The sequence below is a fragment of the Rousettus aegyptiacus genome, unplaced genomic scaffold (genome assembly GCF_014176215.1).
Source record: "Rousettus aegyptiacus isolate mRouAeg1 unplaced genomic scaffold, mRouAeg1.p scaffold_m13_p_15, whole genome shotgun sequence".
NCBI classification, from domain to species: Eukaryota; Metazoa; Chordata; class Mammalia; order Chiroptera; family Pteropodidae; genus Rousettus; species Rousettus aegyptiacus.
In genome coordinates this window covers 49713609-49785697 of record NW_023416290.1, presented here as the reverse complement: position 1 = coordinate 49785697, position 72089 = coordinate 49713609, and the positions used below count along the sequence as shown (strand labels likewise).

Genomic DNA, 72089 nt, shown 5'->3' with positions numbered 1-72089 from the left:
CAGTAGAGGGATTGCTGGGTCATATGGTTGATCAATTCTTAGTTTTTTGAGAAACCTCCATACTGTTTTCCATAGTGACTATACCAATTTGCAGCCCCACAGCCATGTATGAGGGTTCCTTTTTGTTTGCAACCTCTTCAGCATTTGTTATTACCTGTCCTGTTGATTATAGCTATTCTAATGGATGTGAGATGGTATCTCCTTGTGGTTTTGATTTTCATTTCCCTAAGAGCTAGTGATGTTGAGTATCTTTTCATATGTTTGTAGGCCATTCGTATGTCCTGTAGGGAGAAGTGTCTGTTCAGGTTCTCTGCCCATTTTTTGATTGGATCATTTGTTTTTTTTATTGTTATTGAGTTGTATGAGTTCTTTGTATATTTTGAATTTTAGGCCCTTATCAGAGGTGTTGCTTGCAAATATATTTTCCCATTCAGATGATTGTCAAAGAGCAGTTTTAAAAAAACATGCGATGTCATGTATCTATTACTGCAGAGCAATTTTATGGTCCTAAAATAAAAATTTAGCAATTTACCTAGTTAATCCTCCCTTTCTTCAAACTTCTGACAACCACTGATCTATTTTCCATCTCTCTAGCTCTATCAGGCTTTGTTTTTAATTATGTTGTTTGCCATATTATATAAGTATTTGTTTGCTTTATTATCTTTTTTTTTCTTTTTAGGAAACATTTAATATCAGTAGGGGCTTTATCTATGTTTTGTACTGCTGGATATACAGTGTCTAGAAGAATAGTGGACAAATAATGGTTACATAAATATTTATTGAAGATTGTAAATTTAAACTATACAATATACTCATGCAACTAAATAACAACAAGAAAACAAACAATCTAATTAAAATGTGAGCAGAGGACCTAGACCTAAACAGACTCTTCTCCCAAGAAAATGTACAAAGGACCAACAGACATATGAAAGGATGCTCAATTTTAATAGCTATTAGAGATATGCAAATGAAAATCACAATGAGATACCATCTCACACCTGTTAGAATAGCTAGAATCAACAGCACAAGTAATAACAAGTGTTGGAGAGGATGTGAAGAAAAAGGAACCTTCGTACACTGCTGGTGGGACTGCAAATTGGCACAACCACTGAGGAGAACAGTATGGAGATGTCTCAAAAAACTAAGAATTGATCTACTATATGATCCAGGAATCCTTCTACTGGATAGTTAACCTCAAAAAATTGAAAACATTTATCCAAAAAGATATTTGCACACCAATGTTCATAGCAGCCTTATTTACGGTGGCCAGGACATGGAAGCAACCAATATGTCCTACAATAGATGTTTGGATAAAGAAGCTGAGTATATATATACTCAGCTCTAAGAAGATATGAAATGCTGCCATCTGCGGCAACATAGATGGACCTTGAGATAATCATGCTAAGCAAAATAAGCCAGACAAAAAAAGTTGGAAACCACATGATATCACTTATATGTGGGATATGAATCTAAAAGCAACAAAGAAACATGACAAATGAACAGAGAGTCATGGGCATAGACAGTGGACTAGGGGGTTATCAGAGGGAAGGGGGTGAGGCGAGGAGGTAGATGTGGTAAAATGGGTCAAATACGTGGTTACAGGAAGAAATCTAACTATGGGCGCTGAACACACGCTGCAATATATACATGACTTACTGTTCATTATACACTTGAAACTTATTGGGTTTTGTTAATCAATGTCACCATAATAAATAAAAAATAATTATTAGAAATAAATAAAATAAAAAGAATCCAGGAAAAAACTATACAGGAAGATTTTGAAGTATAATCATGATTTTATAATTAAAGAAGGGAAGCAATTTTCCCAATATCACATACTTAGTGAGTAGAAAGATGTTGAGCATAGTCCTCTGATTTAAAACATGATACTATCGTCCACTATGGAAAGGAATACTGATTCCTAATGAAAATGAAGTTGATCTTCTACCCTGAATTGTAGTATTAACTACACTTATTCCATTAAAATTTTAGGATCAGTCTTCTTTAAACACCAGGGTTTCTGTTACTTCATGTCCCCACAAATCTCTATAAAACACACATACTTTCAAACACTAGGCCTAGATTTTATTTTTTTATGTTTTAAATTACATATATTTCTGCTTCGCCTCCTTAATGAAACCTTAAGTTTGTTGAACTGGCTTGCACTATGTGTAATAGACGTGGTTCTGGTTGCTATCTAAAAGTTACAGAACAAAAAGAAGGACCAACCTTGTGAAACACAGGAGAAAGACTGTCTTGCATATGACAGGATTTGTCATGGCCTTCATTTTCTTGAAACTGCTTTTGAGAAAAATGAGTTCTTCTTTCATTGCGGATTGCAAAACCTTCAAAGTGAAAAAAAGATGGAAGCAAACATTTTGAAAAACATCAATAGAAGGGAAAAAAATCATAACAAACACTCATAAACTTATTGTTCCCCAGAATTTTATATTCTTCTCCTCATCATTTTATAATCCTGCTCAAGGACAAAATAAATATAATTTCTTTGCTAAAGAAATGTGTTCTTACACTTGAAAATGTGTATTACTCTTTTATGCGTTGTAAAGTTTTGAACTTTTCATCTCTCTTGAATTATATGCCAATTCTGTGTGAAAGTTAGTCAGTTATTAATGTCACTTCCATTTTACGGGGAAGGGGGATGTAAGGTTAAATGAGGTTAAATAATAAAGATGCATAATATATGACACAAAACAAATTTCTCAAAACAAATTAATCACATAGATTCTTGTAAATACCTTTATTATATCACTATGTGTTATATTGTTTAATGCATATGTCAGTTTTTGAGCAGAATTATTCAGAGTTTTCCACCTGGCACAGTGTTTTTACTCCAGGGCTATTTCTTTATGAATTGGGACTACTTCCAAGTCTTAGCTCATTAATGTAACTGTACTTTATTTTCCCCCAAATATCCAGAAAGTATCATATACATCAGTACTACTGAGAGGAGAAGGAAGAAAACTGTCATCTTCAGTATTTTACTTTTTGAGCTGCAATAACTTTATGTGATGGAATCAAGCTCAGTTGTGAAAGAAACAACATAATCCTTATTATGGAGATTGCCTATAGCTCACATGATTGAGTCACACTGTACATTTAATGTATTCATTACACATGAAAGTGAAATATAGGCTATTACTATTTGGAATCATGTTATTCAATCATCACAGACTGTTAGCCTAATAATCACAGTTATTCAGTCATCAATCCACGGTGAAAAAGTTTACCAGATTTTTTTCTTGAGTACAGATCACTCTTAGCATCTTTGCCAGTCAGTAATATAAGCTGGATTTTTCTAATTTGTCTTCTTAAATTAAAACCATGGAACAAAAAGACATTTGAGAGGAAAGACCCTATGAAATCTAACAGGAAATTATGAGAGATATTGGGTTTAATATCAGTCCCATCAGTACCTCTCCTTAAGACTAGCCACTTTAATAGAATGAGATTTACTATATTTTGAGTTCCTCGGCTATGATAAAAGTGCACAGCATGTGTAACATCTACATGTGTGACTCCTTATTCTTCCTGGGAGTGGGGAAAGCCAAACCCAATGTGCACATGAAACTCATTCTTCGTGACAGGCACGAGACATGTGGCTTCTTTCTTCTGCCAGCACCTGTAAAATGGTGTCAGTCTACCCCGTTGGCTTCCAAGTAAAATCTCAGACCCTCACACTTCTTGTCAACCTCCCTTTTTGCAACATTGGTTTCTGAAAAAATAGAGTAGTATCTTGAATATTTCAAGCAATAGAGTAAAAATGTAACTCTCAACCAAACATAGCACTGATAACAACTTTATCCTTATCTGTCCATTCTTCACAATTTGAAAATTTATAAAGTTATATAATTAGTAAGGAACCAAGAGGTATGAACCCAGACAGTCTTATTCCATTATTGAAGCTCTTAAACCCTTTAGCTGTGAGAGACGAATCAGAATAATCCTCATTATGTTAGATAAGTAAATTCAGGCTTATATATACTTAGCATCTGGCTCCATCTGACACCAAGAAGAAGGAAGGACTTTTCATACCTTTAGTGGACCCTCAGTACAGTTCACATGCAAGAGCTGTTGTTCGAACAGCTCTTGATACAGCAGAGAGTAGCAACTTCCTCCCATTCCAGGGTGTGATAGCATTCTCTTGAGCTTCCAAACCTGCTTTGAGCTTTGGATAATTTACATATCCTTAAGTGCGTTTGTCTTCTTATACACTGTAAACATTAATTCAATAGCAAACAGAAAATTAAAATTCGAAGGCCAAGTAAACACATGACATTGGATTTCCTACAAATTCAAAAGCTAATATGTTCTAATGGTGGAGTGATGAGAATCTAGTTGCAACATTTAAGTATAGAAAGTAAGCTCATGATCAGAATAAAAACACCAGTTTTACTTCAACTGTATCCTTATTAGGCATAGCTTTAATAAGAGTGTGTGGATAATGCAAATGCCGCCGCTGACTATACAGAGAGAAAGAAAATAAAGAGTCTAAGGAACGAAAGGAAAGTGTGAGAATAATACCTCATCGAGCAAAGAATGATAATAGATGGAAATTATAAAAAAATAAATTTAAACATAGAAAAAAACTGATGAAACACGAACATGATGAAGAGAAATGTGGGCCATCACTAAGCGTACCAACATGGACCTAATGGGGATACTGAAAAAAGAAATAAAAAGAATAGACAGAAAAAAATATTCAGCGTGACAGACTCCTGGCTCCGGAAGTGAAAGAACATTGTGCTTCTGGGCCACAAATGTAATTTCAATCTGATCGCAGAAACCTGAGGGCTATCTGTAAGGGTGACTTGGAAAGTAAGTAGCTTACCTGTTAATACTCTATAATATTCCTTTTTAAGAGTCATAATGTGTGTGGGGAGAGAGTGTAGGCTCTTTCCTTAACATAGAAAAAGTTTGTTTGGAAAAAAAACAAATAACAAATGACCGTATGGTTTCCTTTGATTTGTGATGAGAGCAAATTTTATTTGACAAGGCAGGAACACATCTGATTGGAAGAGCTGAATACTACTGAAATAATGCACTTCTTTAATCATGACTCTAGTTGACAGAAAAGGAACTTCTCTAAGGAAACCACTGATTTAAATGCTTTCGAATCCCAGATATAAAGACATTTAATGCTAAATTGTTTAAAGTCTTATCTACATACCAGGTTCCAGCAGAAGCTCAGAGCATATAATTGAATCTGAATGAGAATTATGATCACTTCAGAAATCATGGCTGTATTTCTCCAGTCTCTCTATTTTATTTTATTCTTATCAATATCCAGTTGTTTAGGAAATATAATATTCTTTATTGCTTATTCAGTACAGAAGTTTTTAATTATTTTAATGTGATTCCTCTTCAGAACGTAGCAAAGTGCTGTGTGCTCAGCTGATGGATTAAATATTGCTCACATTACACTCTGCCTATGGCTTAGTTCTGGACCTCACAGACTGATTTCTACCACGTTTCTTTTCTGATTTCCCAAATTTCTCTCCAACTTCTCCACATTATTTGCCAGCACAAGACTCTTCGGTACTTAACTTCGTACTTTATGCAAAATTAACTGAAAATGGAGTACAGATCTTAATGTAAATCTTCAAACTATAATGATTTTAGAAGAAAACATAAAAAATAGTTTTGATCTAGGGTTAGGCAAAAACATTCTTAGACAAGATAACAAAGGCATAGCCATAAAAGAAAAAAAAAACTCACAATAAGCAGAATTTGATTAATACCAAAAACTTTTGGTCTATAAAGGTTTCTGTTAAGAGAATTGAAATAAAAGCCACAGATTAGAAGAAAATAATTTCCAAATGCATATCTCTTAAAAGATTTGCATCCAGAATATATGATGAAACCTAAACCCAAGAGTAAAAAAAACATATTCTAAACAGAAAATGAGCAAAAGAGTCTTTGACACTTCACCAAAGATGATATATAAATGGCACACAGCACATATAAAGATGATCAGCATTATTAGTCACTGTGAAACTTTAGATAATGACATCATGAGATATCACTCCAAACCAAATAGAAAACTTAAAAAATACAGACAGTACTAAGTTCTGGAAAGGATGTAGATCAACTGGATTTCTTATACATTATAGTGGGAATGTAAAACACAACCAATCTGGAAACAGTTTGGCACTTTTTATGAGGTTAAACACGTACTTAACATATGGCTCAGAAATTCTCCTGGATATTTATCCTAGAGAAAGGAAAATGGCTCATGTAAATATATAAGTATCTATAGCATCTTCATTTTCATTAGTCAAAACTTGAAAGCAATGCAAATGTCCTTCGAACAGTAAATGCATAAAGATAAAATATTGGATCATTTTTCTTTTGTCTTTTTAATGCCAGCAAAAACAAACAACCCAATTAAAAAATGAGCAGACAACCTGAACAGACACTTCTCCCCAGAAGAAACACAAATAGCCACCAGACTTATGAAAAGATGCTCAACTTTACTAGCTATTAGGGAAATGTAAATCAAAACCATGATAAGATACTACTTCACACCTGTTAGAATGGCTATCATCAATAGGACGAGTAATAACAAGCGTTGGAGAGGTTGTGGAGAAAAGGGAACCCTTAGACACTGCTGGTGGGAATGTAAATTGGTATAGCCACTATGGAAAACAGTATAAAGATTCCTTAAAAAATTAAGAATCAAATTATCACATGACCCAGCAATTCCTCTTCTAGGTATTTACTCCCAAAATTTGATAATATTTGTCTGTAAAGATATGTTCACTGCAACATTATTCACTGTGGCTAAGACATGGAAACAACTGAAGTGTCTTTCGATAGATTATTGTATATAATCTTTATACAATAATATATATACACATACGTATGTATATATGTGTACACACAATGAAATATTACTCAGCCATGAGAAAAAATGAAATACTGCCATTTGCAACTAGATGAATGGATCTTAATTATCGTGCTAAGTGAACTAAGTCAGACAGAAAAAGTTGAGAACTAGATGATTTCACTTATATATGGGATATAAAACTGGAAGCAACAGACAAATGAGACAGACAAAAACTCATAGACACAGAAAACAGTTCAGCGGTTACAGAGTGAATGAGGAGAAGGGGAGAGGTTGGTAAGAGTAAAGGTGGCCAAATATTGGTGACGGAAGGAGATTTGACTTCGGGTGGTGAACATACAATGCGACATAGAGATGATGTATTATTGAATTATACACTTGAAACCTATATAATTTTATTAACAAATATCATCCCCAATAAATTTCATAAAAACTAATAAAAATTAGCATCTTAGTCATAAAAAAAGACAAAAGAGAAGTTTGGTGAGGATGTGGAGAAAGATAACCCTGTGCGCCGTGGTATTGATGTAAGTCAGTGCAGTCGCTATGGAAACAGTATGGTGGCGCCTCAAAAAATTAAAAAGAACTGCCATATGACCCAGCAATCCCGCTTTTAGATATAAATGCAAAGGAAATGGAATTAGTATCTCACGAGGTTATGTAGACTTTCATGTTCATTGCAGCATTATTCACAACAGTCAATATATCAAAACAATCCGAGTGTCTGCCAATAGATGAATGCATAAAGAAGGTGACATTCTGCATAACATATATTCATATGCATAATAGATACACACACATATACACACAATGGAATGTTATTCGGTCTTTAAAAAAAAAAAAAGGAAATCCTGTCATTAGCAACAACATGGATAGACCTGGAGGACATTATGCCAATTGAAATAAGCCAGACACAGAAAGACAAATACTGCATGATCTCATTTATGTGAGGAAACTAAAAATGTCATACTCATAGAACCAGAGAGTAGACTCGTGGTTCCCAGGGGTTGCAAGGTAAAGGAAATGGGGAGATGCTGATCAAAAGGTATAATAATTCAATTATGCAGAATGAATAAGTTCTGCAAATCTAATGTACAGTGTGGTGACTATAGTTAATAATACTGTATTATACTTGAAAATTGCAAAGAGAGTATATCATAACCGTTTTCACACACAAAGTAACTATCTGATGTTATGAATACATTAATTAGCTTGATTATGCTAATTCATGTCACAATGAATATGAAACATCATGTTATATACCTTAAACACATACAATCTTTTTCAATTATACCTCAATACATACGCTAGATCAAAAAGACTGTGTACATATGTACAATGGAATACTACCCTGCCTTAAAAGGAACAAATTATTACTACATATAACAACTTGGATTGATCTCATGAGCATTATACTGAATAGAAAAAAGGCAACTTCAAAAGGTTACATGTGGTATGATTTCATTTACATAACATTCTTTGTGAGCTATTGCTCTGTGACCAATATTTCCTGAGTGATTTGTTCATAATCAAACATTCAATCCTCAGGACAAGCCAAGGAGATAGGTATAATTATTATCCATATATCTTAGATAAGAAATGACAGCATGAACAAGTTAAAACCTCCTCCCTCAGTTTGCACAGCCACTAAGCGGCAGAACAAATACTCATGTGCAGTGAGTCTCTTTCCAGAGCGAGAAACTCAAGGCACAAATACCACGGTGTCACTCACACATCCTAATGGCTTGTCTTCAATTTTTCTGCTTTTACAGAGAGACATTTCCTGACCATTCTGTCTAATGTCACTCTGGACTTCTTCCTCCTTATTTCTTAGCAGTCTTTATTTTTAATCATGACATTTCTCCCTGACTTATTATGGATATGTCGCTTATTGTCTCACCTCTCTTTCTGGAAGGTATGCTCATGAGAAGAAAGACCTTATTTATGTTTTTCATACCTGGATTTGTACTGTTTAGAAGAGAAATGGACAGAGGTGTTAAATATTTATTAAAGATTGGAAGCAACTTTTTTGAGGAATATATTATCTTTATATGTTTATAATTGAAGAAACAGTATCACACCATAGTGAATAATTTAGTTGAACTTCTAATATAGTCTTGTGGTGTGAAACAAGATACCCTTAGCCACAATAAAATATTACTTCTTAATGTAATTAGAGTTGAACTTCCTGTCTGAAATGTGCTACCATCAGCTCTCATTTTATTAAAGCATTGCTCAAAAGTCTTCCATGAAACTCCCTGGGTCTCTGCAAATTATTTTTGAGCTACAACTTCCTCGAATGACTACAAAATGTATTTCTTCTCAAATGCTAGTTCTTGAATTTATTATTATTTTTAATTGCACATCTGCTTCATCTTAGAATAAAAGTCTAAGTTCATAGTGTTGGTAAAGTTCTCTGAAAGTTAAAGAATTAAGGGAGATAAGAAACCTCAGAAAACAAAGGCAACAGATTATCTTGCACATGTTAGGATTGGCAATGATCTCTGTTTTCTTGGAACCATGTTTGAGAAAAGTTAAGTTCTTCCTTCATTGTGGGTTGCATAATCTTCAAAGAGAAAAGAAATAGAAACACACTTATGATATTACGCTTGGGTATGGGCCAAGAATGGAGAAAAAAAGATAAGGAAAAGAAAAACTGTGCTGAGTTTATTAACTACAATCATTTTTTGATCTCTCCGTATCACTTCATGTCCCGACTTAAGAACCAAGTTAAATATCATTTTCTTTCTAAATTCATATTAACAATATTCTTGAACCATTCTGTTGCTCTTTAAAGTATAGAGCTGTACTGGCCATTTTGAAAGCCAACATGTGCCCATGGAGTGCTTGAAATATGGTTAGTTTGAATTGAGATGTCCTGGAAATATAACATATATACTAGATTTTAAAACTTACTATGAAACACAGAATATAAAATATTTTAATCATTTCATTTTAATTATATGTTGATTAATAATATTTTAGATCTATTAGGTTAAGCAAAAATAAAATATTGTTTGTTTCTATCACCTGTGTATTTTCATACATTTCTAATATGACTGTTAGAAAATGGAAAATATGTAGGTCTAATATATTTCTGTTGGATGACAAACACTTAGAAAGTATTTGCACACTTTTTGTCTCATTTTAGTTGGGTATAAATACCGTGATGTATTCACTGGAGTTATTAATATCATTCCCACTTTGCAATGTGGAATATAACCCTCAGCAAGTTTAGATATCCACATAAAAATTGTTATTCTTCACCAAACAAAAAGAATCTTCCGTCAATGACCCTCTGAAAGGAATAATTTTTTATTTACTTACAGTTACTTTCATGTTAGGCATCTTATATTAGTTTTCTTATGTGTTTTTGAGTCTTATCAGAATTGATCATATCTTGCTCTCCCAACACACATCTACTTGGTATCCAGCACAAGGTTTATATTGAAGGGATATTTCTTTTTAAAAAATTTTTATTTTTCAATGAGAGTTGACATTTGCTATTATTTCATATTAGTTTCAGGTGTATGGCATAGTGGTTAGACATCTATAACTTAGGAAGTGATCTCCTTGATTGGTCTAGTACCCACCTGGTACTATACACAGTAATTGCAACATTATTGACTGTATTCCCCATGCTGTGCTTCACATCCTTGTGACTATTTTATAATTACCAACTTGTACTTCTTAACCCCTTCACCTTTTTCACATAGCTCCCCAACCTTCCTCTCATCTATCACCAGCTCGTTCTCTGTATCTATGAGTGTGCTTCCATTTTGTTTGTTAGTTTATTTTGTTATTTAGATTTCGCATGTAAGTGAAATTGTATGGTATTTGTTTTTCTGTCTGACTTATTTCACTTAGCATAATACCCTCTAGGTCCATCTATGTTATTCAAAATGGTAAAATTTCATTTTTTTATGACTGAGTAATATTCCACTATACATATGTACCACATCTTCTTTACACAATTGCCTATTGATGGGCATTTAGATCGTGAAAGCATATTTCTTTATGTTTCCAAATATTAGTTCACCAATTTTTTTTTTTGAATCAACTTATTTTCCCACAATATCGAGGAATGGTCATACCCCTGTAACATTGGCAGGGAAATAGAGAACACCCTGTTCTTCTCCATATTTTTGCCACCTTCTTCATCTGACAAACTTTATATGATGGAACCAAGCCCAACTGTCATGTGAAAGCAGCTACAAAATCTAACTGTGGAGATTGCTTATGGCTTATATATTCATGTCACGCTATGACTTAGCTTGAAATATAGGCCCTTAGCTTTTAGAATCGCAGTTATTCCATCATGAATCCTTTCTGAAAATCATTGGCACTTCTCTTTCTATCACAGATTTCTGCCTAAGTGACAATGCAGGACAGCTGTGTAGACTAGATTTTCTAATTTATTTCCTTAAATCACAAAGTGGAATAAACCTTGATTAGATTTGACTAGAAAATAATAAAGTGACTTAAGAGTAAAAACAGCCCCATAATCTAACTTGAGAGGGAAATTTCTTAAAGTGATGAGTATCTTCTGTAATTTTATCATTCCTAAGTTGAGTTATTGTAATTCCTTTATATCTCATTAAGCACCCTCTCAGGTTATGTCAAGCAGTGTTTTAACAGCATAGCATTTTCATTTTTTACTGATAAGATTAATTACATGGTAAAAAAGCTGAAAGTTATTAACCATCTTTTGGTTTGATACTTTTGGTAATTTTGGTTTTTATACTTTTTTTGTAGTGGTGGTAAGGTTTATTATTGACTATTTGTGGAGAATAAACATCAAGTCGAAGCCATTTATCTCTCCTTATTTAATGTCTAAACTCTCTGTAGTATCTTTTCTTCCATTACATTTGGCTATATTCTTGAGTATTTTTAACACTTTTTGCAATTTTCTGGGTACAGTTGACCCATGGGCAGGCTCTGAAGACCTCTGGTTCGAAGAGAGGCAGTAATATAAACACAGACTAGGAAGGCACATCCACTACTGGATTAGAATAAAAGGGAGTCCAGTTCCTCTCAGTGGTGTTATGTGTTTCTCTAGAGATTCAGAAATGATAATTCTGGAATTAATTCAAGGTCATTTTTCCCTTTCAACCCCTAACTTACAGATATTTTACTTTCCATTCTTATTTTTTAGATCTGCTTTTTAGAAAAAAAAAACTTAATAACAAATAAATTATTTCTCTAATTCTTTCTTCAATTTAGAATTTAGTGTTGTCGTATGTTTAAAGCTCATATGCTGAAAGTCCCATAAATTGTCTTCTGTAAAAGCAAGTATGTTTTTGGAAATTTTCAGTTTATCCAAATTAAGATAATTTCTTCCTTTAGTTCTTCTTCTGGTAGTAATAAGTGTATGTGTGTGTGTGTGTGTGCGCGCGCGTGCGTGCATATATGTATTAAGAAAAACAGACCTAGGTTTTATAATATGTAGTTTCTGATAGATTGATGTAGGTCAAAATATTATAAATAAAATTTATAGTTTAGGAATTTGTTGACTCTATGAACAAAAAATCTTACCTCAAAGAAAATATTATAGAATATATCTAAAATCATAAAATAATGTACAAATAATATGTAATTTGCACAGAATTATTAGAATATAAAAAAATACAACATTCTAAGGTAAATGACATTTTTAAAGTATTTATTCAGTTCAAGATATTCATTATAGTTCTAGAAATCTCTGTATACATGTAATAACTATCAACAGTGATTGATTATACAACTGCATAAGTCAATAGTTTTAAATTGTATAAGAAAAGATGTAAGGGAATAGATCAAGATATTATTTCTATTATTCTAGCAGATTTCTTGCCAAATACTCCTGGTACTATAGAATAATCAGTAAAAAAATAAAAATGACCAGTGAATGAATAAAATTATATATTTGTGGCCTAGTGAAAGAGGAGGTAGTGTTGCTGTCATTTTAAGAATAGGATCCTTATAAATGGTGCTAATATAACTCCTGGAATGTTTGCTGTTTGGAAATATAGTTTGTCTTATACCAAGGCAAATATTGAGTCTGAGCTTGACATCTTTGGGATTGGAGAGCAAATATAAATCAAGAAATAATGAAACATTCACCTTTTCAATTTTGTTAAAAAATTTGATGTGTTTTGTTGTTCTTGTTGTTGTTACTTAGTGAAAATGCTGAATTAGCCTAGGATAACACAGTCTATGGGAATAGTTTCTAAATTTTTAAACAGGTTAAATTCATTATGTAGCATAAAGAAAATATTCATTTCTTTCTCAGTGCTGTCTTCAGATTCTATTTTTGATCCTCTTCTTTGACCCCAAATGACACCTCAGATAAATCTTATAGCATTTCTGTTACTTTTGGGCATTCCAAAGTCATATTTTTAAAAATACGAAGTGCTGTTACATCTTTAGGGCTATAGGGTTGATACTCATTGAAAAACAAGAGTCCTATTTAGAATAGATAAAAAATCTAGACAAAATGTAAAAAATATTTTTTCTTTGAAAAAATTTGAAGAACGCCAAGGTTCTGAGGAATCTAGAGCACTGTCACTTCAAGAATAGGATCCTTATAAATGGCGCTAATATAACTCCTGGAATGTTTGCTGTTTGGAAATGTTATAGTATGCCTTATACCTTATAAAAAATAAAGCACAGAGAGGAAGCTTTAAACTTAATGCTGCTTTTCCTCCAAAGCAGTTACAGGTTTTAAAATAGAAGCACATGGATTGAGGAGGAGCAGCTAAGAACTGTGGAGCCCAGAGAGCTCTGAAAGCCATCTGGGCCTGGGGATCAAGTTGATGTTCAGCACACAACCCAGTGAGGGACCTCTGGTTTTCACCTAGGATTTCTCTTGTGATTCTCAAATGGTAATGACCTTGAGGTAGATAGATTCTGTGAAACTCAAAAGGTCTAAATTATCTGGTTTTCGGTAAGCTCGAACTCTGTTTGAATCTAGATGATTCATTTACTTATTTATGCCAATGTAAATATCAGCTTGATCAATTATATTGTTTCTCTGTGTCATGGGTTACTATCATCCCATCTGTGAGCAGATCTGTGCTCTCCTAAAGCTGAAGGGCATGACCAAAATGATTCTATGAGTTAGACATCTATTCCTGACAACATGAGAAATACTACCAATGAATAAAAATGATAAATTGAATCTTCATTAAAATTTAAAATTTCCGCTCATCGAGATACTGAGATGAGTAGGCAAACCATAGGTAGGGAGAAGATATATTCAAATCGTATATTTGACAAAAAACTTGGATCTAGATTCTATAAATTTTTCCTTTAACTCAAAACTAAAAAGTAAAGATTTCTATTACAAAAAGATTTGAACAAATTATTTGCAAATGAATATATTTGAATGGTTATTAATTACATAAAAAGGAATCCAACATCATTCTACTAGGGAATTGAAAATTCAACAACTGTGAAATACCATTTGAAGCTAAAATTAAAAAGACTGCCCATGCCAAACTTAGGCAGAAGATAGAGAAATTTGGGCTGGACTGTCATACATTATTGGTAGTCATGTAAAAAAATATAACTGCTTTATAAAATATTTGGCAATTTCTATTTAAAGTTAAAAATGCGCCTATCCACAACTCTACTCCCAGGTTTTACGTTAAGAGAACTGAAAAATTATGTACACAAAACCTTGTATAAGTAATTTCCTAATGACCTGACTCGTTATAGCCAAACTTGGAACAGCACCAATGTACATCAATAGGTGAGTCGATAAATAAATTTTGGTACATCAATGCAGTAAAGTACTATTCGGTAATATAAAACAAATATTTTATATAACAAACGGAATTGATGGATTGCAAAACATTATGTTGAGCAAGAGAAACCAGGTATAAATGTAAAGATTCCATTGCTATGAAATTTTAGAATAGGCATAACTCGCTTATGATGATAGAAATCAAAAGAGTTATTACCTCTGGGGAGAAGAGGTAATTGCCTGGAAAGGCAAGTAAGGGAAATTTGAGCATATATGAAATGTTTTATAATTGTTTGGGCTGTAGTTACACTGGTGAGTAGATTTGTCAAGTCTCACTGAACTATATCTTTAAGATCAGTGCATTTCATAGTATATATGTAATACCACACTAAAAAGTAAAATAAAATAAAAATTTAAAAACTGCCCAAAGTGACATATGTTCATACTTTCAGTGTTGCTGAAATTAGAGATTTTCCTCCCCTGTGCTATATGTTAGTGTTTTAGTTATCTATTGATACATAACAAATTACCCCCAAAGTTAGCTTTTCTTCAAGTGGCTATAAACATCAATAAACATTTATAATATCACACAATTTGCAGGGGTTCAGGAATTTGAGAATACCTGGGCGATTCTGGTTTGGGGTTATCTCAGGAGGTCTGAGTCTAGTTGTTGGCCACTGGGGCTAAGGTTATGCGTGGAGCTGAAGGATCCCCTTCCAAAATTCACATGGCTAGCAAGTTGATGCTGACTATTGTCAGAATGTCTAAGTTCCCACCATGAGAACTTTCTCATAAAGTTTCTCGAGTGTCCTCACATCATGACCTCTGGATATCCCCAGAGGGATTGTTTCAAGAGACAGAACCCACCACATATCTTATTTATTATTTTGATGTTCTTAACTAACAATTTTGGAAAATTATTGGGGTATTAATTATGCTGTGGGAATTTAAAAATACTAATCTTAAATATCATTCATAATATTTCTTCTAGTCTACTCTCTCTGTTCTCCTTGGATTTTGAAATATGTGTTGTAGACAATTTTGTCTTTTCACTGTTCTTAAATGTACCATTTCAATGTTTTTCACTCCTGTTCCCTTTATTTCATTGGGTAATTTCTAATGACCTTTCTTCAAGTCAAATAATTTTTTCCTTACCTGTGTTAAGTTGAAGATGAGCCCTTCAAAGACACTCTTCATCTTTTATGCAGTACTTTTTATTTCTAGAATTTTCATCCCATTTAAATAATTTTGACTGTTATTTGTTCAAATATTTGTTTGTTTGTTTCTCTTCCTTTACCTTGAAAGTCTTTAATGACAGGGCTACGTAAATTTGTTCTAACTCTTACCAATGCTATGTTCATATGCTTTTTAAAATGTTCCTTTCTGGGCTATATTATAGATAGTTATTAATGCTATGTCTTCAAGTTCAACAATATTTTTTCTCCTATTAATCACATCCAGTATGGGTTTCATGTCTAGAAGTTAAATTTGGATATTTTTATTTCTTCAGCATCTCTTCTTAATATGTTCATGCTTTTCTCTAACTCTTCAACTTTTGGACAATATTATTAATAACTTATTTAATGTCTGTGTCTGCTAATTCAATCATCTCAGTTATAGAGTGACTTTAGTGAACAAGAACATTTTAAAAAATTATTTTATATATCATAACATTGAAACCTCACAATAATTCCATGAGGATAGCAGCATTATCTACCCTCATAATTTCCTATTATAAACCAGGAAATTGAATTATAAGGAATATGAACCTTAAAAGATATCACCTATTTGAAACTTCCAGCCTGGATACTAAATCCATATCTACACAATTGTAAAGAAACTTTTTATTAGTTTTTCTTCCTTATTTAGGTAAATTTTAAATCACTAACAGGGCAATGAATAGATCTTTAGTATATACTGCAAAGATTTTTAACCTGTGCATATTTCTGTGTGACCAAAACTCCAAACAAGAAATAGAATATTTTATTACCTTAATAAATTATCTTTTGCCCCCTTACAGTTAATCCACCACCAAGAGTAGTGTGGGTTCATTTTATTTCTGAGATCTTTATTCTGTTTCACTGGTTAATTTGGTTTTTTTTTTCTGTTTTGATACTATGCTATCTTAATTACTATAGATTTAGAATATGTATGATATATGGTAGATAAGTTTATCTCTTCTTTTTTTTCTTGCTTGGAAGTACCTTTAATATTCTTGTCCTTTAGTATTTGTGGAGTTTTTAAATCAAATTATAAAGTTTTGTGAGAAATCCTGTTGGAACTTTTGGTGGGATTGCATTGAATTTATAAAACATTTGGAATTCTTACAATACTAAATATATCCATGAAAGTCCTACATTATGCCATCTATATAGTTATCTTTTACTATCATAAAATAATAATAATAATGTTCTCAAATAGAGTTTTTTATTTTTCCCAAATAGATCTCACATTTCTTTTCCTAGATATTATTTTTTTCACTATTGCAAATAGTATCTTTCTTTTAATAATACTTTCTAGAAGTTATTTCTAATGCATATAGTTGGATTGACTTGTGCATATTGTTTAAAGAATATTTCCTTAATATGATAAAGTAACATAACTTCTTTATCCAATCGTCTATTGATGGGCACCTAGGGTGCTTCCTACAGTTGGCTGTTCTGAATAGTGCTACCGTGAAAATAGGGGTGCATAAATATTTATGAATTAGTGTTTTGCTTTTCTTTGGATAAATATCCAGAAGTGCATTTGCTGGGCCAAAAGTTCTGCTTTTAATTTTCTGAGGAACCTCCAAACTCTTTTCCATTGTGGCTGTACCAATTCGCAATCCCACCAATAAAGAATTTAAAGAGAATTTCCTTGTTTCCACATCCTCACCAACACTTGTTCTTTGATTTATTGATGATAGCCATTCTACCAGGAGTGAGGTGATATCTCATTGTGGTTTTAATTTGCATTTTTTCTGATGATTAGTGACATTGAGTACCTTTTCATATGTCTATTGGCCATCCGTATTCCTCTTTGGGGAAATACCTATTTAGGTTTTCTGCCCATTTTTTAATTAGATTGTTTAATTTTTTGTTGTTGAGTTGTATGAGATCTTTATAAATTTTGAATATTAACCCTTTATCAAATGCATCATGGGCAAATATCTTCCCCCATACTTATTAGGTATATCTAAAAAAATATATTCTTCATTGGAGAAAAGTATAATCATTGCTTTCAAAATAGAAACAGTTAAAGGAAGCCCATTATGACTACTGATATGCAAACCGAAATATTGTATAATAAAAGATAAAGTAAGGAAAAATGAAAATAAAAGAGTTATTGATTATAGGCTTGTCAATTTAAACCTTAGAAGAATCTATGGGTAGTATAAAAAATTATAGGTAAATGAAAAATCTTCTGGGTGAAATAACTCATTCTTAAACATTTATAATTTAATTTTATATACTTTCTTTGTAACAATCCTATAAGGCACAAAAGAAAAACTCATTATTCTATTTCAGAGAGGAGAGAAAAAAAAAGAATTCCTTAATTTTGAAAATGAGCAATTAACATGTGGCTAAGAAAGAGTTGGAACTTTGGTCTTCATATTTTAAACTCAATTTTACATTTACTAGATGATGAATATAACAAAATTCTAAATATTCTACTCCAATGTTTACATTGGACCTTCGACACCAGCGTAGAGGAGATGTTGTCGTAGGTGATGCTTTGAGGAATCAGCACATGAGAAAGTTTTTTGTGTATGTTTCTCTTCATCGAACACTTCTTTAGCACTTTGTGTTTCCTAAAAGTCCTTCCTTTGTGGTTCTCTGTGGCTAGAGTTCTCACAATATCCATCTTTAAAATTAATTTTTTTAAAAAGATGAGTTGAATGTCAAAGAGAGATATGCCAACCTTCTGATTAGACTCTCTGATTATACCCTCTGCTCAGGTCTGCTTCTGCCACTTCCTTTCACAAGCATCACTACGCAATGAACATCTTGGACTCCAAACTCTGCCTCAGCATCTGTTTCTGGAGAACCCAGCCTGCAACAGGGACTGTGGTGTGTGATATGATAAAATTTCCCTTGATGGATTTCATGGGGTCAGGAGAAAAAGGAAGGGGACAGGAGGGTGACCACAAGGTTTACTGACCCGAACAAGTAGAAAATAGCATTGCCATCACCAGTAGAGTGGTTAATTATGCATTTGAATACATAGAACTAGAGTTGGGGACAAATTAAGTTAAAATTTATGAATTTTGGCATGTAAATAGTACTTAAAGTTATGAGATTACTAAAGTAGTCAATAGAAATAGAAAAATTGTTAGTAGCTAAACTGAGCCTTCAGTGTTTAGCTTTTGGGAGAAAAGAAGATCTAGAAAATGTAACTGAGAGGAAAACCACCCATAGTTTAGACAAAACCAAAATATTGTGTGACTCTCTAAAACAAATAAGAAAGTATATCAATGGAGGAGCTTGATTGATTGTGTTGAATGCTTCTGTTATGTTAAGTAAGCCGAAATTTGCTTTATGTGTTTTTATAATAGAATAATTATAGCATCAGGAAAATATTGAAGTCTGCTTTGACATAGTAATAACTTTTCCTTATTCTATATCTTTTCACCTAAGGCAAATGTGTTAATAAATTTGGTCTGTATTTTTCTAGTAACTTATTTTAGGCTTAAAACATTAAAAATACATAAAATATTAGTATTTGTATATTTAAAGTTTTTTTATATTTGTGTAGTTCTACATGTTTCTAATAATATTCATTATGTATGAATTGTGTACATATCAATTTATAATTATAAATGCTATATGTGTTCATTTATGCCTTCATAAATCCATACCTATATGTAAGCATGTATATATGCACATATATGTGTACACATGCACACATATATATTTATATGCATATATATATAACATCTATATATACATGCCTCTAAATATATGTGTTATGGTTTCTTTGCATATATCATTTTACATAGGTTTCAAAAATGGACTGCAGTGGCTCACTATAAACAGATTCTCAAATATATAAAATGTTATGTACGATTTGAAATCATTCATGTGTCACTATGCTATGATAGAACCCAGTTTGTCAAAAATTAATGAATTATGTTCACATCCGCTATGGTATCAGGCAGAGGTAGAACTGGGCCTTGGGTAGGAAGCAGACACAGATGAAGGTCATAATGGGTAGAGATCCAAAGAGAATCATTGGAAATGGTGCAAAATACTGTCCAGTTATCCATGTTAACAAACCTAGTGTTATAGCTAAACCACTTAGTAAATATAAATATACCCTGAATGATGGACCTATGAAAAGGTACAATATGTGTTAAAGCAAAGAACTGCAAAGTGAGTCTGATTCTTACTTTTTTTCAGGAGAATCTTATCTACTCCAGTCAAGATTACCTTTGCATTATGTACATTCAAATAACACATATATATTTCTTACCAGTGACAAAAATAAGATATAAAATCATAATTGGCATTTGTATTAGCTCCTCTCTTGTATAAAACTCTTTAATGCCGCTCTCCACACCAAAATGACATCCAATTTTCTTACTATTTGCAAAGATATTCAAATCATGGATCAGCAAATTTTTTTTCTGTAAACAGCTAGAAAGTAAATATTTTGGGCTTTATAGCCTAAACGGTCTCTGTTATAATTACTCAGCCGTGCCATTGTTAAGTGAAGGCAGCCACAGATAATATATAAACAAGTGTGTGTGATTGTTTTCTAACTCCTGATCTGTGCAATTATTGAATATGCATTAGCTTCCTTCAACTCATCTTTCTTCTTTCCCCAGCTTGCTAATTTTCATCCACTGGGCTTTTTAACTTTCCCCGAAAAAACTCAAACACTTTGACCACCTCAAGGTTTTTCCCTGTTACTTACCTTTTCCTATGTTGAGACACTTGACACTTTACACATTTGACTCCTTCCCGCCATTCAGGTTTCATTTTAAAATTCATCTTCTCAAAGAATCCAAGATCTTTGAGGACCCATTAACAATAATTTGCTCCCATTACAACTCCATCTCTCCCTGGCTCTGAAATGACAACCCATTTATTTTCTTTAGAACACTTATTATTATAAACCGGACTTCTGTCTGTTTATTTATGTGTTCATCAGTGAAGATCCAATGAGGGGAAAGAAAACACGCCAGTTTGGGAACAGATATAATTTAATGTTAAAAAAAAGAAAGTTAACTCAGAAACTGAATAGTCAAAAGGAAAACATCCAAGTGTCCTGTAGAAAACAATTACAGAAATCAGATACCATCGATAGGCCTTGGAAAACCTTTAAATTTCTTGTTCTGGGTCTGGTTTATTTCACTAGGCATTATATCCTTCAGGTTTATCCTGTTGCAGATGATGAAAAACATTAAGACAGCACTATTATGTCAATTAATACGTAACTTTATAGAATCCTGTGCAGATAAAAATATACACGTAAAATGCAACTGGTAGTATTTTTTTAGCAGCTTTATTCAAATAGCTGAAATTATAGACAACTCAAATGTTTATCAAGTGGTTAATAGATAAACAACTTGTGGTACCTGTGTACAATGAAATACTACTCAGCACTAGAAATAAATGAACTACCAATACATGCAACAATACGAAAGAATATCTAAAGCATCATGGTAAATGGCAGAAGCCCCAAATGATATAAATCCCGTATATATGACAACATGATGCCATTGGTATGCCATTCTGAAAATATAAAACTATAGGGGCAAAAGAGATTAGTATTTACTGGGAGGGGGTGTGGAGAGAGGGTATTGACTGCATTGGGTCACGAGAGACCTTTTAGGAGTGACTGACATTTTCTATATCTGGATTGTGGTTGTCTTCATGATGATATATACATTGTAGAAAGTCACCAAATTATAGACTTTAAAAAGCTGGAATTATTGTGTACAAATGATAATCCCTTTAAAAGAAGACAATGAAGTGCAACTAGATTGGGTAGTTCAGATGCTTTTTTTAGTTGTGGAAAATCCCTGACCTCTCGGTTATACAAAAAATGAAAAAAACATTTTACGGGATACATACAAATTTAGTGTAATTCTCATTGATGCTGCCACATATGATTGGCTAAGGGATTTTATGTCTCAATATTCTGATCTATTTTTCTTTCACTTTTCACACTAAAGAGTTGAAACCTTATCATCTGTTCTACTCTCTGCTTCTATGAATTCAATTCATTTTAGATTCCACATGTAAGTGAGATCATGCAATATTTTTCTTTCTGTATCTGGCTTATGTCACTTAGCATAATGTCCTCCAGATTTACCATGTATCTTAACTATATACAATTTTTTATTAAAAAAAAAACAATTTTATTCATTATCTTCAAGGCTCTCTTCAAATAGTAAAAGTCTCCCTCTTTCTACATAAATGAACTCATCTCTTTGTTAATGAGGGAATTAGATAAAAATTAAAAAATGCTTCTCATCAGGGAACTGCTCTATGTTGTATAAATTTATGTACATCTGAATGTCTTTAAAATTTTTCCTTTTTGATATGATTCCTTTTCCTCTAAGACCGTCTCTCCACCTGCCCGTTTGTTTTCATTGTTGTATCAGATTATAGTCCAGAAAGCAGAGCCTAGACATGGCATTTCAGTGGAAAGACTTTTCTATGGGGAAGTAGTGAGAAAAGGGTTGAAAAGGCTGAAAAGCAAATGGGATTCTGAAGCAACCCAGAGATGAGCGATGAGAACAGCTACTGCTGGCCATAGTGTTGGAGGGACAGAGGAAAGAAGGGTTGATGTTATCAGAGATCAATTGCACAGACCATTTTCCCTCTTTCCACAAAGGGAGGAGGCTCCTGTTGGAGCAGCTGCTCAAAGCAGACAGAAAGATGAGGGGGGAAAAAGTACATTTTCTCTTTACTTTGATGCTCAAATCTTACTCTCGTGTTTCACACTGGGGAAATCTATTCAGAAGCCAGGTATGAAGCCATCTAGGCAGTGGTCCCCAACCTTTTTGCTACCAGGGACCTGTGCTCCTATGAGAATCTAATGCCTGCTGAACTGAGGTGGAGCTGAGGCAGTGATGCTAGTGCTGGGGAGCATCTGCAAATAGGGATGAAGCGTGGCTCCTTGCCCACTCCTGCTGTGCGGCTTGGTTCCTAACAAGCCATGGGCCAGTTTTATTCTGTGGCCTGGGAGTTAGAGACCCCTGATCTAGGGAAATATACTTTGAAGGAGAGTGGAGAATGCATCTGAGAGCAAAGAAGCAAATGGTTAGGGCAACCCCCTTCTGCACTCCCACTTAACTTTTTATTAATTTCATCATGCTTTATGACGTCTTGAAAGATTATGCCTTGGTTAGTTTCTTACCCATGACTCTTAAAAGAAATAATTTATTTGAGCATTAAAGATGGTCGCACAAACATACGGTTTTCCCTGGCAGCTGCTCAAGTTCGAGGTATGAGTTTCATGAATAATTCTTTCTTTTTGCTTACTATAAGGACACTTGAATTAATGTCTCTAGACTAGCACTGAGCTAAAATTTGATCTTGCCCTTGAGATTTCAACTCCTATATCCTGCTAGTTAAGAAAACTTTTTTTTTGGTATGATTCTTAAAGCACATGCAAATCAACATGTTCAAATTTAAATTCACCTTATTCCTAACACCTGCTCCTTTCCCATGTCCAATGTGGGCCAACCGCCAAGCCCACCCAGTGAGAATCATGGATGCTACATTCTTGATTCAACCCTAATTGTCAATATTGGGACCTCTGAATAAATACATCTTGTAGATAAAAAGGGTTGTGCAATTGAACCAATCCCCTAAGTCTTCTTGAATTTTTTTTTTTTTACTTGTTACAGATTGGGATGTGGTACTATGAACACATAGATGGCAGAGGCCAAGGACATCCTCCAATGCAGAAGACAGTCCCCCTGAACAAAGGATTGGGTCCACATGTCAATTCAGTGGTACTAAGATTGAGCAACCGTAAACTAGATTACTCAGAAAAAAGCAAGAAAAGTAAACTATTATATATAGGAAACTAATAGTGAGCCTATGACAATAATGAATAACAAAATAATATTATGAACAGCTCTATGTCAATAAACTTTAAAGCTTAGATAAAATAGCCATTTAAGAACAGAACTATTGAAACCGACTTGAAAAATAATGCATAGAATAGCTATTTATATATTTAAATTTTTAATTTCTAACTTTGAAACAAAAGCACCACCTAAAGCAGAATTAAAAATAATATACTTACACTATATGTACATGTGCGTATATGAATACACGCAAAACTAAGCTGAGAGAAATTTAAAATATCTAAATAGATAGAAAAATATAAACATATTCATTTACTAGAGGACTCAGTATTCTTGAGATGTCAATGCTCTGCAAATTTCTGTATAGATTCAACAAAATTCCAATCAGTATCACAGCAGGATTTGTATAGAAATTTACAAGCTGATTCCAAATATTTTATGAAAATATATAGTTTTCAGATTAACCAAAGCAATTTTGAAAAAAAAATACATTTAGGAGATTTATGGGGCTACAGTGATTAATAAAGTATGATACAGTAACAAGGATAAGCATGGATCAATATAACAGATTGAATCTAGAAACATATTTGCACATACATGAAAAATTAATTGTAGAAACAATTAATAAAAGAAAGGGATGTAATTGCCATTTATATAAAATATCAAGGGAAAAATATTCATTTTAACTAGTGGTTCTCTAAGAAATAAATATATCTGGAGGAAAAAAAGAACCTTCTTATCTCAAGACATACAGAGTATTAGTAAGAGTTGATTGGATATGAAATACATGAATCACAATGAAAAATAAAATGGTAACTTAGTTTTTAAGCTCCTCATGATTTCCCAAGTATACAGTCATTTGTCAAAATGATATTGATATTTTCCTTACTGAGCATCATGTCTTCTCTTTATTTTGTACTTTTTCGCATTGGCCATAATGTTTTAACATCTTTTTTCTATTCAACAGTTCACTATTAGGTAAGATGTTTGCAGTAGGTTTCTTTTAAAAGATATACAGATATTTTAATAAATTAAGAGAATTCTCTTCTATGGCTAATTTTTTTTATTGTGGAAGGATTTTGAGTTTTATTATTGTTTTCTATATTTATCCTTATCATATGATTTTTCTCTCTTGTCTTTTATGTGATTTGTATTGAATACTTTTCTAAATAAAACACTTGTATATTTGGGATAATCTACACTGTTTAAAGTATATAACATTTTTTAAACAATACTAGGTTTGTTTCTTAATATTTGATTATTTTTAGATATTCTAATTATTTAGTGAATTCCCCAACTTTTCATTTATTCATCCCCCCTTTTTCTCCATTTATTATATAGTATATTTACCATAGAGATTTTTGAGTCCTGGTGAGCTAATTCCAATATCTGAATCAAACCTGATTTAGCTTTTAATATTCAGACTCCTCATTTTCAGTCATGTTTGCTTGTTTTTTTATCATGCCTAGTACATTTTTAACATCAAAATATGGACTTTGTGCATAAAAATTGAACAGGCTCTGTATAACGTCACCTACCTCTTAAGAGGGTTTACACCTCCCTCTGCTGGGCAGGTAGGGTGGTGACTATTCACTGTAATCAAGTAGGACATGTGCCGAAGTCAGTCTGCAGAGCAGCCCTGCCGTCAGTCTTTCTCTGAGATCTACCCGTGATATATGCCTGGTACGTTATTGTTTTTAACTAGGGCCCTATGTATTCTGCATTGCCTCTCTCCCTGTTCTGTCTTAACTTCTATTAGGTTTCCAGAGATAATGATGCTCTTCAAGTGCTTTCTGCTTTGTTTTGAGCTTCCTGTATCCTGAGGGAGAAAACACTTTGTCTGCTTAAAGCCCCCTTAGCCTGGTCAGCGATCTGTTACTTTTCCTCTGGGTTCTTCCATCTGCCCAGGACTGGAAACTAGCTTTCGGTTTTCCAGATGAGGCAGAAGTTAACGCTCCCACCTGAAGTCTTTTGCCCTCTCGAGTCCTGGTCCTCCTTTCTCCCCTTTTCTATGCTTTCTCTAAACATACTATAATATTTTTATGCAGCATTTCTATTTCTTTAGATAGGCACAGATATTTGTTATTAGCAACCTCATATCTCCAGTGAGAGGTCTCCAATTTGCTTTAAAATATATATATACATTTTAATATTTTCACACAGATGAGTCAGTACATTCATCCAATTTTAGTAGGAGAATTTATTAGAAATTAAGAGACAATTTCCTCAACTCTTGATGTTATGAAATGAAAAGAACGAGGTGCTAGCATGGCCAGTTGAAGCCCCTTTTCTGAGTCACAGACTTCTTCTGTCGCCTCACAAGGAACAAAGAGGGCCAAGAGAGCCCCCTAGAGCCTCTTTCATAAGGGCACCAATCCCATTAATGACGGCTTGGCTCTCAGGACCTAGCCACCTCCCAAAGGCCCCACCTCCTAACACCATCATTTTGGGGGATAATTTTCAACATATGAATTTCGGAGGATACAAACATTCAGACTGTAGCTCTTGTCCACACAGGCACATAATGCAATGTGTAGCTTTATATAGAAATGAAATATTCTAATAAATGTCCATTTGCTTCAGTAAATGTAATCTACAGCCAAAAACCTTTATTATTCATCTTTGTGTTTTCACCATCTAGCCTAGTCTCATGTACATCAAAGATATTGGAAAATGTTTGCTCTCCTGCTTTATTGAAGACAAACTCTTTAGTTTTAAGTTGTTGGGAATATGATTTTTGGCTTTACCCAGTGTTTTTATTCGTTTTATATGCAATTATACAATGCCTTCCCACTTTTTAAAAATTATCAATATCACCTTATATTACACCCAGTATGCAATTATAATCTACTCTTTGCCTAGACTCAAAAATAAACTTCTCCCACCTCTGTTCAATTTTATTTCCTCTATACTCACTGTAACCATCCTAAATATCAGCAAGTTCGCAGAGATTTCTAACTCTCTTTTTTATATAATTTGCATGTTCTATTTAAGCTCTGTTATTTCATATGCCTCCCATCTTCCTTGCTGACCTCAACACAGAGTAGTGTTCGACCTCAGCTTACTTTTGCCACACAGAAATGAGTAATTTTCGATAGTACGTTTTCACCACAGAATTAAATTCAAACCCTTGAGCCTAACATACAAAATTTGTTAATACCTTGACTCTTAAAATTGAGCTTCTATGACAAACTCATATACACTTCTGGGTCTAATTACTTTATATCACTTTTTCTGTTTTTCTACCTTGGCACACCAATTTCCACATCTTTATTGAAACTTGCCCTGCTGTCAGAGATGAAGTAGAACTTTCCCTTCTCTTCTGTTATGGCCTTCAGAAAATCTTCTCACATGAGTCTACTCTGCTTCTTCCTAGGAAAAAACGTTTCTCTGTTTGCACCTCCACTAACAACTCGATACGTTCTCACCTTTGGCAGATATTGAAACCTTCTATTTTTTCACTAACGCTTTTTTGTACTTCCTTATATTACAACATAGTTATTTTTATTTAGAATTCTTTTGTGTATTTTTAAATTCTGTTTGAGACTCACTTGTCAGAAATATAACCCATTATGAGGGACCTAACCTAACTGCTGATATAAAAATGAACTGAGACAATAATTTGAGTAACTGAGAATCACATACTAAGGCACACTATAAAGAAATAATAGGGAACAACAAGGATTACAAACACATCTAAAATATTAAAATTAGAAAAGGAAGAGCAAAATGTATTTGAGTAAGAATTTATCTTATTGTTTTAAACACTATAACATGTTTTCAAATTTTTATCACCTTCCACATACCAGATTCTCTCTGAAGAACTTAAAAGTTGGCAGCATTAAAGATAGATACCGTTTCTGTTCTCACTTTGCTTAGAATCTGGTAGGGATGACAGCAGTGCACGAATACTTACCGGTATGAGGAGGGCCAGGAATAATTTTGCAGTGCTCTGGGCATGTACTACCAGATTTCTGGTTTTTTTTGTTTGTTTGTAGAGCATGCTGTGTAGTCTGAGAAGAAAAATGTGATTAAGGGGAAACTGGGGGAAAAATTGATTATTTGCTGGAGGAATACATTATTGCCAAAAAGAGCAGCTTTTACGAAAATCCTCAGCCAGGGAGGATAACACTACAATAAAACACATACACAACCACACACACCCTCGCAACACACACACACACACACACAGAGTGTTGATGTGTGTAAAGAATAAGAATAAGTGTGGAATGTAAAAGCCAGATCATTTAAGGAATTTTAGAACTATTTCCAGACTTTGGACTTTACCCTACTTACTAGGAAAAACTTTGAAGAGGTTGAAGTTTGAATTTCCTTTATAGAATTATAACAGATGGAACGCGGTGGAATAAATTGGTTGGAAAACTAATGGTGGATGCTGGGGACCAGTTAAAGGACATTATTTAAGTGAAGGATGTTAGAAGATCTGACTTAACACAACAGAGAGCAAACATTTATGGTTATCCATTTATTACAGTGCTAAATTATAGAATAATTTGAACCATATTGGATTACAAAAAAAAAGGAAAATCAAGGTTTATTATATTTTTAAAGTACAAACTGCCTGCCAAGTTTTTGATGAATAGAGAATATAAAGACTCTAGCACTGAGTAGAAGATAACTTGAGGACCAAGATAAAAGAGAAAGATCATATGAAAAAAATATTTTAAGGATATTCAAGCTTCTAAGTCGTGATGTGGAATAGGTACTTTTATATGCTTTTCTGATTTATTTTTTGTTTAGTTTATTTCTCTAATACTTAATATTGTTCATGTGCAGTGTAAGGCATGTGGATGTATAAATAAATACATTAATATATAAGTAAATTATTAATAAATAAATGAACCAAAAATTAAGCACAATGTTATGATATAGATACCCAATTCAAACAAGATGTCCTAAAAGGAAATTTAAATAAGAGCATCGTGGTTCTGGTTTAGTCAAACCTGTTTGTATTAAACATAAACCAATTGTATTAAACTTAAAAGAGCACATTTTAACTGGGATATTAAATAACGAGGATGGGCCCAGATGAAGGAAATCATGATGATCCAGAAGACTTCCACTTTGGGGAAGTGAGAAATGTTTTATTGTTCTATTTATTTATTTATTTATTTACTTATTCGAAAGCATTGCTTTTGTTTATTCTTCATGTTGTCTTTAAACATACACTTATGGAAAGGTTTCTCCACTTCACTTACAATCTAAGAAGCAGGAAGGAACACAGCTTCCAACTTAATATATTCTAGAAAATTTATAACATCATGACTTTTCTCGAACTCATCAGAGTTCACTGAGGTCACGGTGAAATCAACTAACCCCAAATGGAAGGGAAGACAAGACACCCCTGGGCAGGGGTTGGCTGAGAGGACTTGTCTCAGGGGCAGTTTCTGGATGCAGGACGATGCTGTAGGCAGTAGGAAGGACTGAGCTAAAACTTTTAACAGAATGTTAATGGCTGATCGGAGACTCCTGTGAGTGTGGGATCCTTGAGCTGCACAGACACAAAGGGGATCCCCTCTCACTTGCAGACTCTTTTTCACAAACCTCGCTGAGTGTCCACGAGAAGAATCGCGAGCAAGGCCAGAGAGCTGAGAAGGCGTCCGTGTGAGACAGGCGGGGCGGAGGGGAACACGTGCGGCTGAAGGAAGCCAAAGATACTGAAATTTTTTTTGTTTCCTTAGAAGGACACCGGAGGAGGAAGGGATCTCTCTGTCCTCCTGGTTCTGGTCTGCTTTGCTTTGTTCCATTCCGGTGGTGAGGGCCTAGTGTGTAGACACCTGATGGAGCACACCCCAATGAGCGTCAGTGGCATTCTGAGGTGTTGCCACTGAAAGCTTCCTCTGTCAAATGCTTCCACAGGCATGTTTTTTGACCCTTTTGTGGGGTCCCCCGCCCCTAGGAAGTTTCCTGGTTTTCACAGCACCTTCAGCTCTGCTAGCATCTTCCCAGTGACTTTTTGGTAAGTCCAGCTGGTGTCCAGCCAGGTTTCCTGCAAGTTCAACAACACACTCATCTGACAGCTTGACAGTTTCCTAGTGAATTTCTTGCTTGCCCACCTCAGCCTCTGATATGCTTTTGGGAAAAGCATATGACCCATGGTTCTCTGTCTACCACCCCCAAATCACTAGTGTTCCGGGGTGAGGTGTCTAACTGGTCAGCCCCAGCTTATAATTGCAACACACCTGCTTCAGGCCACTGACTGTGGATCTGCTCTGACTCAACACAATTGAACAAAAATATGCTGGAACCCCATGCATACCAATGAACTCTGAATCCGAGGCCTGGGGAGGATGATCAAAGTGTATGTCTTCCTGGAGTACTCTCTCTCAGCCGTAGTTGATTCTTTGGCATTTTCTTTTATTCCCTAATAGTAGTCAATTCCTTAGAAATAGTTCATAATTCTTTTGTATTATTCCGTGGCTTCCATTTACTGACTAGACCCTCAATGATACAGAACTGATACTATAAGTGTCCTAGGAGAACGATTTTCAAAGACAAGATTTGGGATTGATTTGATCCCGCTCTTAGAATGGAGCCCAACAGGTAGACCGAAGCATGTATCAATTTCTTATCTCTTAACTCCAAGATCACCAAATTGCCCAGACTCTGATACTGACACTTTAATTTTTTGAAGTTTTCACAGCAGAGGGCACTGGAGGGACACTCTCAGAGAATGTGGCTTTTTGTCCTGATTCCAAAGTGCTTTGGATCCTTCTGCTGCTGGGAGCTGGGCAGGTGTGCCTGGCTCCGAGGAGAGCTAACTCTCAGGGAAATTTTTCAGCAGCATTCTCATGGTTGGTTTTACAGCCCAGTTGATTTTCGGACAGTTCAACGGCACCAGCAAGACCTGCAGCAGACCTCCTCGTGGTAGTTTGCATTACCTCTCCCACAAAATGGGAAATGCCACAAAAGCCTCACCTGGCTTTTCTGAGGCAGTCCAATGGCTCTCCCTGACGGGAATACCTGGGCAAGTTCCATGGGTTCTCTATCGAACTTCCCGGCAAGTTTGACAGCCACACATATGGACAGATCCTCATCGAGTTCCATGGGTGGCCCAGCTGGCTTTCCCCATGGTCAGTAGTGTCTCACATAGTCACTTTCCCGATTTTGCAAGCTCCTCCAGCTGGCTTCCCGGAGATTTTATTATGTCCCTTTCCTTCTAAGCTCACTGCTTCTCAGCGGCTTTCTGTCAAATCCAGCTTGTACCCTATCTAACTCTCCAGCAAGTTCAAAACCACACCCACAGGCAGATTCATAGCCAATTTCTCTGGCACCCTGAAAAGTAATTTCCTGCGCACCAAATATGGCCTTCTGGCATTCTAATGGGGGATTTCCTAGGTGCCATTTCCAGCTCATGCTGCCTTGCCCACTGATCTCTTCCCACAAGCACCCCAGTGCCAACTATAGAAAATCTTTCGCCTGGCGGTAACCCAGGAGACTTCGCTGTCCAGCCACACCCACTTCAATAAATTCCAGCCTCGGGAAGAGCCCATGTTCAATATTTGTTTCTTAAATATTCCCTCTCAACCAAAAAATATTCTTCAGATTTCTCTTTTTATCTCCTAGTAATTTTTAATTTCTGCTTATAATCAGTCCTCATATAAAAAATTCTTTCATGTTACTATAAGGTCTCTGTCTGCTGAGTGGACCTGACTAATGCATTTGAAAGGATAGTGCCTAACTAGGATTGATGTTAAACCAAACAAACGTAGAATACCTTCTCTGCCCCACTACCTCAACTAGCATGTACCAACTAACAGAAAATAGCAGTCTACGGATGAGGGAGCATGGGAGGTGTGGGTGGAGACCTTTTTTATGGCAGTCTCAAACACAAAATAATGTTAGAAGAATCTAAAAACTTTGGTACATTGAGAATGCCCATACCAACAACAAAATTCAAACTGAAAATAATTACTGTCTTGATCGACTCAGTCCATATTAAAGTTTGCACTAGAGATGTGATATACCCAGGTCTGGGGATAAATATATATCTATAAATATATATTATATATAATATTTATATATTTTTATTAAAAAATAGGCAATCAGTAGATACGACACTGCTGAAGAAGGAATCAGGGAATTTAAAAATTGGTGAATAGAAATTATCCAAACTGAAATATATAAGAACTAAAGTAGAAAAAAAATGGAGAATAGAATTTAAAAGTATTGGAAAATATCAAACTGTTTAACATACATGTAATTGACATACAGAAGAAGAAGTGGGAGAAAATGGTCAAAGAAAATATTTGAAAAGATAATTGCAGAGAATTTTTCGAAAGTAATGAAAGACTATAAACACATGTCTAAGAAGCTCAGGGACCACCAAACAGGATAAATACCTCAATTCAAGGTATTTTTTTTTTAAAACAAAAAGCCACCTGGACACATTATGCTCTAACTGCTAAGAGAAAGAGCAGGGTGGGGGAGGCGGGACGTTGGAGAAAGCAAAAACCTAGAAGATAGGCAGAAAAAGTAGACACTACGGAATTGTGACCTAAGATAAGAATAAGCAGACTTTTCATCAGAACATATGCGAGTCATAAGAAAATGGATCAAATTATTAAAATTCTGGAGACAAAGACATCTGTCGAACTGGACTTTTATGAAAAGCAAAAATAATTTTCAAAAACTAAATGGCGAAAAATAACTTTCAAGATAAAAAAAATGTTGATGGAAATCATTACCAACAGATCTATATAAAACAAATGTCAGAATAAGTTATTCTTATGAAAAAGGATATCTGATGAATATATGAATCCACAAAAAGAAATGAAGTATGTTGGAACTGGCACAAATAAAGAGAATGTAAAATAATTTTCCTTTATTTAATTGTTCTTAAGTATGACTAGAAAATAGCAACATTTGTCAGTATATAGCATATGAAAAGTAAAATGTAATACAAAATTAGTACAGTGGATAGGAGACATGCTTTGGAGGTACAGTATTTGAATTCCTAGGATCACAGCTACAGTGGTATAATATTATTTGGCACAATTAGTTATATCATTTTTTGTAAATCCAAGAACATTTAGTAGAGACATATTAACTATAAAAGTTCTGACTAATAGGCTAATTGTAGATATAATATAAAACAATAAAAGAATACTCAATCCAAAAGAAGCAGATAAAAATTAAGAGACAGAAATATAAAACAGATGAAATGAATAGAAAATAGTTGGGAAGATTTTAATCCAACCATATCAATAATTGCGTTAAATCTCATTGATCTAAACCAGTGGTCAGCATGCTACATCCCAAGCTATGCCACGCCCATCTGTTTGTATATTGACAGTGGCCACTGGTACATTACACTGTCAGAACTAATTAATTGTGACAGAGACCTAAAGGCCTGAAAACATGAAAGGATTTATGATCTGGCCTTTCACAGGAAAGTTTGCCAACCTCTGTTCTAAGCACATAAATGAGAAAAACAGAGATTATTAATTTGGATTCGAAAGAAAGAACCAACTACATGCTGTCTGCAGGAATACCACTGTAAATATACAGTTATATGTAAGTTAAAAGCAAAAGAATTAAAAAAGATATTCTAGACGAACACAATAAAAAAATTTTAAAAGACTTCTAATGCTGTTATTTACATCAGAAAAAAGTAGATATCAGAATAAGAGCTATTATCAAGGCTAAAAAGAAGTAATGAGAATCATAACATAATGATAAAAACTATCAATTACCTAATAATTTCAAAATATACTAGATAAATACTGTTATAACTTAAAAAAAGAATTAAATCACAATTATATATGCATATTTCAACACTTTATTTTTAGTTTTTGATTAAATTTATTGGGGTAACTGGTTAATAAAATTATATAAGTGTATGGTTCAACAATACGTAATATGTATATTGCATCGTGTGTTCACCACTCAAAATTAAATTTCTTTCCATAACCATATAGTTGACCCCCCTTACCCTTATCTGCCTAGAAAGTGATATAAATAATAGAAAATCAGTAAGTATACAAAAAGCATGAATATCACTATCAGCCAATTTGACTTAATGTATATAAAGTATACACATTTATAGACACACATTATTTTTGACTATTCATGGTAGAATCAATAAAATATATTATATCCTAGACTATAAAAAATGTCTCAATATATTAAAGAGGATTAAAACAATATTAAGTATGTTACCTGATCAGAGTGAAAGTAAACTAGAAATACACACAAAGATAAATGGAAATGACCAGATACCTGAGATTTTCAATCTATACTTAAAAATAAACCATAGATAAATTGGTAATCACAGAAAGATATAAAAATAATTGAAATTGGAGGAAAATTAAAATTTAACATGTAAAACTCATGGGAAAATGCTAAAGTGATGTTTAGGGAAAGTTTATAACTTTAAAATTATCAAATTAATGATTTAAGCTATCATCTTAAGAAACTAGGAAAAGAATTTTAATAAGCAAAAAAATAATAATAATAAATAGAATTAAGATCAGAGCCCAAAATGGAATTGTGTCCAAAATAAATTAGTTATCAATATGCTATGAGTAAATAGTTGGAAATTGCAATTAAAAAAAAATAGCATCAAAATTATAAATACTTAGTTGAAATTTCACTAAACAATGCATTACCAGAACTGTGAAAACTATGAAATGTTGGTAAGAAAAATTAAAGACCTCTATAAATGGAAAATAGACTGTTCATGGGTCAGAAGACTCCATTCATAACTATTTATTGTTTGACCAAAACTCTTACAGGCACTAAAAACTTCATGAATCTGACAATCTAAACAGAGAGAGATAGGCTGATAGATGATAGATTGATAGATAGATAGATGATAGATGATGGATAGATATGTGTGTATTTATGTACAATTTCAGATAGCAATAAGTGATATGGAGAAAAATAATTACAGATTTTAATGTATCATAATATATCTAACTCTATGATAAATGTTTCTTTGAGAAAGCACCTTTTCATTTGTTACTTATGTCAGACTTTACATGAGTAAGGCAGGATTTTCTGTCCTTTTTTTGTAAAACCTCTTATTTATTGGTATATTAAGTTCTTATCATCAAAAGACCTATAAAATCAATACATTTCCTAGAATAGAATTGGTAAATGTATTTTTAAATTAGAGGTATATTTCCATAGATTTCTATGAGAGAAAATAGAAATCCTTTGTAGTTGAAAGGGTGTGTCAACTTGTCTAAACCCATCTCCTTCATAATATTTCACCTTTTTGGCAACGTCTTTAGGTAAATATATTAAATATCTCTATTTAAGTCTCTGTTTATGAATGTTCCTTAGAGGTTCTTTTACAAGGAATAAAGTAAAACACAAAAATATACAAAATCTAATCATTTATATGAAGCGGTATGCATGAAAGACATTTTTTATCTACAGGACAATGGAGAATGTTTGCATGTGTCTGAACATGTAATTTTTTAAAAGAAAAAGAGCAAACATTGTGGCAAGCCCTGACTTTAATCATGCACTGGCTTTCCGTTCATTATAAAATCAGAAGCAATAGGGAGCACAATGTTAAACACTCTCACAATAACCCCATATTCTCTTCAATGATCATTAAATAATCGTTGGATTAGTTGTTTAATGCTATTCTCCTTTACTAGAATGCAGTGTCATAAGGATAGATACAGTAACTGTATTTTTCATTGTATTAACCTCACAAACCATCTCAAAGCCTAGCCCACTGGTTGAGTGAATGAATGATTGAATCAACGTTCATCCTGAATTTAAATTTTGAGTTTACAAGGAAGCAATAGATATGTGTCCTCTACATACAGATATTGACCCCATGGTGATGGAAAAGACTGACTTTATGTAGAAAAATCTCCGAGGTATGAAAAGGGAGAAAATCTGAACACAAAGCACAGATGAGCTTCCAGCTTCTCACACCAACCCTAGAGGTTTTGGGGTGACTTACTGTTTGGCTGCAAGTTGCAAGCACATGGCCTGCGTTGCATTTAGTTCATCTGCCAAAGAGGATTCCTAAGGTGGGTTTTTTAACTTTGATTACTGCACAGGATTTCCCAGACTTCCTCATGTACCTTCTTTGGCTACCTCAGTTCCGGAAGCTTCTTTATAGGAATGCTGTGGCTGTCTTTCAGCAATTCTAATAAGATAACATTGGATTTTACCTTTCACTTCTGAGTTTCTTGACATTTATCTTCTCCCTGTCGGTGCTTTCAACCCTGGCTATCTTCCTTAGATGCCTACTAATCTCTTCTGATAGCTACCATCCTGACAGACACACAGCTCTCCACACAAACTCTTATCTGCTCCGGGTCCTCCCGCCCTGATATCTCTGCTACTGCATGTCTTCAAAAACCATGTGTTCCAGAGTGTCAGGAAGTCCTGTCAGAGTCTATAAAATATTATGGAAAACATAATTGAATCCTCCCTGCTCACATCTCTTTTGTCTTAAAATTTCCATATATCTTTATCCCAGGTGTTCCTATGGTTCACAGCCTCTTTTTATGAGAACGGGGAATTTAAAGACTTATTTACACAAATAATTAATTATAATTTATTAGACCCACTAGAAAATTGGTATTATTCTGCATACTTTGAATGTATTTTCTGTAATTTTTACCATAGTTTTGCAAAGTAGGAATCATTATTCCATTTTTCAGATAAGAAACAGCCAGACACTATGAATCTCTTTTGATTGAGTTCACATCCTATACATCTGGAGAGGCAAATGTCCTCTCTGAAAGATCCTCGAAATGAAGGGTAATATTTCCTTATTATCTGCACCTCTCAGAAACGTGGGAAACTAAACTCTCCATCCTTGTCACACATGGAATGGATAATAGATTTCACAATATTACTTTTAATTGTGCTGGAAAATACAAAAAGGGAATTTTTAGTTTGTTTGTTTGTTTTTTTCTCTATAAAAAAATAAGTCCCCAAACTTCTCTAGCTTAACCGCGAAGAAGAGTTTGGTCATGACTGAGAATACAGTTGGGCTTGATCCCAGGCCGTTGCCTTCAAAAGTAAAAGCAGTCTTAAATTTATCTCGGTGTCATGTCTTTAAAAGTATTGTGTAGCTTTAGCCACATCCCAACTGTATCTGCCCTTCTTTAAAATGTTCTCTATACCACCACTTGAAAGAAATTTTTAAAAGAAATATCACATTATCTTCCTGTAAAATCTTTTTGTCGTTTTCCTTTACGTTGTTTAAGCACGAACTTTTGACTGTGACATACAAGATACTTCGGAATTTGTACCCCACTGGGTCTCCATGCAGGTAGCACCCTTTCCTTCATCTGCTACCTTCTGTGTTCCAGCCACATGAGTGAGACTTAGTTGTTCCTGTATATCTTACTATGTTTGTCTGCATTGTTCTCTTTATTCCCATCTCTTCTCATTTTTGTCCTCAGGACCAACTGCTACTAATGGAATTGTGTGTTATTCTTCATGTGTGTTAGGGGCAGAAAGCAGGTGAGAATTTCTGCATGTGGGTTTCTATGGAATTATAGTATGTACTATAGCAATTAACTGATCTATCTGTCTTTGTACTATTTCCTCTATTACACATGGGTATATCTAGTGCTTGGCACATAGTTGGTTATAAGTTGTTAGTAATTGAAAGTGTATTGAAGATTTTTCGCAAAAAGAGATTGCCCAATATCCTTCTTTCTTTCCTTTTTAATATATTCATCTTTAATACTACTGAAGGTTCCAGTATTTGAGTTTTTGTTTTCTTAAAGAGAGGACACTATAGAAATACAAAATGATCTTTATTGATACAGTGCTTCCACTCCATTGTGCTACTATTAACTTGGTTAACTTTAAAATATTTTTAAATATCCCAATCACCAACAGAAATACCAAAAAGCAGAAGAATTACCCTGGTCTGACTCTGTTCCGTAATGACAAACCCAGGGCATTTTGAGAGATGAGTGGGTTTGATGGCATGTCAAACTTCCTTTCTCCACAGTTAGGGAAAAAAAATTCTTAAGATCACTATAAGTATTATTCAAGGTTTTTTTTTTTTTCCAGCAGTTTGTAAAATTCAGCTTAAAAGAGAGTCCCAAAGGGCACTTTCTTGTCCAAGATTTGCAAACTGCACGGTCTTCTTTAAAAGCTCCTTTTCGAGTGTGGAACGCTTCATGGCCGTGATTCCTAGTTTCCAGCAATGTTCTCCCTGCCTCCACCCTTCATCTTCATTTTAATGCCAAGTCTGCTTGATGGCAACTGACTTACTGTCTCTTTAAAATAGCAGGCAGATCGCAGAGAAGGGCATTTCTTAAAACCACTGTCAGACTAAAACCACAGATGGCTCTGTAGCATCCACAATCCTACCCATCTCATAAACAAGACTTGGCATTTGCATCAGCGGCTTGCCTGAGTTGAGGATTGCGTAGTGTCAGGGAATCTTGGAGGGTCTCTATGGGCACAAATGAAGACAGTCAGCATTGTCATCTGGTTGTTCCTATGAGGAGGAGGAAAAAAACCCAGGAGTTTTCAATTCTACATTTGAAAGAACCAAGGAATTAATAGAAAATGTCACAGTGAGACCAACTCCCATCTCCAATTTGCCCATAAGGACCTCTCATCTCCTAGTAGCAGAATTTGTATTTCCTTGAAGCTTAGCCTTAGTTGGAATAGTCATTACAAATTAAAAGGGTAGAGTTTAGATTCTTCTTTAAATGGCAGTAAGTAAATTATTTATCCATAAAATTTTGGAAGACACTATCTTTTAGGAATTGAATAATGCAGCCAATATTTACTAAAAACCTACTGCATGTCCACTAAAGTAATAAAAACATGGAGAAGAAGTATGGATTTCTTTTTCACTACCCCTAAGCAATTCAAAATTAAAGCAGAGACAAGGAGAGAGGCATATTTATAGACCAACAATTACAATTTGAAAAGTACATACTGTGTGATACCTATTATATACAAGTCTTTGGCTTCTTGAGAATCTCTTCCAGACTAAACAAAGAAAAACAAGTAACAAACAAATTACAATCCAAGAAGCGATAGATGAGCCCAGTAACCCATGAATTTGTGGAATAGGATGTAAGTCTTCAATACTATTGACCATGCTTTGTAGCAATGCAATGCCCTGTAATTCAGGAAGCTGTTTTTGAAAAGTGTCAGCAATATGCATTTGTAAATCTGTGATTAAACCTGAAGCATTACTATACCCCAAAATATGCTGTCTTACTTTATCCTATTCAAACATACTTTCATTATACAACACAGGAGTTATACAAAAAGAAGTAGTATTCCAATTACACTTAAGTTGTACACGTTTCTGCAAATTAACAATTTGATCTCCTAACAATATAACTGCTTGCTGTAAATCTGCTACTTGACTTTGCAATACAGAGTCAATTTGTCTTTGAGAAGTCCATAACTGTTCAGTATCCCGATGCTAGGTCCAAACATAATCAGCAGTCTGTACAGATTGATGCAGAGCCACTTCAGCCACGGCAGCAGCAGCAGGAACAGCGATGATACCCACAACAGCAGCAATCAGCATGCCAAGGAATCTTTTATCTTTTCTTTTAACGTGGTCCATCAGTTGCTGCAATATCATAGTGGCGGGAAGTCCTGCCAGGGTCAAGGCAATCTAACTGGCATCCATACTCTATTTCTTGCTCTAAGAATATATAAGCTTTCATATGACTTGTTAAAAGGAATAGAAGAGTTAATACAAGTGTAAAAAGAACAATATTTACATGAAACATAACCTAACGTTTCTTTCCACTCCACCTTGCCCTTCATAATGATGTAGGGGAGCCGAACACAGGCTCGAGCAAAGTGAGTAACATTCTGATGAAAGGTGATATGAGAAGAACTCCCAGACTGAACTATGAAACCGTTCCATGCATGCATGAGAAATAAAGCAGCTCCTAACTTCCAAATATGATTCTGTATCCCGTGATGGGGTAGTTGAGGAGATAGGGGGAAAAATCTCCATCATCCCAGACAATTGTGTTATTACTAATTCTGTCTGAAAAAATACTTACTGACCCACTCTCTATCTTTCAGTGCCACCGCAAATTTACTTTTCCTGCCTTTGCTCGGGCGAAGCCAGATGGACTCCAATCAATGACTCTTCCACGGGAAGTATTAACTGAAACCCGAGCCTGTTCAGCTTGACACCGGTTCCACTGAACCCAAAGCTCAAGCATCTGAACTTTCGGAGTGGCACACCCCGGCAAATCTGGTGGAGAGGTATCACTCACAGGCTCTGTAACATTATTAAATCCTACCATGCTTAACAAAAACAAGTGACCTACCCCAGCATTCTGTTCAGAAGTCTGCAAAGTTGTCAACCACGCTTGAGCACCCAGCTGTAAACAGTGCTCTCCAGCTCCCATGCAAATTGGCATCCCTTTTGTTCCCACCATATAGTTCTCAATCACTCTCCCTTCTTCTTCAGGCCTGAGTGGCCCTCTAGTACCATGAGGCCCAGGCATCCAATTAGAATCATTAACATGAACTATCACTGAAGCATCTCCCCATCCCACTGCCTTATTTAAAGGAGTATTGGGTACATATGCCCAATATGAATAATTTCCTGTCTCAGCTTGTACCCCACTTACTTGTGCTGTAATCAGGGCTGTCATTGCAAGGAATAGAGAAGTTGGCGAGATCTCCTGACCTGACTCACTGACAACCTGCCGCTTCTCTCTGCTCCCGGAGCCTGACGTTCTTGGCTGGGACCCAAAGCTGCTCTGTTCCTGTAGAGATAAAAGCAAAACCTTAGCCCCATTTCAGTACCTCAGCAGGCACCCAGTCTGCTTTCAGATCCTTGTAGTACACTGGCTGCTGCAAAGGCTCGCTGGCCTGTTTCACCCAATGCCGATGAGCCGCTGTGCTGCCTTGTTCATCTTGATTTAAACAATTTAAAGTACATAATGCTCTATTAAGCCTTTGTCTCGGGGTATTCCATATTCCCCCTTTTTGTTTTGTAAGCATCTCCTTCTTTGAAATGTTGCAGGAGATACCCCAAGGGTGTCTTCCGTGAACTCTGGTTTTCCCCCATCGCTTGCGCAGAGAACACAAAACAGACACTCAGACAAGGACAATTACTGGGGTGTAGATGGACCCAGAGAAGTTCGCCACCTACCACTTAGACAAGACCAAAGACAATAAACAGACTTTGACAACAGGGCACAGGAGGCGGCGTCCCGTAGCCTGGCCACAGTCCGGGAGATATGACTGCGTCCAGTCTCTCCATGGACCTCTGGTGACCGGTCAACAGAAACAGGAACAGAAAGGTACCTGAAAAAGCACTGAATTTTGTAATTTATTCATTACTTTTCTCATCTCCAGTACAAAATCATGTTATTTTCACTGTTGACTCCATGCTAAAGTGTCTTAAGTTTTAGACTAATTAACCAATAAAAGAAAAAGGAAATCATTGATAGTTTTTAAATTTCAAGTTAGAGAAAGAACCTTTACCACACAATAATGAAACCTGAGCAATGCAAGTTAGTGACTACAAGAGTGTCTTTCAATAATACAGTATTTAAAATTCCTTTTCTGCCAATGATGATAGTTCCCGAGGACTATCCGATGCTGTAGGCCCTTCTAAAATAGAGAATAAGTTAGTTAAAGCATATTTGGGGATACTGAGGGAAGGCTAGAGCTAATTTATAATGCCTAATAATTTTTAAAAATCATTAAGAGTTTTGAGAACATCCCGTCTAATTTCTATCTTTTGAAGAGTAATTTTCTATTGCAAAATTTTATACCCTAAATATTGATAATGAACAGATTCATATGTAGCCAAGACAAAAAATTAGTGTAACTCTCCCCAGAGCTCTTAACACTATTAATTTCACTTGTAACAAGGTTTCTTCAGTCTAATGACACTGTTGTTCAATGGTAGTAAAGTTTCCTGTACCTGTCAGCTCTTCAAGAGTAGCCCCTGGAGGGTTTTGTGCTGTGTTTCTAGGAGCCACCTGTTGGGCTTCCTCTCTCCACTAGGTTTTCATTTGCAAATAAGGACCTGGTTTTAACACAGCTTTTATAATAGTTTCCCAAATTGTCTTTCTGTGGCTATACTATTTAAAAGTCCTTTCACATAAGTGGACTGCATACCATATTAATTGATAGATTCCTTAAGTATCCTCAAGAATTTATGTTCCAATGGGGTATATTGTACATTGATGCCCCCCTGAGGAAATTGAGCATTGGGAGGAAATGCCTGTCTCACTATAGGGAACCCCATCAGTTGAGGAGTAGCTGTCTGTCTAGAAAGATTTTCTTGACTACTCTCTTCATCCATTAGTTCCTTAGTCAAATCAGGTGAAAGGGGAAAAGTAAATGAAACAGGACCAGCAACTGAAGGCTCTGCCCCAAATAAGGTATTTACAGGTGGCGCAGAGGGCTTTCTTGGTTCTCGAATATTTCCTCCAGTTGGCCCCAATTGCAGTTGCTTCATCCTCCGATTTATTGCTTTTACTTGGGCCAAAAGAACCTGATATGACTGACTCTTTACTATGAGGAATGCGGCCAGCACATTCCTCTTCAGATGAGGACTCAGTAGATTTCCTCTCGCTCATTATCCGACTCTATTTCTGTAGGATTCACATAAACAGGTTCAGTTTCTCCTGAGCATGTTGCCAAGTCAGTTGTAGTGCCCTCAGAGTCAGACTGCAGAGGCTGTAAAGCCTGAGAAATTAAAGTGCACGAAGACCAAACAGAAACGGGGATGGGGTCCCCCTGTTGATGAGCTCTCCGCAAAGCTCTTATGACTTGTTTCCACACTTTAGCATTCAATTGAGATTTTCCCTCTGGCTTGAACCAGTAGCAATGTCTACTTATATACAAAAATAATTCATGAAATCGACTTTTCTTCACTTCTACTCCTGAAGACGACAATAAGTGTCGCAATAACTTAATGTACTGGGTCTCCACCTTTGACAGAGAATTCCCCATGCTAAAACTGTGTGCTAATCAACTATGCCGAAGGTATTGCTTGCTCTGAGTGGACTTACCCCTTTCGGTTTCCAGCATAGTTCCGCGCCCTCTTCTTCGGGCCCCATGTTGGGCATCAATTGTTGCGGAGATGGTTAGGAAGAAGAGTTGGAGTCTGGAAATGCTTTTACTAACATGGATCAGGGAGAGGAGGAATGGCAAGGAATGGCAATGCTAGCATCCCTCACCCCTGTTTCCATGGCTTTTTATTCTCCCCTAACAAAGCCGGCTTTGTCATATACCTACTTAGTTACTATCAGGTTAGCAGTAATAAACTACAGCCAATTCCCAGACTTAGCCTCAGGGCCACGACTGTGTTATCAGCTATTTCTTCTCTGGTAACTTTTTCCCATCCTCATCCCTAGAGCAAGAAGTCCCAGAATAGGCCAGGCATGTGCGCCCTCCCTGCAATGTGTCCTTGTGTGTAAGTCCACATTTGCTTCTGATGACCTTGTTGCTCCAAGTACCAGGCATCGCACCAAGACTGCGGGTGTTCCTCACAACAGATAATTGTGTTTATCTCCGGCCATCCAATGATATAACTCTACATTCTCAGTGAACATAATATGAGACAGGAAACCACTCCTTTCAATTGGCTAGATTATGCAGTCCTAGACACTTCTTTGCAGTTAAAAACAAAACAAAACAAACAAAACAAACACTCATGCTGTCATATAAAATTGTCTGGAGTTACTCACCCTACTAGGTAGCTAGCAATTTGATTTTAAATAAGCACCACAGATTATAAACTAATTATAGAAATGTTGTAAATTTGTATATGAACCCTGAACCAGGCACTTATTGTTTCTTTTTCTAAGTATTAGTCTTCTGTCCTTCCTATACTTTCTTATATTCCCCAAAGTAATGATATCCATTCTTATTTTTACCTAAAGACAATGCAAAATAATAGGCATGGGTGACAAAGCATATCTCATCATTTCTTTGTCACAAGATGCATCCCATATAATGGAAGCTGTCATTACCTCTGCCTTGTGGAGTTAAGAGCAGGAGATGATGAGGGGGTAAGGAGCGTAGAGGAAAAAAAATCAGCATGACACATTTTTATAAATATTTCTGGATCCATAAATCGGTCCCCACTGCGCTTGCCTGATTGTATTTGTACATCACCTTAGAGAAAATGCTTTGTTTTGTTCTGCTTTATTTAACTCCTGGTGACCAAAGGCTTATTTGATCCTCTATACTCTAGGATTGTTGACATCGGATTGTTGCCATCAGGTAGGTAGAAAAGGGCTTCTCTTTGTTTAAAAAACATTCTTTTAAATTTTCAATTACAGTTGACATATAATATTATTAGTTTCAGATTTATAACATAGGGTTTAGACACTTATATACTTCACAAAGTGATCACCCTTATAAGTCTAGTATTGATCTGACTCTGTGCATAATTATTATAGCATTATTGACTACATCCCCTACGTTGTACTTCACATTCCTGTTACTATTTTCTTATCTGGCAATTTATACTTCTTAATACCTTCACCTTTTTCACCTACCCCCTTAACCTGCCTCCCATTTGTTCTATGTGTCTGTGAGCCTGTTTTATTTTGTATATTCATTTATTTTGTTTTTAGATTCCAGTGTAAGACAGGGTACCTTAGATGTAAGTTGGTTCTTTTCTATCAGAATTCTACCGTAGACTAAAAGAAACAGCTAAGGTATTCCAACATCCTGAAATTTCTCTACCATGTTCTCTATCCATCTAGGTCTGGTGTGTACGGGGACTGAAATCAGGTAAAAGTGTAACCATCTCTTTTCCTAATGTGTAACCAGGGGAACACTCTCTTATTTTGCTCCTCAAAGTAGCTCCTATTTAACTCAATCAGTTATTTATTTTTTATTTTGGAATATGTTGCTTTCAACACTAAAATCCTAGTTTCCATTTTCATATATTTTGTTAATTATTTGATTTGAAAGTCAATAGAAATCCAACCCAATCTACCTAAAATAAAAGGAATTTTTTGGCTCTTTTGTGTTGGAAGTTCAAGAGTGGAGAACATTTTCAGGCTGGTCGACTGCAGAGACACAAATGGTGCTGTGGACTTTCTCTTGCTTTGCTTCCTTCTAAGGACTGACATCCTCCTCAGTATGTGATTCTCATACAGATAGTTTATGGGACAAAATTGAAGAAAAAAATGATCTGAATCATGATATGTTTCAGAAGGGACCTTGGGAGCCAAGTCAGCAAGTCAATATAAAGGCAGTAAATTTCCTTGTAGAAGTAGTGAAGGGACAGGTTAATTAGAAGAGTGGAAAGAACAGTGGCGTAAACAAAGCATAAGGGAAACAAAGAACTTCACCTGCTTCGAAGCTTCCACTGAAGCTGATGCTGCTATTGTAGGTACAAAATCTCATCTCTGTGTGTATCTCTTAGTGGTGTCTTGAAGGACGCCAAGAGAATGGAGTTTTCTTTGATTAATAGGAGAGATGTTTCATCAGCGAACAAGGACTGAAGTTTGGAGATGGGCATCTACCATTACTCAATGAAAGCTCTTCATTCTGGTTTAGAAGTGAAAATTAAATTGCCACCAAGACCGAAAGGAAGGAACTCAATTATAGTCTCTGTAAATTTGGCCCTACAGAGTCATAAGTACCAGTAAGAAAAGACTGAAAAAGTAAAAATTGTTGGATGTTTTTTTTTAAAATTACTTTCCCACTTATTTTTATTCCACTACTTGCATTTTCACAACTATAAATAATTCTTTCATGCATATGCTTGAATTCAGATTTCAGACCACATTTGAAGTACTCCCTCAGAACAGATTCCTAAGCATAGATTTACTAGATTAAAGTATATAAACATTTTTGTGCTAAAAAAGTAAAATTAGTAAAGTGCACAAATAGCACGAACACACACACAATTTATATGTATATATATACATGTATATGTGTATGTATATATACAGTATATGGTATTACATATGGTATATATATCATATACATATAAAATATAGTGTTGAGTTTTATTTGCAGTTTGTTAATTGATGATAAGTAGACATCTGCATAAAATGCTTCTTCATGAATTTTATTTGCATGTGTATATGTGTACCATCTATTTATACTCTATCATAGCATTAAAATGATCTCCATACATTTTCAATATTATTGTAAATATTTTGCCAATATAGTTTAAGAGCTTTGAAGGGTTATTTTTCATTTTAAGCTTTATTAATAAGCAAAAGATATTCCTTGTCATAAAGTTTTTTGTTATATTTTAGGAGAAGAAAAACATTTTTAAATATATGATTCCTGCCCATATCCCCAAATTCCTGTCACATCACCCTGAACTAGGTGTCCTTGTAAAGTATGATATTCTATCTCATTTCAAGGGAAAGGGAAAGAGAAGGAAAATACACTAAAAATGTTTAATGATTATTTCTGGATAGTAGGCTTTGGGGTAATTTAGATTTTCTTTTTATCATTTTAAAAAGTTAACTGAATTTTATAAGCAACAAAAGTCAATAAACTAAAAAGGAAAAAAAAATCCAAATCCTCAGAGAGCTGAAATTGATGGCTGGGCCCGGTCCCGTGGGGGCCCTCCTCCAGCTGAGGGTCTGGGAGGGTGCTCTCTGTTGACATTCCTCCAGAGGCGCTGAGAAATGGTAGGAACGATTGAGAATTTCTCTGGGCCATTTGTCGAAATTCTTTTATGGGCCTCCTTCAGTTACAAAGTGCATGTTGTGGAAGTCACACCTGGTTCCCCAGGAATAACAATCCAACTGATTGCACACGAAGCCACCCCTACCCCACAGCTGAGAGATGAAAGTCAGGCATCATAAAGATGGCGAGATGCTGATAGAAAGCAGTTACGGATTTTCTCGTGGTGACACTTTAGTGGGATGGTGTGACAATCCTGGCTACAGGAGTATGTTTTGTGGTCAACATCCCTCTCTTTTATGATGGTTTTATCTTTATCTCTTAAGAAAAATGTAGCAGACCTCTGCTCTCTCCACGACACTCAACGTTTTTATAAGCATTATTCTGGAAAAGCAGAGGCTGGGCTGGGTCCCAAAAGCTCCCATCTGCTGCTGCCTGATATTTCCCAAGAAGTCCCTCGGGGTGGAATAAGTGGTGCGTTTCAGATGTTGGGGAATAAGGAAGAACAGAGAACTGATGAGCAAGTCTATAAAAAACTGAGTCAGTGACATGGGATTTAATAAGATGGACTGGAATATCTTTTTTGGGAAAAAAAAAAGGAAATGATTTGAAACCATTGAAACCATACTTTAAAGATCTGAATGGCTGTGAAGAGAACACCGTTTCTTTTTTTTTTTTTTTCATCATTTCCATTAGAATGATAATACTCAGAGGTGCTTGGCTTGGGTGCTGCCGCAGGCAAAATGCAGAACTTGAACTAAGCCTGGGCATTGTCTAAGTATTGTCTGGTAATAGGAAGAGATTGAGAGGTTGAGAGATAGGTCATGTTTGATTTATAAATCTAATAAGTTATGAGAGAGCATCATTAATCAAGCACAAAAAAAAAAAAAAAAGTGACCAAGAAATGAGCTAAAAGGAGCATGGTCCTTCGGTCCTGTAGCATTTTATTCAATCAGTTCTTTAGAAACTCATGACTGACTCAGGACACAAACATTTAAGTAGGGCAAAGAGGACCTGGAATGAACTCAAAGAAAAATGACAAAATTATTAAAAACATGTAAGCCACTGAAACAGCCTAAAAGGTTGTAAATTGGATATTCACTGGTGGACACACCAGCCTCAGTATCAGCTTTCTCACCTGTGAAAGAAGGAGTTGCGATGAATGGTGGTATGTTCTTGGTGGAAATCCATCTCATTCTAGAAAAAGAACTATCTCTTTCTTTTCACTAAACCGTTAAACCATTTCACTTATCTAGAATTTTCAACTCAACACTCCAAGAATTCTCTTCAGGACATTAATTCTTTCTTTGTTTTCTCTCCCTTTTCCTCTCTCATTTTATTTCTCCCTTGTATTTTCAGTCTCTCCTCTACTGACTTTTATTCCCTTAGAGAATAACGTGCTGCTATTCTAAAGTAATAATAATTAAAAACAACCTCCCTTGAAACTTATGCCTCTCTCATGCTATTATTTCTTTCCTTGACTCTCAAGCTAGGCTCTGGGGAAGTTTATCCTCAATTAACTCTGTTAACTCACTCTTGACTGGAAAGCCATGATCTAGGAAGGCAGAATTAATGGCGAAATTTGCGATATAAAACCATTTCTAAGTCAATTAGGAATGAGGAAAGTTCATCAGAAAACGTCTCCAAATCCTTTCTCCAATATAAAATTTAACTTTATTAGAATCGATTTATGCCTGAATGTAGTGAAACCTAGCAAGATATATCTGTCATGATTCTGTATACAATTAATCAAAGATACAGCCACCACATCTTGGTATACTTAATTTAGCTTTTTTACTTTGACTTCATTCAATCCCCAGCTCTGCCAACACATGCTTGGACCAAGTAATAATCTCATGTTCACTCTTCAAGTTTTGGTAATTTCGGCACCACATCCCACTGACTCGAGTTTTACCAAGATACATAATAAACACCTTCTTGGTCAATCTGGTAGAATCCTTTCTGTCCTTGTCTTATTTGGCTTCACTACGGCATTTGAGCATCTTAAAACTTCTCTTTATATTTCCATAAACCATAATTTTTCTTCTGCTTTGTTTTTTTTTTGTCTCTTCTCACTTTGCTTTTCTGCAAACTTTTTTTTTTTAAATGTGCTTGATAGTCTTCCCTTTTTACTCTGTGTAGTCTCTGTAGATGAGCTTCTTATTTATCTCCTACAGTTTCATTTATAGTTTATATATATATATATGCACTTTATAATATATGTACTATACATATTTATATAGTATATATGGTTATTTATACATCTATGTGCATATACATAAATATATATATACAAACATAATTATGTTCATATATATAAAACTTATTTTTATACATATACTATATTATAAATTTCTGGACCAGATCCTGTATAATATTATACTTTGTTAATAATTAGAGCAATGCAAGATATAAACATATTATAATCTCAAGGCAGGGTAATTTGAAAACAAGGAAAGTACTTTTCTTTCTTTTCTTTCTTTTTTTTTTTTTTTTGCTTTGTTTGGTTACAATAATTAATTTATTCTGAGATTCAAGTAACATTACATGAAGAGATCAGATATGGATTTTTTTTTTTTTAATGTGAGATACTAGCCACTGGATAGTTCTACTCACTCAATCTCATAAATATCGCCCTTGTTCATTTCCTCCCACGTCTCCTTTTCCTGTCTTACTTATAGTAATATAGTTCTCCAATTTTAGCTGGGTTTATAACTGGTCAGAAGAAAACATTTCCCAAGATCCTTTACAGTCACGTGTGGCATATGACTAAGTTTGAACCACAAGACATGAGCAAAAGTGGTGCGTACAGCTACCTGGTCACCTTCTTAAATAACTGGTCATGGGCTTTTTTTTTTTTATGTTCCATAACACTGTAATTTAATATGGCGCTGGTAAGCTGGTGGCCTTATTTGTGCAGACAAGACCAAAACCCTCAAGAGTGATGGTACATAGAATTAACTTGGAACCGTGGGCAACCTTATATAGCAGACTTGCCTGCCCGCCATGAATCCCCTGACAATTTTGGACTGTTTCATGAGTAATAAATAAAACCTCCTTCCTGGATGAGTAATTATTTAGTAATTCTTTTTGTTTTATAGCATCATATCCCGTACCCTAACTAGTATGCTTTTCTCTCACTAGTTTCCTCTCTCACTACTCTCCCTGTCGAAGGTCACTAGACTACTGACTAAATGAGTAGGACTCTAAAATAGTGAAGTGATTGGTTTTGATGATGTAGAAATACATGTGGAATTAAAGATGTTTAAAATGGCATGGAGAGAGACCCAGTTAGTCACACCTTGGGGTGACTGACAAAAACCATGACTATGAACTATTTGCTTGAGGAAAAAGTTAGCTCTGCTGAAATCATTGATAGCATCTGCTGGGGTCTGTTGGAAGATTTCAGGTTCTGCCATGGAAGTGAAGATTTTTCTTTTGCCCAGAAATAATACATCTTACTAACCCAGGGTGTTCACAGACCACAGAGTTGAGCTCCTCATCTTTTCCCCCTCTGTTCGCATGATACATGGAACTCCCTCCGGACTTCTAATATTATAAGCATTTATCTTCCAAGGAAGCTCTTCCTCCCCTGCCCCACTTTTTGTCAAGAGCAGATGAGAGGTAGGAATAAAAGTAAGAAATCAGTAAATACAGAATGTACACACTTACCTGAAAGTCTGTCTCTTCAAAAAGTATATGTTCAGTAATCACAGATGAAATATTAAAAGAGGCTGAGGCTGTCCTTTGCCAGGTCACTAACCAATAACTAATCCATGTACTTTGTTAATAAAGCCAGAACTTTATCTTCAGCATATCTAAACTGAAAAGAGTTTCTTCTCCATGAAACTCACTGCTGTTTTTATATCCTATTCTTTGTGATGTTGGGCCTTATTAGTAACCATCTATGAATACCTCCTAAATATCTCTCTCATTATGTGGCACCATGAAAAATGTCATTGGAAACATGAAAACTATCACATTAGTTTATCCCAGATGAGCTATTGCAATAGTTTTTTCACTGGTCTCTGCGTAAATTCTTACTCCAGCCCACTCCAAGCATCTACCATAGTTCTGAAAATATTGCATCCCCACCATTGAGAAAATATTGCATCTCCCACCTAAACCCTTGCATAGCTGTAGATGCTTCCTAATTGGCTACTGCCTTCTTCTCCAGTCTTTCCGGATACAACTGGCAATAATCAAGTCAAAAGGATCCTCTTCTGTGAAACTTTTCCTGAACACCATTCCTCCTTCTGGTATAGCGAAATAAGCCAATACTACCTTGTCTCCTCTTTCTGTTCTTCGTGCAGATCTGTCATATGACCTATAATATTAAAATGCTTTTGTGAATTTCTTAACAAAATGCATTTCATCACCCAACATAATACTTGGTGCTCAGGTACTCAGGAAGTATTTACTGACTGGAAGAATGAATTAATGAGGAAAAGTGATTAAATTGCTATTTTAGCAAATATAAAACAGATTCTTAAAAGGCTGCTGGTTTGAGTCATAAAATTTAAAAATCTTAGCTTTTTATTTAATGAGTTATATTAATATTCTGCCACTGATTTGCTGAGAAGCCCAACCCATTCACTTCTTCACCAAATTTACCCAAAATTATACTTTAATCTATTTCTATAGCAATTCAGGTGGGATGGAAGGAAAAGGCTAAAGTGAGGGGTGTGGAGCTTTTAATATCTGAGGATATTACCACCTGCCTTTGAATCCTTCTCTTGCCCCTTGCCCCTGCCTTATGCCTGGCTCTGCACTAGAGTTTCTCTGGGGTTAGCAGGCCAGGCAGGCAGTGTTTTGCACGGAATCCCCCGTCCGTCTTTCTACCAGCAGAGGGGCCCCTCACTCTGCACTGGTTTTCAAGATCCAGTATCAGAGAGCTGGCAGAGACTCGTAAATGTTTCTTAATGAGCTATTATGAGAGCCTACTGACCCTTTGCAGAAAACTTCAGACACAGTTAAAACCATCTAGAATAATAATAATTGTGGTAAATTGTCTAAATAGTTAAAATGTTTTACTTATAAATATGGAAAAATTTTCAATCAGCAAAATTTAGAAAGAAGTTTTAAAAATGCTAAAACGTTGGAAAAATAGAAAAAAAACTTCAAGAAGGTAAAATGGAAATCGATATAAAATGACATCACATGTGAAATGAAATTTTAGGTATAATCGTAAAGAAATAAAACTGAAGAGAAAAAGCAAGTGATTTCAGGTTTAACAAGTTGAACAGTCCTTTAAAATGAATTTTTACAAGTTGATAGTAATTAAATGTATTTAACAAAATTCTTTTAATAATAAGGTTTTACATCTAAGAGAAGATTAATTATCAACAATAAGATTTGGGTAGATCGATAGTCATTAAGTTGGATTTTTAGAAAAATAATACTTTAATGAATCAGTTTTTAGACAGTCAACATTTTTCCTCCTTTGGGAAAACGAGAGCCCTCTAAGCTACAGGAAGTACATGCTGCTGGCCAAGCTGGAGAAAAACAATAATGTTTCCTGATTACAATCTACCTCTCTTTCTGGTGTAATGCATTGTCCATGTTGCTCCTCAAAGCCACAGAATATAAAAGAAGTTAATTTTCAGGTACAAGAAAGGAAAAGTTTCTAAACCATCAGCATAGTAGCACTTTAAAGTAAGATGAAGCTGAGCAGAATGAGAAAACAGAAACAAAACTCATGGGTCAACTGTCGAATTTATTTTATGGATTAGAAATAAATTAATAAATATTAATCTGAATTTCAAGAATGTGCCTTTCTCAAAGTCATGCAAAGAGTGAGTTTCTATAATTCATTTCTTCCCCGTTTCATCTCTCTCTCATCCTCTGCCTCTCCTTTACCTAGGATGTCAAGATTTTCTTACACCTGGTTTGGGTGATACATTTGTTCTCATCTTCTGTACTAAGCCTAAAATCCAGAGCAGTTCCACTAATGACACGTTGGTTCTGGGTTCCACGTGTGCTCTGTTTCAGTGAGGTTTTGGACGTTGCCATACAAAACTGTTCCTGTCCCATTCTATGCTATATTTCCCATTTCCCCCTCCTCTCCTCAAAATCAGGAAAAGGTAAACAATAACGATACTTAAATTTACTTTATTGTTATGTACAAACTGTTTGGTAAGTGCTTGAAATGTTCCATCAGGGCAGTGAATCATCTAGAGTTCCCAAAGAATCAGCAGACAAAGGGCATCCTGAAGCCATATGGAAAACCTCAGTTTTCAGATCACAGAGGTTTTGCCACAGGAATTCCCGCCATGTCTTAGGCAGCACCGAATGATCTCCTCTCTGATTTCCAGTATTGGGCAACTATTCCTTGTAGACTCTCCAAAGGGCAGGCTAATGACTGAATCATGGTTGACAAAGGTTGAAGATCAAAACTAATGTTTGGCATATGAAAAATTAGCCCAGAAACGCTTTTCAATCGAGGGGAACTGTGTAATGCTCTGCAATCCTGGAACGTTGTTGAAATAATGATGGAGAGATGGAAATTCATGGAAAGTGTTTTATCCTGATTCTGCAATGACTTCTTCCTTTAGATAGATATTTTAAGAAACTGAAACTTTGTCCAGGGTTTAGTATCAGTTTCTGCAGTTCTTCCTGCTACTTACAGACTCTGATAAAATGCGTGGGAACTTGATTTGTTCTATGTCTCTGGTGATATTGGTAAGCTACAGGAAGTAGCACATATTCAAGAAATGCAGGGCATGTATGAAAACCCAGATTAGTTATGAAGTCAACTAGTTGCGGAATTCTCAGTTTGTTTAGATGATTTAGTTTAACATAACACGTTTACTTCACATTTCATGAAATTTAAACCTAGAGAATATGAATGTTTCAGAGAAAAAAGGAAGTGTTAATTTTTGCCTCTCTGTTATGTGTTAAATGTTGAATTGATAACTTTTAAAATTTGCTTAACATTAACATCATCTAGAAAGGTAGTATTATTTTCTTGGTTTAAAATACAGAAAATAAAGACTTTGAAAGTTTAAATAACTCATTCAAGGTCACATGTCTTACAAATGGCAGAGGCACATCTGGGATTCAGATCAATTTGATTTAGCTGTCACCTCTTTACTATAATACAAAAGGTCTGGCAAATTTAACATTTCTTCTAATCAGTCCACCAAAGTGCTTCAGAGAACATTCTAACCTTTTATTCAAAGGGTATCACTTCTAAGGGTGAATAAAACTACAAAACCTTCCATAATTCTATAGTTCAAATAGTTTTATCAATGAAATCAATGTTCTAAGATGTTGATTCAGTATGCAAAATCGAGTTATACTAATAAAATGCCACTTTCGCCTCATATTTTGGGCTTCTGTATAGTATTATATTTAAGGATACTTTCATAGTCTGAACCAAAGGAGAAAGAAAAATTAGACAAGGAAAGAAGGAAGGAAAGAAGGAAGAAAGGAAGGAAGGAAGGAAGGAAGGAAGGAAGGAAGGAAGGAAGGAAAAAAGGAAGAAAAAAATGTTATAAACTCAGAGTTTCTAGACAGATATGGCTAGTGCATGGCAGTATAATCAAGAATAACGATTTGATTTCCTGATTCTCTGTCCTCTGATTATTCCTTTGTAACATATTGCTTCCTTCAATTACCGAACTCCAGAAGTTATGAATTGATTCTCATTTTAAAACTTGTTCTTTCTCTAATTTGATATGGTTGAAAGATTTTCTTTTAAAATTAACATATTCGAAAATTATCTTCTATAGCAGTTATTACATTATCATAGTCAAAATCAAAAAGAAATATGTGAAAAAAAATTACAATAACATCAGAAAGAGCCAGGGAAAAATCAAGTTCAATTTCTAAGAGATAATTTTAAATTTCAATAATGTAAGATTCAAATTGCAGAAATAAAGAACAGCTTGATTGAACCTATCCAGGCATAAAGTAGTAGTGGAAGACTTTGAAAGGATGAAAAATCCCTAAAATGAGAATTGTTTTCTCAGAATCTGGTAATCCAAGGGGTTTATGGTAGGTTTCAGGAAGTTTGTGAACAAAGTAGGTAGGTCAAATGTGTGTGCGTGAATGTGTATGCGTGTGTGTGCGTAAATATGTGTGTGTACATGCACACAGATACATGTATTTGTCAGAACAAGAGGGTCCATAGTTTTCTCCAGACTTCCAATGAAATTCATGATAATTGAATTTCACACTTCACATTCAGAAACACAAATGTGCTCAAAGACCCATTCCTACCCAAGATTCTGTGATTCTCAGATGACTATTCTCTGCCAGAGAAAAATATGAACATTGATATTGTTGAAGGTGAAGTATACCTTAGTGAAGAGCATTAATGATTGGATATGCCTGTTGGAAACTCTGGAAGAGCATGAAAGAGATGGAGCCAAAAACATAGATCCTGAATTAAACAAGTCTAAAATCCTCGAGGACAGGAGCCTAGTTTGATTTAATCTTGTATTTGCCTGAAAAGAGGCCCATTTAGTTCATAATGATGTATTATCTTGTACTCATCACCGTTTCTTTTATGTGTAAGTTTTATTCCCATTTCAACAGATATTATTACATTCATAAATAGATTCTTTAGCCCCTAAAATTATTAGCACAATATATCTTTGTTAATCCTGTCTTTAAAAATGTGACGAAAAGAAATTCTACCTCTGAAATAGGAAGGACTTTCATTCTACCACTCTGCTCACCGTCCTGTTCTAGAAGATTATATTGAAATTCAATTCCTCAGTGGCCATTCTTTCCTTGGATTCTGGATTCTCAGGCTAAAATATTGTTTATTATGCCTTTTGAGACCCCATTCTACTTCATCACTGCTGTTCATACCTCTATTTCCCAAAGCATATGCATGGAAAGATTTTATTTTTGAAAAGAAATATCATTTTATTCCAATTTAAGATTTGTTTTTCCTTAGTGAATGACTCAGCCAAGACTTCATATTTGTAGTTCAGGGTGAGGATTACAGAATACATCGCTCTTATCTTTTTATTTGTTCAGTGAGGTTAGAAATGCTCAGAATATATCTAATTTTCTCCTACTAATAAGATTTGTTTCTTCCGTTAAAAGGGATTGTATGTCTTTGCTGGTAAAAGTTAAAAATAATAAAACTATATGTATTTGAATTTAAACGATGAGTACACATTTTATTTTGTGGTCAATGGTATGTATCAATAGTGCTAACATTTCAGTGACCATGACATAATGGCTGGAAAGCACACAGAGGTTATTTTAGGTAAGGGTACGTTGTAGAGGTGTCTTTTACATCAAATCACAAAGTCCATCGCCTACTCTACCTACAGTTCAGCTAGCTACCCTTGAAAGACGACAATCTATCAAATTGTAAAGAATTTCTAATTGTTCCTGTCCCCAAACATTCCTAGGAATGTAATCCTTTTTTCTCTCTCTTGGATAGTAAGCCAGCTAAAACTTAAAGTTCTAGTAATATTGAGGGAGGGTGTAGAACAGACATTAATGTAGGAAAGTAGCAGTGTTTACCATCACATAGAGACAAAACTGGAAAGCAGATATTGAAAGATGAATGAGAAGTGAAGGAGTGATTATAGTGGGTATCGAGTTACCAATAGATTGAAATTCCCATGGAGTCGGAGACTGCTTCTCACACTGGTTTTGAATATCTGTGTTCTCCCCTTTTCTATAGATTCCTCTCAATGCTTTGTTTAAAGAAGACATTCAAAACACGTAATCTACATATCGTTTCCTTATAATAATGATTTACTTAATGATAAGTATCCCAGTGATTTCAAAGTATAATCATTTCTCTGATGACTTTCTGTTGACTCACTGCAAACTCTAGAGGGAAATTACACTTTAAATGTGTTGTTAGTGCTCATCTGCTTTTTCTAATTAGACATTCACTGTTTTGAGTCCCTGTTGTATGTGGTTGATGTTGGGGTCCATGTAGGGTCCACTATGCAAAACTTCCAGATATCATTATATTGTGCAAAGATATTAAATCATATGTGATCATTTTGTAATGAACCATAAATAGTAGAAACTTAACTAAAACCATAAATTATTCATTACACATTATTTTTAAGCCTCATTAGAGACATGTTTTTTTCTTCTTTTTTTCAGGAATCTTTTGCTTCCAACTAAAAGTAGGATGAGGAAAAATTCCCAATTTTAGCCCCAAACAAAATTGTCATTAGTCCCATAACAAGTCATATTGGACACAGGTATTGGAAAACAAATCCAAATGCTCTAGTCATGGAAAATTATACATAAGTTATTTCTCCAACACCTAAAAGAAACAAGTGGTCTAGGTGAGCATTAGAAATGACCCAAATTAAAAAAAAAATAAATTTAACATACTTAAATTATGCTTTCTGATATTTGCTTGAATAAGTTTTCCTCAGGCTGTTTGAATATCAGAATCCCTGTGTGGAAAACAGTCATGTGGGCTAAGTCCAATTATGCCAGGAAGTGATAGTGGATTAATATATAGAATTATAAAAGCTACAATACTGCCTTAGTGGATTCTACAGTAAAGAGAAAAAGAAAAAGAAACACGTGATAAATCTATAATGTGATGAGTTCCATAAAGCATAAAATTGATGGGATCTTAGATGAAGGGAAAAAAAGGCAAATCAAATGGGTAAGGATTTGTTAGGAGAGCTTAAAGGTTAAATAACAATCGCAAAGAAAGTACTTGCGATACATGTAAAGAATATGTAAAGAACTCTTACAACTCTCATAAAAAGTAATGTAATTAAAAAAGAAAAAACAGGCAAAATAGGTGTATAGTCAGTCGCTTTGTGAATGAATATGGACAAATAGTTACAAGCATATAAAATGAAACTAAACACCATTGGTTATCAAAAATTTCAAATTAAACCTCGATGCCAGACCATTACAGACACAGGAAAGAAATATCTAAATCAGTATTTGACAAATGACAAATGACAAGAATGGACAAAATTAAAAAGATTGACAATTCCAAATGTTGTCAAGAACATGGAGTAACTTCAACTCTCATTCATTGCTTGGTGGAAATGTAAAATTACACAACCGCTTTGGAAGTTTATATTAAAAACATAAATCTACAACTATATTACAACTCAATCATTTCTCTCCTGGGAATTTCTCCAAGAGAAAACGTATGTCCATACAAAGATTTGTACATGAATATTCATAGTATCTTTTTTCATACTGCCTCTTAGCTGAAAACAGTAGTTTCCCATCAACACAAAATGAACAAATTCTGGTATATCCACATAATTGTAGTAACAGTAATAAAAAGGAATAAAGTACTGATAGATACCACAACATGAAAGATGCACATATTGTATTTTCTATTCTAGCAAATGCAATACTATTCTATCTATAATGAGAGAAAAATCTTTGAATGGTTTAATGGGTCTTGGGGTAGAGAGATTGAATTCAAAGAGGCACAAGGAAAGTTTTATAGATGATTCATATAATCTGTAGCTTTACTGGAGTGGTAATTTCACAGGTGTAACTCATCAAATTGTACATACAGTTATTTTATACAAATTGCATTTAAAACTGATTTTAAAAATCACTTCACTAGATATGATTTACTTGAGCTTCATTTTTAAAACATTTAGCAAATTTTTCTCTAACAGATTATCCTACATATTGTTCACATCTGAAATTAGATTTTTGATTCGTACTTTTATTTGATGATCATGTTGTTTCCTAACATTTACCTGCCTTTCCATCTTAATAGAATATGAGTACCTTAAGAGTAGAGCTGCCTATTTTGTCTTTCTTTGCTAAATTCTCAGAGCCCAGAACAGTGTCAGGTATATATGTGTTTTTTCCAAGATCAAGATAAATTATATTTATAATTTTTGATCTTATAATGATTAATTATTATACAGAGAGTAATTATTAAGTAGTCAAATGTTATTATTGCATAATTTGACAAGTCATAATCATTTTTAAAATAAACCATGCAATATAAGTGTTGTTGAGGCTAAATATTTAGATATTTTAATAGCTTTAAATTGAAATACCAGTTTGAATAAACATTTTGCAATTGCAATGTCAATACCCTCTATAACTCTTTAATACCAGCTTTTAAAAGTGAAGTATTTATATAAAAGGTATAGATGTCTTTAAGGATGATAATATATGTTAGTAAGATCATTTCCAGAAATGAAATGTCAGTTTGTATTCAGTTCAATTCGCCCGTGATAGAATCTCCTGTATGTATGACATCACTATTTCTGAATGAACGAAAAGTATGTAAAGTGTCCTAGCAAACTCCTTCCTGTAGATTTCTCCTTCCGGGAGGCACAAACACCAGCCTCTCAAACTTACTGGAAAGTGCAGTGGAAGCTGCATCCGGGTTGGAGAATTAGCTGGGTACTGAAAAAGTCAAGTTTAGGAAGACAGAAAATGTTGAAAATCAGATACGAATTAGATATTTGGTAATCTAGTAGATATTCACTTAGTTATAGTAGAAAATTGATTTAGAAATTATGATACACAATTGCCTTCACTGTCATGAAACAATCTCTCCTGAATGCTTGTATGATTAATTTTCAACCTTTAAAAAGAATTTTTACAGATATGAAAGTATTCCACAAATTACAAACAAGACTACAATTACATTGGGCTTGATCCGTTGTAGCTATGCCTTTCTAGAGTAGTATTTTTCTATTTTTTATATAGCTATTTCTGCAATAGTCTTTATATGTATATGTAGATATTTCTTACTGTCCACATAGAAATGCAACAGCTACAAGATTAGAGAACAAATACTGAAGGACCAACTCCTAATATGAATTTTAAAGCCGCAAGAAAATTAGAAATAGAATTGTGCACCACTTAAGTTTCCTTAACTCTGTTTTGGCAGGAGAGGAGGAGTTCTGGGTGGTAGGAGTCTGACTGTCTAGAGGAGATTAGATGATGCTGTTTTCTTCTGTTAATCTCCCTGCTCAGTAAGCCCAGATACCTTATGTAATGGAACTGAGATTTCTAAGGCATCACTTTTGAATATAAATCACACTGTAGGGACTTAGTCAAAACCTTGCTTAGAAATGGTACCCTTTGCTCAATATTTCATCCAGCCTCTATGTGAACGAATAAACAAAATAATAAAAAATAGGGATATGCTTTTGAAAGTCTCCTCTGGACCACCAAATCTAGAGCAATGTTTCTTAAATAGTGGTTTGAATAAGAAACACCAAGCGTGTTGTACATAGTCACTGCTCTGAGAAATACTGTTCCAGAATTAATTGCAGCATTTTGTTCAAAGAGAGATTCACCTCCCACCTGTACTTTTGCGTTCATGAGGAGGTATTAGCCTTGTCCCAAAATTCTAACCATTCAGGAAATACACCCATGACCTATATTAATACATCTCTTTAATGAGGAATTAGTACTACTTTTTAAAAGGTAACGCTTATATTTTCACCTTAAAATCAGTATGTGAGATCGCCTCATTAATTTTGGGAAATTTTAATCATAATATTTATAATTAGCTTTATATTTAATTATATAATAATTATAATCACCTTTATAATCCTAATATTTAGAAGAAATACTAACCATCTGCAAAGGCAAGGGAAATTTTCTTGTGTATATTTTATATTGTTACCAGAGTTTTAATGTATCTCTGCGACTTAGAGTAAATTATTTAAATTATCTGACTCTTAATTTATTAGGCCGAAATGAGGTATTTGAATATTATTTCTGAAATACTTGTTTTAATTTTTATGTTTACTTTGTTTTTCAAACGTATTTGTTTTCTTATTTTTTAAACAGACATTTTATTGAACACCTACTTTGAGCTAGGCACCATTCTGTGCTCTGCGGATAAGGTGATAAACAAAAATAGTCAAGAGTCCTGATCCTTCCTGGGGCAGCAAGTGAGGTAGGGGAGATAGGAAAAAACAAATGAACGACTAAATAAACAAATGAGTACTCTTTTGGATTTGTACCCAAATCATTCCTTTTTTCGAACACATTTCTTAAAGTGATTACTTAGGATTCACTTTATTTATTGATGATTCCCATTATTAAAAAAAAAAAAAAAGTGTGGCCAGTGCCTCTTAACTCTAGCTGCTCATTAGAATCACATGAGAAATTCTTTAAAAAATATCTAAGCTTGGGCCCCACACCAGACCAATTGAATCAGAATCTCTGGAGATGGGATTAATGTATCATATTTCTTTGAAAACTGTCTAGGTAATTCCAGTGGAGAGCCTGACTTCAGAATACTGGCCTGGATTATTGGCAAGGCAACGTTTTGGTTTTAAGTTTAAAACTCACCTTCTCCATTAAGCTTTGCTTACATTTTTATCCCTGGCGAGGTTTCATTTTCAGTTTACCCTTTCTTTAGTTATGTAAATGCCTTTTTTCCTCTTCTTCTATTTGCTGGAAACAGACACAAATAAAAAGAAACTAAATCAGTATTTCATAAATGACAGGCTATGACTCTATGACAGAATTTTCAAAAATGCTATAAGAACCGGAAAAACTAGAATAAAATTTTCAGTTTTTTCTAAATGCCATTTTTTCAGTTTAAAGATATTTTTCTTTATTCTGAGTAAATAAGTATTTGTTTTGCCATTTTGGGGTTAAAATATTTTCTTTAAAAAATAGCTCATGAAATTGCATGATATATTAATGGTTGAATTTGGCCAAATAAATTTTGACAACTCCATGTCAGTTTCTTTTTATATTGTGAAGTTTCTGATCAGTGAAAGCTTGGGAAGCGTAGACTTAAATAACTGAACGAGTACCCAACTCTTGTTTGACCTGCATAGCCTACAGAAATGTCTCTTTATCAACCATTACAATTTAATCGTACTGCTAATAATGACTAAGTATAAGCTGTGCTTATTCACATACTGTTCTTATATGATACCTATATGGTACTTACATATTCTTCTATGACCTGATTTTCCACTTTGTAGTATATTATGAAAATATTAAGTTTTATTATTATATAACATGATTGTATTGTTACTATATCATAATTACATATTATTCTACTATTGATGAATTTAGGATAGTCTCAATTTTTTGTTAATATATGGAAGTTTTCAATCAATATCATATTACATATGTATTGCAAATGTGAAAATATTTCTATCAAATATATTTTAGAACTATCTGAAGAGATAGTATTATTTTCAAAAATTCAGAATTATTGTTCATTCTCAGCAAGAATTTATTAAAGTTCTTGTATCCTCCTTTGGGGTATTATCAATATCTATCATTTCTAGCACTCCAATAGGAGAGAATTGCATCTCTAAAAACTTCATCTCTGATTTATATATTTCAGCATTTGCAGTTTTTTTTTTCCGTAAACTGTATGCTTATAAACCTTTTCTATCTTCTGACTTTTTTTTCTGATTCAGATTATTTTTTTCTATTGTTCTGATGAGAAAGTGGATATTTAAGAGATTCAGTGTTTGCCTTAATATTACATACACATCTAGTTTGTTGCAAATGGCAGATCTCTACCCAAGCAGTTTGGCTTTGTTTCCAGAACTCTTTAGCACTTTACTGACAACACTAATAGTGTGGGCTGGGAAGGCCTGAGCTGATCCATAGGGCTAAAACAGCAGGTAGACAGGCAATAAATTAAGTTTAGATTTCAGAACCCATTCTTGGAGAAACCACTTGGTCAGAACTCTAGATAGAAAGCAGCAAAAGCAAAGTCAATCTGGCGCAAAGCTTCTTGGATGACTGTGTTGTATTCAGAGTCCACAGGGCCAAGACAATAAACAAACCTGGGAAACTGGGCTTGAACTTCAGCAAGTTTCCATGGAGTTTGTTTTTGATCTTGTGCTGGAAGACACAAAACTCCATGCTACCCAGCTGGGAATTTCCTTGTAAAGAAGTGGCTCATCGTCACATTCAGGCCCAGTTGGTCCTTGCCAAATGCTCCTACCTAAAGATTGCTCTTCTCATAGTGGTGCTATTATCACTTCTTTGGTATGTTACCTAATAAATTTAGGTGTCATTTCCTCTTGGGTAATTTTTTTCAAAGGTTTTACAGTAGGACTCATATTCTGTGGTTGAGTCTGTGTGTTTCAAAAAAAGAGATAAAAGGGTTTTACGTTTCCAGGCCTCTCTGATATCATATACTTGGTGACACCTCAGCCAAGTGATTTAAACATTAGTGATTTAAGCTTCACCCAAAAAGTGGACAGAGAGTTGAAAGAAAACACAAACTCATGACCAAACCAGTTCTATGGGTGGGGTCTCATAGGCTACAGCTTGCAGACTCTAATTAGACTTAAAAAACCAAAGGAAGTAGAGCAAACCACAAAGTCAATCTGTCAGGGAGGGAGCCCAACAGAAACACTTAAGAAAATGATGTTCCATTGTCCTCTAACATATTTTCTTCAGATGTAAAATTTTCTTTTTGTTTTATCATTTTTTTCTCTTTATTAGTTTGAAAGTTTGCACACTCAACCCACACTGATACTAGTTATATTCAAATTAATATTTAGCTTAACAAAATGTGCAGATAGATGAACAAAACAGTTTTATTACTCTTCTGAAGACAAGAATATTAGAATATTATGGGACTGTATTTCCTCCTGAATGAAATGCTATTGCAATTGGATGATTAAGTTCTATCTTATAAACATTAGGTACAAAAATTAGATATTATTATTATTATAGTTGTATAATCTCATCTTTATTCTGACATTATTTTTTTCTTTGAGTGTATATTTAATAATTTTAGAGTACATTTTTTCCTTGAGTATATTTGAATAGTTTTTTTTTAGTAAACCTTTCCAACTTTTGTATATCTGAAGTCTTAATTTAAATATGTCCTAATTGAGAGTTTTTTGCTTGTTTCATATTGTAAATATGATGCCACTTTTTTAGGTTTCTCTTTTTACTGTTACAAATCATCTGTCTCATTCTTGGTATTTGGTGTCCATTTTTGGCTGCTTTTTTGTTTGTCTCTTCAATGGCATCATTATGTGGTTTTACTCTAGTATTTTGAGTTGTCAATTTTTATAACATTTGTACTTCCTGAATGTAATAATTCCTTTATTCAAAAGTAAAAATTTTTTATTATATTTCGAATATGTGCTTGATCTCATTATTCTAGCTCCTCTGATTCCAATTAGACAGATGTCTTAAAAAATACTTATTTCTTTATTATCTGGCTTAATATTTCTTAGGAAGTGTGGAAGGGAGAAAAGGAGGAAAAGGTATAAACAATACCAAAAGACAAATTGAGGAAATTATTTACAGCAAGTATGATATTGGCAATTTCCTAAATGCAGAAAGTGTTATCACTATTAGACTGTAAGCCCCATAAAATTATAAATCATAGTTGTATGACATTGTATCAATATTTATCATATATCATATTGTATAGTTTGCAACATTTGTAGACAAAAAACAAAGAAATGAAAAAATGAAAACCAAGTAGGCTTAAATTAAATCAAATAATCCCAAAGCAAAAGACTGGATGAGGAAAAAAAAAACCAAGCATCTCATAAAAGATGATACAAAGGAGCTGATAAACACTTGAAAATTTACTCAAAGCTGTTAATAATTGAACAAATAAAATAATACCTGAGAAAATACATTTTATTTGTCACATGTAAGATTCCTGAAGCTTAAGAATTTTATTCACAGTGGCCAAGGCATGGAAATAACAAAAGTGCCCTTCCATAGACAATTAGTTAAAGAAGATGTTGTATGCATATACAACGGAATATTAGCCATAAGAAAAGAAGAAATACTGCCGTTTGTGACAACATGGATGGATCTTGAGATTATCATGCTAAGTGAAATAGGTCAGTCAGAGAAAGTTAAGAATCATGTGATTTCACTCATATGTGGGAAACTGAAAGCAAAAAAAACCAAAACAAAACAAGACAAACAGAGACTCATGGATACAGACAGCAGATTAGTGATTACCAGAGGGACGGGGAATAGATGAGAGTAAAGGGGGTCAAATATATGGGGACAGAGGGATATTTAACTCTAGGCAGTGAGCACGCTATGCAATATACATATGACATATTATTGAACTGTATACTGGAAACCTATATAATTTTATTAACCAATGTCATCTCAATAAATTTAATTGAAAAAGGAATTTTAAATATAGAGATCTGAAAAATAGAGACATTTTAATCAGGAAGAAGCTCAAAATGTCACTGGTGAGAAATCACCTCCAATATAATGGATGCAAACTATGAGTTGTGAAGGTTGTAATCCAGAAGGGAAGAGAAGCTGTGAACCCATGAATTACGGACCAATAAGTCTAATTAATTCATAATAAATTCTAGAAGGATGCAGAGTTCAGGAAAAGGAGAGATCCCAGTGAGCCCAAATATAGGTGCAGCTTAGCTGGGCAATGGAGTATAACAAAACAGAGTGGGGACAGGGAAAGCGTAGTACTGTGAAACCTACCTGCTTTCAATTCCTTTTATTTTAAAGAATTTTAAGGATGCTTATTTCTTCATATTTTCTGTGTACTTAGTTTGCTCCAGATGTTATTCTAAGACTTCCTAACCTCCTAGAGATTACAAAATAAAAGAATGAATATATAATTACATATTGCGATAAATATTAAGCAACAGGTCGCTGAGATGGTGAAAACTTTTCCAACCTGTTTTAGATGAGAGGTTCAGAGAAGGCCTTCTGAAGAGATGGCATGAAAACTACAACTGAGTAAGGAGACGTCTGCTGTGTGAAGAGCCAAGGGAGAGAATCGACACATTGGCCATTAAGTGGAAGATGGTGACATCTGGAAGCCAATGTGACTGAAACATAGAAGGAAAGGTAAAAACCAGTATAAGTGAGGTGGAGACACAGGAGACTATCAGATTTACTTAGAATTATGTAGGCCACAGAAGCCATGGGAAAGATATTAATTTTTAAATGTGAAAGGAATCTGGGTGACCTATAATATATGATGATTCTGTCTCTGAACATCAATTTCCATTTATTTAAAATAAAAATAATTTCCCCAAATCAGTATAAGAATTAAATAAAACAAGGCATGTAAAAGTCTTGGCATTGTACTGAGCATTCAAAACAAAAACCAAAAAAAAAAAAACCCCTCAATAACAGGACCTCATTGTTTTTCTTAGTAAACATTATCTTTTATAATTCTAAGGTAACTGAAAGGAGAAAGTCGACCTAGTTTTTGTAGACTACTTAATTAAGAGAGATTTTCACAAACACCTTAACTCTAAAATATTTCTGTGTTTTAACTACTGGTTTTCGGTCACTGTGGCACCACATACAAAGCACACAAATAAGCTGAGTTTGCCATGTCCTTTATCTCAACTGACATTCAGTGATTTACAAGATACAATAGTTTCCACATTATTATTTGTAAAGAAAGTTACCTAGATTTTATGGATGACTGAGGTTCATTGACCAAACATGGGAAAGACATAAAAGAATGTGGAATAAAAGCTGTATTCTAAATTACTTGGGCAACAAATAAAAAGGAAAGAAAGAAAAGCACTATACAAATATATTACTTTTTACAATGTTGAAGATATTGTGGCTAGAAGAAAAATATTAGAGAATGGAGGCAGACATACTTGCAAATTTTCTGTTAGTCAGAGTTCATTTCTTACTGTCTTTTATAACTATATCTTCACAGAATACCATTATTATTTTCCAATAAGACTTCGCTGCAATCCACCATGGAATTTGGCAACTGACATTTAAATCCTCTCAGCCCTAGTTTCATTATATGCAAAATGAGAAAGTTGAATGAAATGATCTCTAATGTCATAAAAAATTAGGTCTCTCATTTCTTTAGTTCCCATAGAGATGTGTTAGGCTGTAGTTTAATTTGCAAAGTAATTTGACAGCCAATTCTCTTGGATAATATCTTATTGTTGGGGGAGTTAAAATAAAGATGGTAATCTTAAGTCATGGCTGAAAAAACCAAAATTCTCTATGATCAAATACAACTGTTTCTTGTCCTTGTTATTCTGGTCTTCCTCCTTATTTTTCTTCTTCTTTTTTCCTTCATTGTGATCATCACTAATTACAAAGTTCTACTAAAAATAGTCCATTGCATAGACAAAACTCTAGTGCTAAACCATATCTTTTGGAAATGTATCATCTAAAACCAACAGGAGGGCACACTTTAGTGTTTTTAATATACAAAGGCAGGTCCAGATCTGGCTTTACTGAGACTCAAGAAAAATCTGACTGGTCTACCACTAAATGACTTCCATCCATTTCACCTTATTCTACACAGCTCAGCTCAGATATAACTTATTATCAAAAGCCTTTAATCATACCCCCAGTACCACTCTTCTTAGATTCTCCTTTAGGAAACCCCACTAGGAAAGGTAAAGATCATATATATCTTAATCACCACTGGATTATCCTGATATAAATTCAAGCACAGAGTAGTTTCTTAATATCTCAATGGGCAAATGTTTTACAAATGGAAACCACTGAATGTACACACATTAAAGGTTACATAGCACGATGTCCCCAATGTAAGTGCTCTTAATAAATATTCGTAGAAATAAAAATGGATATCAACTAGAAATAATACTTTTAGATTGTAGAGCCTTCACGGTAAGAGGTAATATCTAGTCTTTCATGCTTCTGCTTATGCTATTGCCCACCTGCAAATGCTTCCCCTCAGTTAAATATTCTTTAAAAACTAAATCAAACGCCCTTTGCTCAAGTGCCTTAATGCCTTCTCAAGTTTTAGTAGAATATCTATTTCACTCTTTTTTGAGTGCTTATAGCACATTATTTAAGCTTGAAGGGGTCTTCTTAACATATTATAGCTAGTATAAAAACACTTCTAGGGCATTTAAGAATATTTCTATAAATATTATCTATTATTATTATTAGTTTTGAAAGCTATATTCCCAGAATCTAAAGAAAGCCCAAGTATATAACCAGTTTCTAATAAACAGCTTTTGAATGAATAAATAAACTATTCTTTATTTGTTTTATCTATCCTACTTTCATATATAAACTTTTCTTAAAGAAGGTACTTGGCTACTTCATGCTCCTTTAAAACTTAGAAAATTTATACTAATAATTTGAATTAAATTTAAAGTAATGATTTTTTATTTTAAATTTCTTCAAGATATACTTTAAGTAACTTAAGTTTTATTTCTGTTATTTGCAACCAAGAGCCCTTAATGGCCCAACCTTATTTGATTCCAAAGGACAGAAATCCACAGTAATCAACACAATGTGACCTCCTTCAAGAGTTGTCTCAAAACTTCTCAGATTTCCAGCAGCAATTAATACGTCCCTCTCTTCTGCACTTGCAATGTTTTTATCTTTCATTATAGTTAGATATATACATGTTTCTTCTCTCCTATTAATTATTAACTTTGCTTCCCTTGTCAATACTTTTCACAATACCTGATGTATTGCAGGCAGTCAATAAATATATGTTAAATGAATATACTACTGCTGATGAAACATGTCCCAGATTCTCTTCTAGCCTGAAGAGAATGTTTTACTTATTAGAGCTTAATAATTCTAATTTAATAAGTATACTAAATGCTCCTGCATAGAAAAGCTTTTCTAAAATTTGTAAGAGATCAGAGAGTGATCTAAAACTTTTTATTTATGTGACCAAATTTAGCGAACTTTGCTGAAGAGATAATCTTACCAAATACATTCTAGACTTTTCTAAGATCATGATGCAGTATTTTATCAAGCAGAATCTCATGTTTATATGAGTTTATTAAAGCTATCAACATTTTATGTAACATCTCCTTAAGTGTAAGTACAGTGAATTAGAAATTTTCTTGTCATGAATAGCAATAAAGAAAAACTTTTCTCTTTAAATAAAGTATATTTTTCAATAGATTTTTATGTAGCTCAAATTTTTGTGAATTCAAGCCTCAGCAAAATCCATTTACCGTCAATATTATGTCAACATCCCAGTACTCAGAATCCAATGGTTATTAACCATACAACATCGTTTTCAACACGACTAAGTTATGGGCTTATGCAGCTCCTGCTTGAATAGAGATAAGATTATCTTCCTGTATTCCTGCAACAAAACATGTCTGGAATTTGAGACCTGGAATTTGAGAAGGTGGGAATAGACCATGATTCACATGGTGAGACTAACCAAGAGGTCATGTTGGTGATAGGTGCAGGGTAATGGGGGGCATCAATGAGGTTTATAGTTTATCTCTGTATACTGATATTAGATCTATTGCTAATGTGTTAATTACTATATTTATTGGGATAATTATACCTTATATAATTATACATGTATATTTCATCCTATTCTTATATTACTTATATATTTCATTCTATTCTTTATTTTCTCTCTTCATGAAAGCCCTAGATTTGGAAGCTGAGAACAGATGAGAAATATCCTACTCTTTTTGTTTAGACATCCTACATGTACGTGCACACTGCTTTTCCCAGTGTAGCCTACTTGTTACCTTAGTTCTCTTTGTCTTTAGAGAAATGAATAGCAGAGTTCTGAATGACCAGTTCAAAATATTGTGAAACTTAGATCTCACCCAAAGATAGCTATGAAGTTAGTGGGGAAAAGAGATGTTCACTTGTTTACCCCCCTGGTTTTCACTTACAAGTGCTAAATCCACCTCTCAAAGATTCTCCCGAGCTTTCTAAGGATTAAGATGGTTTCACATTGCAGAAAAGGAAAAATTCAGTTAAATGTTACACATTATGCTTAAAATCAGAGAAAAATTCTCACAGATGGTTCCCAGAATCATTCTTTTCCTCCTCCTCTGTCAGCTTCTCCCCCTCCTCCTTCTCCTTCTCTTTCTCTTTCATCTTCTGTTTATTCTTTTTCATTTTTTTCTCTTTTTAAAGACTTTGTTGAGTTACCAGTGATATACAAAAACCACATATATTTAATGTGTACAATGAGCTCAGTCGGATGTGAACACACATATAACCACCACCAAAATCAAGGCAACAGAAAAGTCTAACACTTCCCAAAGTTTCTTTGTGTCTCTGTTTACGTATTTTTCTGTGGTAAGACTACGTACCATGAGATCTACTTGTCACAGATTTTGAAATGCACAGTACTGTATCGTCACCTACAAGCACCCTTGAACTCACTCATCTTGCATAGCTAAAACTTTATTATCACTGAACAACAACTCCCCATTTCTCCCAGCCTCCAGCACCTGGCACCCACTACCATGTTCTCCTTCTTGTATTCAAATCCGCCAAAGAGGCCACTAGGACAAGATGACCTTCCTTTCACCAGGACCCACCTCTGTTATAAAGTAATAGTATGGACAAATTATTTTTTTCAACTGTACTAAGTACCTCTCACTCACCGGTAAAATAGGGACAATAGTACTTCCATGTCTGTGTTCGGCGTAAATCAGACATGATCATGTTTGTATAAAACACTGAGGACAAGACTGCACATAACCCTGAAGTACTAAAAGGATTCTGACTTTGACTGAATCGCCTTGGAGACTTTTCTCCTCAAATATATTTCAGAAAACTTGTATTACAACCCTCAGGTCTTAAATATAATTTCCAGGAGTTTTAATTCCCCAAATCAAGTATGAGTAATTTCCTCTTCGTCTGCACAGGATAGAGGGGACTTCTATTGTCTAGTGCCTCCTGCGTGTTTACTGATGGACAGTTGGTGTTTCACGGCTAAACTGGCTAAATCGTAGCTTCGACTATTGGCTCCCAAGGTCTTTGGGGAATGCCTCGCCTGAAAGATACTATACAAACACAAGATCCAAATCCACATTCTTCTCCTCTGCCTGTTAAAATCAGCAGTCTGCGGTCGCATCAGGTTACCTGCCCTCCAGTGAAGGTAAATAACAATCCGGATGTGCCATATTCATGCAGAATGTGTACTTTCGAGTCAGCTAATTCATGTTCACTGTAGCTGAAAGAGTGCCCGCTCTAGACAGCTTCCTTCTCTTGGGCCCTCAGGCCGAGAGGCAGCTTAACGTTTTGTTTTCTTTGTCTACGCAAAATGAAGGCTTGCTAACTTAGCTCAGACTGTCACAACTCTATTTCTCAAAGAATCTATTCATTAGTCACTGAGCCAGTGTTAATGCGGGAATTTCCCAGAAGGTAGGGGAAAAAAGCGGTGATTCTTTTCTTTTCCTGTAGAGCCTGGGATCTGGCACTTACTAGATATGTGACTGTGGTGAAGTCACTAAACTATTTGGGGCCCTCGATGTCCTCCTCATCATTTTTAAATAAGAGTAAAATTACCCATTGAATAAATGTGGCACAACTGGGAACATGTTTTGTAATGTACTAAAGTATAGAAATGCAAAGTGTAGTTTTGCTTGCCAGAATTTCTAAAACAACCGTGTGTTTCCATAGATTAAACCAGAAGATTTGAGAAAAAACAGGGCGGTTAAGAAAAAATTCAGCTCTGGACTCTGAATTTTTTTAAAAATCTAAAAATTTAAAAGGAGATGTCTACTTAAATAAAGCACACAATACATATCATATTTATTACTTGATTCCTATTTTAATTTTCTTTCCTAAAAACACATTCTTATTTTTTTCACTTATAAATGCATGAGTTATAATAACAATTAGATGTGATTTTTCACTCATCAAATGAACAAAAAATTTTATAAGCCCAAATGTCCAATGTTGTCCAAAAATCAAATACTCTTAAATGATGGCTGTTAGGAGTAAAAATTGATATAATCTGCCAGCAAGTAAACTTGGACATATGGATAAATATTCTTGCAAAGATTATATTTTTTGATGTAGCAATTTCACTTCTAGGGCATTATTCAAAGGCAAAAATTAAAGACATTTGAAAAGATTTAGCTATAAGGACGGTGATCATAGCATTGTTTAGAATAGTAGAGAAAGGAAGACTATCAAATTTTTGAGAATCTTAAGATCAGTTAAGTAATGCAGTCCAAAAGGGAGCTAATAATGATAGTTGTGACTAGTATGTGTAAAGGAGAAAAAAGCAGGGAAACTAAAAATTTCTTGGGTGGTCAAGAAGAAACTTAAGAATTATGAAAAAGTAATTCCAGTTACAATGAGAAAGATTTATGAGTTTGCCTTCAGCGGTGTGTATGTGAGTGAACGCATGTGCACATGGTGGTGGAGGAGTAGGGGAGATAGTGAAAATGTTTTCTTGAGTCAGAGTTATTTCTCTGAAAGAAAAAAAAATAGGATAAGATTGTGTTCACTAGATGAAATGAGTTGCATTATGTTAGCGAGATGGGTACGTTTCACGAGACAATGAATCCTGATGCTTATGAGGTATACAATCAGGAAAATCTGAAACACTTCTTAGAGTGGAAGTGCTCAGTAGGTGAGACACTGGTCGCTGATTCACCCCATTTCCGCCACAAAACCCACAGAGACTGGACGGATGAAGTCATTAACTTGCAGAGAATTCTAGTAGCTCCTGAGCTGAAAACCTGAAAATTAAATAGTAAATAGGGAACTGGAATATTATTGTTTTCTGTAAGAAGGTGTGGCACATCCCAGGTGAAGGTGAAATACAAAGATACAAAATGAGAAAGAAAATATCATGAGGCTACAGTCCTACGAGCCATGATGAATGAAGCGACAGGAAGGCCAACAGAGCAGCCATTTGAATCTCTTCTAAGGATTTAGGCAACGAGCCTTTTCAGTTTGTTAAGTGCAAGCTAATAAGATAATTAGACCAGAGGCATAAGTTCTCATATTCTTCCTCTATCCTCCTGGAATTATTTAAACCCTCAATAAAAGATTACTTAAACCGTCATCAAAATCCTATGTAAATCTGGTTTAAGGAAGATAAAGAAAGCAATATTCAAAACTGATAAATGGTGACTACAGCTTCCTCCATAATTCCACAATGGACATCAGTCTCATTGTCAATCAAAATATTTATAACCGACATTTCTAATAGATAACAGGGATGATTTTATTATTGTTTGTTCTCAATTCTTTTTCTTATTATGTTATTTGCC

At 34.5% G+C, this 72089-nt stretch overlaps 1 protein-coding gene and 1 pseudogene across 1 annotated transcript; both read right to left on the bottom strand.

Annotated features, from left to right (window-relative positions):
- Positions 1 to 38546: 38546 nt before the first annotated feature.
- Positions 38547 to 39207, bottom strand: LOC118611957 (annotated as a pseudogene).
- On the bottom strand, positions 38556 to 42668 carry LOC107501435 (endogenous retrovirus group K member 25 Env polyprotein-like). The gene is made up of 2 exons (XM_016127580.2): positions 42612 to 42668; positions 38556 to 40346 (listed from the first exon to the last, which is right to left on the bottom strand). Exons 1-2 carry the CDS (start codon positions 42666 to 42668, stop codon positions 39648 to 39650), a joined length of 756 nt encoding a protein of 251 aa, XP_015983066.2. The 3' UTR covers positions 38556 to 39647.
- Between the last annotated feature and the right edge of the window lie 29421 nt (positions 42669 to 72089).

Coding starts and splice junctions, on each gene's coding strand:
- LOC107501435 (XM_016127580.2), bottom strand. CDS start 42,668: ATGCCCAACATGGGGCCCGAAGAAGAGGGCGCGGAACTATGCTGGAAA. Junction 40,347..42,611: donor TATGCTGGAAACCGAAAGGG/GTAAGTCCACTC, acceptor TTATCTCTACAG/GAACAGAGCAGCTTTGGGTC.